Source organism: Cetorhinus maximus, chromosome 5 (genome assembly GCF_964194155.1).
Source record: "Cetorhinus maximus chromosome 5, sCetMax3.hap1.1, whole genome shotgun sequence".
Lineage (NCBI taxonomy): Eukaryota > Metazoa > Chordata > Chondrichthyes > Lamniformes > Cetorhinidae > Cetorhinus > Cetorhinus maximus.
Window position 1 is genome coordinate 18929147 of NC_135883.1, and position 72089 is coordinate 19001235.

The 72089-nt window shown below is 42.8% G+C and overlaps 1 protein-coding gene across 1 annotated transcript; it reads left to right on the forward strand.

Annotated features, from left to right (window-relative positions):
- The first annotated feature begins 22134 nt into the window (after positions 1-22134).
- Positions 22135-48704, forward strand: tdrd6a (tudor domain containing 6a). Its single transcript, XM_078541401.1, has 4 exons — positions 22135-28714; positions 32118-32210; positions 35606-35689; positions 46730-48704. The coding sequence occupies exons 1-4, from the start codon at positions 22135-22137 to the stop codon at positions 47191-47193; spliced, it is 7221 nt and encodes a 2406-aa protein (XP_078397527.1). The 3' UTR covers positions 47194-48704.
- The last annotated feature ends 23385 nt before the right edge of the window (positions 48705-72089 follow it).

The following is a 72089-nucleotide window of genomic DNA, read 5'->3' on the forward strand; positions in this document are numbered from 1 at the left end:
GCAGGATGTGAGTTTAGATGCAGGGGAGGGGGTGTGCATGGAGTTTAAAGTGCCTGGAAATAAATTTGCATCCAGAAGTCCACTGCAACTTGCTGACTTCTGAGTTTAAATTAGTCATTTTTGGCTGGTTGCATGTTAGTGCCCTCCATAGAGGAGGGTTAGCAATTTAAATATGTTAATCACTTGATTTGACCGATATTTCAGCTTACATTCACATTTAATGGTGCATCCAATGTTTCCTGAGTTATTGGAAGCAAACCAAGAAGAGAATGGCAAATCATTGGGCTCATTAAAAGTCAGGCAAATGCAGCAATAAATAATCGGTGCTCACAACTACTTTCTTACCTCCCACTAGGAAAGGATTTGTTCAGAGTACTCATGGTGAAAGGCTCATTTTTACACTTTGTAGATATTGAGACTCAACATTAGGATGGGTGATGCCTTGGCTGCTTTAGATTGGAGCCTCAGACAAGGAGCAGGATAACCATCATCAACAGCAACAGCCAGCTGTGAAGAGGCCCATAGGTGTTCAATGTGCAAGAGAGCAGCACAGAGGGGAACAATACACAGGGGAGAAGCAGAGAGGGGAGCAGCAGGAGTTGCTGAGTGCACAGGATGCACCACTCCTCTAACTGGATTTACATTCTGAGGCTCAGCTTCCTTCACTCAGCGCAGTGTTTCCAGAGGCTCAAATTGTCACTTCAGGTGGCAGAAGATATCTCCAACTCCTACAAGAAGCCGCTCACTGCTGAACCTGGTGGTCACACGCTACCAGTGCCTGTGGAAATAGCCACCACCCTTAATGTTTTAGCCTCTGGATCATTCCAGGACCTACTGGAGATATATACAGGATCTCACAGTAGGCTGCACATTAATGCATCAAACAGGTCACTGATGTGTTGTTTACTAGGGCTGGTAATTATGTGAATTTTGCCTGTGATGGCACTAGTCATGGTAGGCTTCCCACAGAGGCAGAGTGTCATTGAATGTGCTCATGTGGCAATCTGCAGATCAACCAGGAGTATTTGTAAACTGCAAGTGGTCCCATTTGATCAATGTGCGGCTGGAGTGCAATCACGAGAGATGATTTCTGCAGGTGTGCGGCACATTCCTGGGAAGCTGCCATGATTCTTTCATCCTGAAGCAGTCAACACCTCTTTAGAACTGGGGTGGCTGCTAGGAAACAAAGTATACCCCTATCAAACCTGGATGATGACATCTGTGAGTAAGAAATTCAACCAATGAAGTCTAAGAGTGTTACATCACAGGCCATATGACAACCAAATGTGTCATTCAACAAGCGATCAGCACATTCAAGATGCGCTTTAGGTGCCTGGGCGGATTTGTAGTTATCCATTAGAGCTTAACAGTCAGGGTTTCCAGAATGATTGATGTGCTGTGCTCTGCACAACATTGCACAGCTGTGATGAATGGAGCTTCAAGAGGAACAAGATACTGAACACACATCATCTGTGAACAAATCCAAGGAGGAGTGGGGAGGAAGATGGCAACCCCATCACAGACCAGCCTGGGATACCAAGGATTCCCTCTCGGCTGTGAGGTTCAGTTAGTTGCCACCACTGGATCCATGTGATAACTGAACGGCTAATCTGATCCACCACTGCACCGCTCCCACCACCTCTCTCTCCCCCCCACAACCCACCTCAAAACCAAACTGATATAACAAAGCAGGTCTGCTAACAACAATTGCACAGCACCCATCCCCAAATTGGTCCATGTCAATTTATGTCTTCCCATTTACCAAAAAGGAACTGAAAAGGTGAGTTGCCACCCAACAAACAGTAATGAACAACCCAGGAAGTGGTGCAAAGTAAAACATTTTATGTGATTGTACTAAAATACAAAATTTTAACAATGCAACATTTTCTCATATACCTGTGTGCAACTACAAGCTCTACTCTTCCTTTCCCTACCTCTCTTATGCGGCGGAACCTCCCTGGAGATAGAGGCAAGCTGCTCCGAACCTTGCTATAAATTTTGAGATGCTTTTGGCTGATGCCCACTGCGTTTTGGAGTCTTTAAGGGCCTCACCAAAGACTGCCCGCCCCCAACAACTTGACCATTGGGAGAGGAGGCATTGTGTCAGGCACTGATTAGAGTGCCAACATGTGAGAAATAGGAACACTTTGCATGGAGTCCCCAGTTATATGTTCCTTTTCACCCATGGTCCTGCTCCTGACCTCCACATTGGCCATCTCCAGTCTCATGCTCCTTATAGCTGCAGGAGGTTTCCCCTCTCATTGCTGGGCAACAGCATCTCTCTCTTGGACTCCTCACTATCCCTACCAGTACATAAAGTGAGGGGGTGGGGGAGGCGCGAGGTAGGTGGCGTTGGTCAAGCTGACTGCAGACTTTGACCATCTGGGACCCATCCTGCATGATGGTTGACCAAACCTACAACTCCAACAAATGCTATCTTTAGATTCTCCCCTTAAAAACTCAAATTAGGATATTGTTATATGGGTCCACGCAATGCCCGTTGCCAAGCATTCAACCTCAAACTCAGAAGTAAAATTATAATGAAATGGCTGTATTAAAATGCCACAGAAAGACGTGCTGAAATTGGTTGCATTTCCCACGCCCCCCTGCTCTAACACCCTCTCTCATAGTGCCTCAAAGTTAATATTGGGGCTACAGTTACTGGTGGAGATCAAGGACCATGCTTTTTGTACTTCCAATGTTTATATGGAAGAAATTGCAACTTATCTGAAACTGGTTGCTGGAAATCCAGCCTGATTATTATGGGCAGTAGTGCAGAGATAGTTGAATTAGAAGAATTCAGCTTCAGTCCCCCACATCTCTCAGAATGATCAGAGCTCCAGTAAACAGGGCGGTGCCAGGCTCAGATTATCAAATCTTTCTCAGGCTGGAGGGAAATTGAATTGAACATCTTAGTCAAAGTGGTATTAAACAGACAGTCAAAGGAGACATTAGCCAAGGTCAAAATGTAGGCATTGGATCATCCCCTAACACAGCAAAAGGGGACTGAGAGAAATAGAATAAGTTACAGTAAAAACATTAATAATATTAGTTTAAAATAGAACCTCATGAAAGAATTATGACCCTTCAGCACCATTTAGATACTTTTATGTAGATTTGCAAAAAAAGAAACCACTTTCTTGCATATGATGAAAGATGCAAAAAGATATCACCATTTAAAGCATGAAGTCTACTCTTATCACGGACAATGATTTTGAGGGTGATTGTATTCAGTCTCAAATGCCTGGACCCGAATTTTAGTCTGCGATTTGTGTTGGTGAGTGGTCGAAGTAGTGATTGCCACACCCACTTATTGTTGTCAATGAGAGGTCTTAACCACTTTGACAGTAGGTCCTCATTTAAATTCAATTTGCAAACTGCCTGTGCGTTTAAAGCACTAATAGATTTTGAGAGCAAAGCAGCCATAGACTATGGCCCTCTCATAGGATATTAAAAGAAAGGGCTGACAAGTGAAATGGGGTAGAGCAGAGATGGTGGCATTAATAAAGGGGTGGAGGATTTTGCACATGTATTAGGGAGAGCAATTGAGCTCATCATGAAGACATATTGTTAATTTTTTAATATTGGTGTTTTTAGAGTAAGCCCCTGACATGAAGCTGCTGCTGGTTATTTTTAGCTCTGTACCACTCAGGTTTAGTGTGTGGGTTTACCCTTAAGTGGGCAAAATGATAATAATAACCAAAATGGCGTGAAGGTTCTATTTGCATAGATTGCTATTTTTGTCTTGCTGTTACCAATTCAAGCCGAAAAATGGGGCAGCAAATGTAAGTGTGTGGCTGTTCCCAACCATCTCCTATCCAGGGGAGGTGGCCCTCCACGCAGTCTGGTTCTGAACCAGAGTACAATTGTCTTGTAACATGGATAATTCAACATTGTCTTACAATCTGCACCTATATGGATTATATTCTATTTATATAATCAGCTGAGGGAAAGTTCTATCATTGTTTTTTCCTGACTCCCAAAGATAGGTGAGTAAACTCCACAAAAACAATCGATATTTAAGTATAACCTTATGACTACTTGCTCTCGTTATTCATTTCTTAAAGTCTATGCTGACAGTTACAGAGCCAGCAATTTTATTTAAACAAGATACAACGTAGATTAAATAGGGAACCAAACTACTTGAATTTCTAAATGTTTTATCTAAAAGATCCTAAACCTGTTTTGTTGGCAAGAAGGAGACAAACAAAAACTATTTCTAGAGAGCAGCAGTGAGTATTGTATATTCTGGACAGAAGGGCACTGCCCTCTTTCGGTGAACACATTTCATATCTAATGACCTATACAGAACATAAGAAATAGGAGCAGGAGTAGGCCATTCGGCCCGTCAGGCCTGCCCTGCCAGTCAATAAGATCATGGCTGATCTACCCCAGGCCTCAACTCCTCTTTCATGCCAGCTCCTCATTGCCCCCAACTCCCCGATATTTCAAAAATCCGCTAAATACTTTCAGCGATCTAGCCTCCACAACTCTCTGAGGTACAGAGTTCCAGACATTTATTACCCTCTGAGAGAAGAAATTCCTTCGCATCTCAGTTTTAAATGAGTATCCCCTTATTCTGTAACTATGTCCCCTAGTTCGAGATTCCCCCAATAGTGGAAACATCTTCTCAGCATCTGCCCTGTCAAGCCCCCTCAGAATCTTGTACGTTTCAATAAGATCACCCCTCATTCTTCTAAACTCTAATGAATAAAGGACTAACCTGTTTAGCTGTTCTTGATAAGTCAACCCCTTCATCCCAGGAATCAGCCTAGTGAATCTCTTTTGAACTTCCTCCAATGCCAGTATATCCTTTCTTAAATACAGGGACCAAAACTGTACACAGTACTCCAGGTGCGTTTGAAAGAAAGAGCGTACAATTATGCAAAGATTAACAGCAGGTTAGAAGATTGGACAGAATATAAAGAGCAGCAAAGAATGGCTAAAAAGTAATAAGGAGGGAGAAATTAAGGTACGAGAGAAGGCTAGCTGGAAATCTAAAAACTAAAAACCAAAGAAATCTAAGAATTTCTATGGGTATTTAAAGAGGAAAGTGAATGTTGGTGCTCTACAGAGTGTGTCTGGGGAATAAATAATGGAAAATAAGGAAATGGCGGATGAACTGTACAGATATCTTGCATCTGTCTTCTCTGTAGAGAATACAAATAACATTCGAGAAATAAGTGTGCATCAAGAGGTGAAAAGGAGGGAGGAACTTTAAACAATTACAATCACCAAGGAAATGGTACGACTGAGAAAATTATAAAACTAAAGACAAGTCTCGAGGTCCTAATGGATTTCATTTTAAAAGAAGTGGAATGCTGAGATAGTAGATGCATTGATTTTAAATTTCCGAAATTCCCTAGATTCTGGAAGGGTCCCATCAGATTGGAAAATAGCAAATGTAACTCCTCTATTGAAGATAGGAGGGAGACAGAAAGCAGGAAACTACAAGCCAGTTAGCTTAACATCTGTCATAAGGAAAATGTTGGAATCTATTACTAAGGAGGTTATAGTAGGGCACTTAGAAAATCTCAGTGCAATCAAGCAGATTCAACATAGTTTTGTGAAAGGGAAATCGTGTTTGGCTAATTTATTAGAGTTCTTTGAGGAAGTAACAAGTAACATTGATAAAGAGGAACCTGTGAGTGCAGTTTTCTTAGATTTCCAGAAAGCTTTTGACAAGATGTGGCATCAAGGAGCCCCAGCAAAACTGGAGTCAATAAGAATAAGGGGGAAAACTCTCCACTGGTTGGAGTCATACCTAGCACAAAGGAGGTCAGTGATCTCAGCTCAAGGACATCACTGCAGGAGTTCCTCAAGGCAGTGTCCTAGACCCAACCATTTTCAGCTGCTTCATCAATGAACTTCCTTCCATCATAAGGTTAGAAGTGAGGATGTTCACTGATGATTGCACAATGTTCAGCACCATTCACAACTCCTCAGATACTGAAGCAGTCCATGTCCAAATGCAGCAAGACCTGGATAATATCCAGGCTTGGTCTGACAAGTGGTAAATAACATTCACACCACACAAATGCCAGGCAATGACCATCTCCAACAAGAGAGAATCATTCAATGGCATTACCATTGCTGAATCCCCCACTATCACCTTCCTGGAGGGGTTATCATTGACCAGAAACTGAAATGGAATGGCCATATAAATACTGTGGTTACAAGAGCAGGTCAGAGGCTAGGAATCCTGCAGTGAGTAACTCACTTCCTGACTCCATAAAGCCTGTCCACAATCTACAAGGCACAAGTCAGGAGTGTGATGGAATACTGTCCGCTTGCCTGGATGAGTGCAGCTCCAACAACACTCAAGAAGCTTGACACCATCCAGGACAAAGCAGCCCGCTTGATTGGCACCCCATCCACAAACATTCACTCCCTCCACCACCGACGCACAGTAGCAGCAGTGTGTACCATCTACAAGATGCACTGCAGAAACACACCAAGGCTCCTTTAGATAGCACCTTCCAAACCCATGACCACTACCATCCAGAAAGTGAGTCTGGAGAATTGATAATGGAAAACAAGGAAATGGCAGATGCATTGAACAGGTATTTTGCATCATCTTCACTATAGAGAACACAAGTAACATCCCAGAAGCAGCTATAAATCAGGAAATGGAAGGGAGGGAAGAAATCAGGAAAGTTACAATCACCAGAGAAGTGGTACTGAGTAAACTGTTGGAGCTGTGGGCTAACAAGTGCTTGGATCCTTGGATTGGTCTTATTAAAAGTGACTCGTGAGAAAGTTGATGCATTGGTTTTAATTTTCTGAAACTCCCTAGATTCGGGGAAGGTTCCATTAGATTGGAAGATAGCAAATGTAACTCCATTATTCAAAAAGGGAGGGAGACAGAAGGTAAGGAATTACAGGCCAATTAGCTTAACACCTGTTATAAGGAAAATGTTAGAAGCTATTACTAAAGAAGCTATAGCAGGGCACTTAGATAAGTTCAAGGTAATCAGCCAGAGTTAACATAGTTTTGTGAAAGGGAAATCATATTTAACCAACTTATTGGAGTTCTTTGAGGAAGTAACATGTGCTGTGGATGTACTGTACTTGGGTTTCCAGAAGGCATTTGATAAGGTGCCACATTAAAGTTTATTGCGAAAAATAAAAGCTCATGGTATAGGGGGTAACATACTGGCATAGATAGGATATTGGCTGGCTAACAGGAAGCTGAGAGTAGGCATAAATGGGTCTTTTTTAGGTTGGCAAGATGTAACGAGTGATATGCTACAGGGATCAGTGCTGAGAACTCGACTGTTTACAATTTATATAAATGACTTGGATGAAGGGATGGATGGGATGGTTGCCAAATTTGCTGATGACACTAAAGATAAGTAAGTAAGTAAGTTGTGAAGAGAATAAAAGGAGGCTCAAGAAGGATATAGATAGGTTAAGTGAGTGAGCAAAAATGCAGCAAATGGAGTATAATGTGGGAAAATGTGAAATTGTTCATTTTGGCAGGAAGAGTAAAAGAGAAGCATATTATCTAAATGACGAGAGATTGCAGAGCTCTGAGATGCAGAGGGATCTGGGCACCTTAGTGCATGAATCACATAAGGCTAGTATGCAGTTACAGCAAGTAATTAGGAAAGCTAATAGAATGTTATAATTTATTGCGAGTGGAATTAATTACAAAAGTAGGGCGATAAAAGCAAAAAAGCGTGGATGCTGTAAATATGAAATAAAAACAGAAAATGCTGGAAAACCTCAGCAGGTTTTACAGCATCTGTGGAGAGAGAAAGAGTGTTAACATTTTGAGTCTATATGACTCTTCTTCAGCACTAAAGAGAAGTAGAAATGTGATGGAATTTATATTGTTTAAGTGGGGTGGAGCAGGTGAAGCTAGATAGAAGGCCAATGATGGGTGGGGGCTAAGAAGAGATGACAAAGATGTCATGGACACAAGACAAAGGGAGTGTTAATGATAGTGGTCAGGGCTGAAGAAGGTGCTGATAGTGTTATAAAGGTAAGAAAGCTGAATGTGTGAATAGCAGAACAAGGGTCAGCACCCTGTGAAAGAACAACATGGAACAAGTAACAGATGGCCCTTTTGGGGGTGAGGTGGGGGGAGGGGGCGATGGTTGGGGAAAAAGGATAGAAAAAGGGATAAAACAATGAATAAAAATAAGTAACTAAAAAATAAAAATAAATCAAAAAAAGAGTTGAAAGAAGGGGTGAAGAGAGAGTTCATGGTCTGAAATTGTTAAACTCAATTTTAAGTCCGGAAAACTGTGAAGTGCCTAATCAGAAGATGAGGTGCTGTTCCTCCAGTTTGCGTTGGGCTTCACTGGAACATTGCAGCAGGTCAAGGACAGACATGTGGTCATGAGAGCAGGATGGTGTGCTGAAATGGCAAGCGACAGGGAGGTCTGGGTCATGGCTTGAGGACAGACCGAAGGTGTTCCGCAATGCAGTCACCCAGTCTACATTTGGTCTCCCCAATGTAGAGGAGACTGCATTGGGAGCAGCAAATGCAGTAGACCAAATTGAAGGAGGGGTACATGAAGTGCTGCTTCACTGAAAGGAGTGTTTGGGCCGTTGGACGGTAAGGAGGGAGGAGCTAAAGGGGCAGGTGCTGCACCTTCTGCAATTGCATGGGAAGGTGCCATGGGAAGGGATGAGGTGTTGGGGGTGATGGAGGAGTAGACCAAGGTGTCCTGGAGGGAACGGTCCTATGGAATGCTGACAAGGGGGTGAAGGGAAGACGTGTTTGGCGGTGGCATAATGCTGGAGTTGGCTGAAATGGAAGACAATGATCCTTTGAATGTGGTGGCTGCTGGGGTAAAAAATTAGGTCAAGGGGGACCCTATCATCGTTCTGTGAGGGAGGGGAAGGTGTGAGGGCAGAGGTGCGGGAGATGGGTCAGACATGGTTGAGGGCCCTGTCAACCACAGTGGGTGAGAAACCTCGGTTAACGAAGAAGGAAGACATGTCAGAAGCGCTGTTTTGGAATGTGGCAATATCAGAACAGATGCAATGGAGGTGAAGAAACTGAGCGAATGGGTGGAGAGAAGGGTGTTAGGAACTGTAGTCGAGGTAGCTGTGGGAGTCAGTGGGCTTATAATGACTAACAAAAGTAGGGAGGTTATGCTTCAGTTATATGGAACACTCAACATTTGGAGTACTGCATACAGTATTGGTCACCTTATTTAAGGAAGGATGTAAATGCATTGAAAGCATTTCAGAGGAGGTTTACCATACTAATACCTGGAAAGGGCAGGTTACCTTATGAGGAAATGTTGGACAGATTAGGCTTGTATCCACTGGAGTTTAGAAGAGTAAGAATATATGAAACATATAAGATCCTGAGGGGACTTGACAGGGTGGATGTGGAGAAGATGTTTCCTTTGTGGGAGAATCTAGAACGAGGGGTCACTGTTTAAAAATAAGTGGTTGCCCATTTAAAACAGAGATGAGGCCATTTTTTTTCTCTCAGACAGTTGTAAATCTTTGGAACTCTCTATCTGAAAAGACAGTGGAAGCAGAGTCTTTGAATATTTTAAGGCAGCGGGGTAGATGGGTTGCAGGTTTGAGGTTACTATCAGATCAGCCTTGATCTTATTAAATGGCAGAGTAGGCTTGAGGGGCTGAATGGTCTACTCCTGCTCCTTGTTCGTATGTAAGGACAAGGGCAGCAGATACATGGGAACACCATCACCTGGAAGTTCCCCTCCAAGCCACTCACCAACCTGACTTGGAAATATATCGCCGTTCCTTCACTGTCGCTGGGTCAAAATCCTGAAACTCCCTCCCAAACAGCACTGTGGGTGTACCAACACCACATGGACTGCAATGGTTCAAAAAGGCAGCTCACCACCACCTTCTCAAGGGCAATTAGGGATGGGCAATAAATGCTGGCCTAGCCATCGAAGCCCACATCCCTTGAATGGATTAAAAAAAGTGCTACATTAAAGTTTACTACACAAAATAAGAGCTCATGGTGTAGGGGAGTAACACATTAGCATGGATAGAGGATGGGTTAGTCAGCAGGAAAGAGAAGGCATAAATGGGTCACAGGGATCAGTGTCGGGGCCTAACTATTTGCAATCTATGTTAATAACTTGGATGACGGGGCTGAATATATTGTTAAATTTGCTGATGGCACAAAGATATGTAGGAAATTAAGTTTTGAAGAGGACATTAGGAGTCTGCAAGAGGATATATATAGATGAAGTGAGGGGCAAAAATTTGGCAGATGGAGTATAATGTGGGAAAATGTGAACTTGTCCACTTTGGCAGGTAGAATAAAAAAGCAGCATTTTATTTATTCAAATGGGGAGAGATTGAGGTACAAAGGGTTCTGGGTGTCCTGGTACATGAGTTAGGAAAAGTTAGTATACAGGTGATTAGGAAGGCAAACAGAATATTGTTGTTTATTGCAAGAGGAATGGAATGTAAAATTAGGGATGTTTGTATAGGGTATTGTTGAGACCACATCTAGAGTAGTGTGTACAGTTTTGGTCTCCTTATTTAAGACAGGATATAATTGCATTAGAAGCAGTTCAGAGAAGATTCACTCGACTGATTCCTGGGATGATGGGTCATCCTATAAGGAAAGGTTGGCCTGTATCCATTGGAGCTTAGAAGAATGAGAGCTGATCTTATTGAATCATATAAGATCCTGAGGGGACTTGACAGGGTGGCTGCTGAAAGGATGTTTCCCCTGGTGGGAGAGACTAGAACTAGGGGCTACAGTTTAAAAATAATGTGTCTCCCATTAATACCCTCTCAGAGGGTCACGAGTCCGTGGAAGTCTCTTTCCCAGAGAGTGGTGGAGGCAGGGTCATTGAATATTTTTAAGGCTGAGTTACATAGATTCTTGATTAACAAGTGAGTCCAAGGATATAGGGGATAGGAAGGAAAGTGAAGCTGAGGCCATAATTAGAAGAGCCATGATCTTATCGAATGGTGGAGCAGGCTCGAGGGGCCGAATGGCCTACTCCTGCTCCTATTTCGTATGTTCGTATTTTAAAGTACTGACATAATCTTTTAGACATTTGACACACTGTGCATGGATGAGCATGATATTACAGATTTAGGGTTAAGGTTATGTAACTAGCTATGTACTGACATTTAATTAGAGCTGTAGATCTAGATTTTCCAATTGGCAGGAATTTGAAAGGATTAATGACTCTGGGGGCTTTGTGTTGGTCTCCACAAACACTGGCATCAGTGAATCAACCAATTTCAGGCTCACTTAAATGTTTTTTTAGCAGACTGTGGCAGTACTTTCACCGTTCTTGATCACCCACCTGGGATTGAGTGAAGGGAGAGGAAGGTTGCAGCATTTGCAGCCTATTGTGGCTGGCAGCCCATGGGGTTCAGTCAAAAATGTTCTGATTAATTTTACGAGGCAATGCAATCCTTTAGTTTTCAAACTACTCTTCTGCTGCCTTAACAAAGGCTTTCCCAACAGGGGCATATGGAAGAAGTGTATTCAACATTCACTGTCACATATGTGAAAAATCTTGGCAGTCCTGGTGCACATTGATGGTTTGGCAAAATGACTCCTTCGCCACATTTCCTACTCCCAGCTACCCAACTAGTTTTCAATTTCAAGTGGTAATGGAATGGAAAATCCAACCTGCATGTCATATGTAGCTGTAATGCATTGTGCACTAAATCAAACAGGCATGATATGCACATGAAGGTACCATATGTTGCTTTATCATGCATTCAGACAAGGTGGGATTTAGGCTGAGTGCCATGGTGGCACTCTAGGTTCTACAAGATGTCAGCAGCTACATGTTTGTTTTCATTTTAAAGGAGATGGCAGCCCACAACTCAAGGAAGAACACAAGAATTGCAGATGATCATTTGACCCTAAAGGTATTTGCTCATCATGAGGAGGCAACCCTGAAAATATGTTTGGAGTAAAGTTAATTAAAGGTGTGGATAAGCTTGTTGTGTGCAAATTGTCTGCTGCATTAAGTAGATTACAACAGTAACTACAATTAATAAGTATATCATTGGCAATAAATCATTTTGGGATGTCCTGAGGTTATGAAAAGTATGAATGAAGATTTTTTTGCTCCACACCCACAATTAATGGCCACTTAAGGGTCATTTCCCACCCCGCCTTAGTTTTGAGCATTAAATGGCTGCTGGACATCCGGCATCCGCAGGGATGCATACCCTACCAACTCTTCGGAAACCCCACCACCTGTTAAATTCTGCCCCATGTATTAATCTAGCTTCTCATAAAATGCTAGTCATCTAAACTACTCCAAGTAGTAGCAAATTCCAACCACTCTCTGGGTAAAGAAGTTTCTCCTGAATTCGCTATTGGATTCATTAGTGATATATTCATGGCTCCTATGACTGGTCTACCACAAAAGTGGAAATATCTTCTCTACATCTTATAGGTCACCCCTTAGTCACATCTTTTTTTTAGAGAAAAGAGTTCTAATCTGTTCAATTTTTCCTGATAGGTGTAACCTCTCAGTTCTGGTATCATTCTAGTAAATGTTTTTTGCACCTTCTCCAGTGCCTCTATATTTTTTTTATTTTAAAGTGACCAGAACAGTTCACAGCTCTTCAAGTATGATTTAACCAAGGTTCTATACAAGATTAAAATAAATTCTCTGCTTTTCAAGTCTATCCTCCAAAAATGAACCCCAGTGCTTTGGTTGTTTGTTTATATATACATATATATATATATATATATATATTTTTAATATACATATGGCATTATTAACCTGTGCCATTGCTTTTAGTGACTTTTGCATCTGTACCCCCCGATCATTCTGTTCCTCTATCCCACTCAAACGTGTATGTGGCCTCCTCATTGGTCTTTCCAAATTGTAACACTTCACACTTCTTTAAAGTTCAATGAAATATTATATCTGTGTCTGTGTACATTGAACAAGATAGCCCTGAGGTTGGGAAGATTTGAGAATTCACCTCCTCTTATTCCCTCAATACTTTAATAGGCAAAGATATCCAGGTTGCACAATTGACGCTAGTATTACTTTGCTAGTTTTCATAAGGTTTGTCATCTTCTTCTGCACTTGTTCCCATACCCTGCAGATACTGTGTACAGCATTACCCTACCTACTGTAGGATTGGAATCCCCTCCAACTAGGAAATTTATGGAACATAATTTCAAACCCACAGACATGTTTTGGCCTCTTAATTGGAACTATAAATTACAAAAAGCCAAGCTGCAGTCAGCAGTACAGGGCTGGGCAGCAATGGGTTAATTTGGACATTTAGTAAAAACACAGTGACTCATGAAAAGGGTTTGGACATTGACTAATGCAACCAAGAAGTCTGATTACCCAATACAATGGCACAAAGGATATATCATCAATACAATACACTCAAAGAATTATGCAACTAAGGCCTGCACCACAGGCCTTGGGATTTGGGTCATTCAAACCCTCATTAACTTTGGAGCCAGGTGCTCTTACTGTGCAGGAGAATTGCTCATACAATGAGAACTGATGATATTCATCTGGATACATCTTCCATGGAAAACCCCACATTGTTTCAGCCAGCAGGAGCTGATAATGTTTGTCTGGACTTTGCATGGAATCAACTAAATGGACATTGAAACAACAGGAAATATGTTTTGACATGCCAGAGTTAAACTATTATAAAAGAAGAGAAAATCTGAGTGACTGGGCTGCAGGAGGATCAGGTTTGGTCACCTTGACCAGGCCTACATTCTACACTGGGCAGACCAGCCATATTGGGGATTGTAAGTGTTTTCAGCCATATCGTGGTGATATTGGCCTGAAGGCTTTGGGCTGCAGTCGGCAGAGGGGTCGAGTTTGGTCACCTTGACTCGGGCCTACACTGGACAGACCAGCCGTGTTGGGATTGTAAGTTTCAGCCAAATCGTAGTGATATTGGTCCGAAAATTTTGTGAAGGTTTGGAGCAAAAATTTGGTGTTTTTTTGCCGGTACTTTGTAACTTGTTTCAGCCATATCTTGGTGATATTGGTCTGAGGGTTTTTCCTTAAGGTTTCAGGACAAGACGTGGTGTTTTGCCTGTGTTTTTGTCAGTTTAAACTGAGTCGTGGGGCCTTTGTGTGGAGTTAACATTTTTGTAAGTTTAAGCCCGAGTTGCGGTGACTTTGTGTCGGGTACTGGGAATGAGTTATTTTAAATTTTGGGGTTTTGTATTGTGGGGTTGTGGGTGATTCAATAAAGCAATTGTGAATTATCAAAAGAAACTTGTCTTGCTGGTTATTCTGTTCAAGCCATACACTTGTGAACCTGGTGTCACAAACTTGAGTATGGGGAGGGTTTCTGAGGGAAAAGGGGAACCCCTACACTATCACCTCCTCCGAGATGTGCAGTCCTCAGGAGAGAGTGCATAGGAGTGGCGGACAAGGCAGTTCTCCGTACACCTATCTTCAGGTCAGAACATGTACCACCAGATTTACTGATGATGCAGGAAGTGAAGGAAAGCACTGAAGTTACCCTCCAGAGAAAAAAAAATGATTGGTTCAGCAATTCCAGATGCAAGTTATAATGGCTGGTTGAGTTAATCTAACCTCTCAGGTTCACCACACAGAGGAGTAAATGGTGAAGAGGTTCAATGGTACAATTGCCAAACTAAGTATAAACACCTTTGTATATAGGCTATACATGATTTTCCTTTGTACAGCATAGATTTACTGTTAATGTTCACCTCCTGCACTCGCCGATAGATATTCTGCATAAACCTGTAGTGTATGTAACTTTCTTGGTAACACTCCATTACTCAAGGTAAGTCACAATGTATAATTGTGGTGGTGAATAATGATAGCATGCACATAGCACTTGATGGTTCTTTTGCAAATTAATATTGGTAAGAAAAAGCTTATTTGAAAAGATCTGGCACAGGGATGGACCTGACTTGGACACAGTCACAGGAACTTGTTATCTGCTTACAGAACAGGGCAGCTCATAACCATCAAGAGAAAACAAGGACAGGTAGGCCAATCATACTAGAAACACTGACAGAAATTGAGGAGATGGTGTTCATACTTTTTGGCTGGGAATCTATCAAAGGAATTGGCGAAAGAAAGTTGGGAGAGGTAGTCCCACAACTCATCAAGTATATTCCATTTGTTATGATCTTTGATACAGTAACAGCAGGACCTACATTTGCAAAGCATTTGCATGACATTTATAATGACCCATAATAATACCTATTTCTACAGCCATTGTCCGGGAGATACATTGTAAATTGTATTCCTTTTTGATTTCTTCAGGGTCTTTTCAAATGAAGGGAGGAAAGGAAGTGACACCACTTAATCCTTACACTTTAGCACAAGTTGCCTCTTGACCACCATTTGCTCAAAACACCAGCATAGACTCGAGCAAGACAGGGCGTATAAGTCATGAGTATAAGAATGGCACATTACATAATCCACAAGTGAGGAGTTGCAAGTGGAATTGCAAGAAAGGAAGAAAGATCAGAGAAGGGTTACATGACACAATATGGATCTGCCCTACTGGCAAAGAATTAGTATCCTACTGGATCTGACTTGAGGCTGTAATTCATGCAGGAGCAGGCCTTTTCCACATTTTATTTTAGAGTCAGAGTCATACAGCACAGAAAAAGGCCTTATGCTCCACCATGTCCATGCTGGCATCAAGCACCTATCTATTCTAATCCCATTTTCCAGTACTTGGCCCGTATGCTATGGCGTTTCAAGTGCTCATCTAAATACTTCTTAAACGTTGTGAGGGTTCCTGTCTCTACCACCATCTCAGGCAGTGAGTTCCAGATTCCAGCCACCCTCCGGGTGAAAACTGTTTCCTCAAATCCCCTCTAAACCTCCTGCCCCTTACATTAAATCGATGCCCCCAGGTTATTGACACCTCTGCTAAGGGGAAAAGTTTCTTCCTATCTACCCTATCTATGACCCTCATAATTTTGTATACCTCTATCAGGTCCCCCCTCAGCCTTCTTTGCTCTAAGGAAAATAACCCTAGCCTATCCAGTCTGTCTTCATAGCTGAAATGCTCCAGCCCAGGCAACACCCTGGTGAATCTCCTCTGCACCCTCTCCAGTGCAATCATATTCTTCCTATAGTATGGTGACCAGAACTGCACACAGTACTCCAGCTGTGGCCTAACTAGTGTTTTATACAGCTCCGACATAACCTCCCTGCTCTTATATTCTATGCCTCGGCTAATAAAGGCAAGTATCCCATATGCCTTCTTAACCACCTTATCTACCTGTCCTTCAGGGATCTATGGGCATGTACTCCAAGGTCCCTCTGATCCTCTGTACTTCCTAGGGTCCTACCATTCATTGTGTATTCCCTTACCGTGCTAGTCCTCCCAAAATGCATTACCTCACACTTCTCAGGAATAAATTCCCATTTGCCACTGCTCTACCCATCTTACCAGCCCATCTATATCGTCCTGTAAGCTAAGGCTTTCCTCCTCACCATTTATGACACTGCCAATTTTCGTGTCGTCTGCGAACTTATTGATCATACCTCCTATATTCATGTCTAAATCATTAATGTGCACTACAAATAGCAAGGGTCCCAGCACTGATCCCTGTGGTACACCACTTGTCAACGGCTTCCAATTGCAAAAACAACCTTCGACCATCACCCTCTGCCTCCTGCCACTAAGCCAATTTTGGATCCAATTTTTCATATTGCCCTGGATCCTATGGACCATTCACCTATGTGGGACCTTGTCAAAAGCCTTATTGAAGTCCATGTAGACTACAACAACTGCACTATCCTCATCTACACAACTAGTCACCTCCTCGAAAAATTCAATCAAACTTGTTAGACATGATCTCCTCCTGACAAAGCCATGCTGAGTATCCCTGATTAATCTCTGCCTGTCCAAGTGGAGATTAATCCTGTCCCTCAGAATATTTTTCCAGTAGTTTCCCTACCACTTTATTTTGGTCTGTTGTATACAGCCTGCAGCAACTTGCATCACTGACTTAACTTCAGTCATGTCTGACAGGCTTTCAAAAAGTACAGAATAGCATGGAGAAAATTACAGCTTCACTTTTTGGAGTGGTGGTGGCCTTGAATCTTAGGGTGCAGGTTCATGGGCTGTTTGTGCAATGTCTGGAACCATATAGAAGATTACAACTTCCCACTCTCAGGCACTTCCATGTTCAGAGAAAGCTACCACATTTGATCTTCCAGTCCCAAAGCAATGGATGAGCAATAGTATTGTCTCACTAGCCTTGTGACTAGTGGTATTGATACCCACTTGCAGGAGTCCATCACTGCTGGGTTTGATGAACTGACATTGTTTAGAAATAACAATGGCAGCAAGCTTAACCTAGAGTGGGAACACTCCTTGGTTACTCCCCTGTAGATTTGTGGTAACAGTACTCTATGATTACTCTCTGTAAATTGCTGTACATCAGATAGGTGCCCACCATCAGCAATGATGCAAGAGAAAGACCAGATAAGGTGGCTTTCTCTGAAGGTGGCTGACATCCTCCCACTCCACCCAAGTTCCTCAAAAGTTGAGGAAGTATCTAACAGTGAGAAGTATCTGAGAATGGGAAGCTATTGTATTGTTGAATGTGGCTCCAGCTGTTACAGGGAGAACCCATGCATCTTCACCCTAAGGTTCAATGCCTCTATGACTCCAAAATGGCCAGAAAGGACAACTGCAACCTGATACTTTGGTTCTGTCTTCACAAAGGAGGACACAAATAACATACCAGAAATGTTGGGGAACACAGGGTTTAGTGAGAGGGAGGAACTGAAAGAAATCAGTATTAGGGAAATGGTGCTGGAGAAATTGATGGGATTGAAGGCCGATAAATCCCCGGGGCCTGATAAATCTACATCCCAGGGTACTTAAGGAAGTGGTCCTAGAAATAGTGGATGCATTGGTGATCATCTTCCGAGATTCTATAGATTCTGGAACAGTTCCTACAGATTGGAGGGCAGCTAATGTAACCCAACTATTTCAAAAGGGAGGCAGAGAGAAAGCAGGAAATTATAGACCAGTCAGCCTGAAGTCGGTAGTGGGGAAAATTCTAGAGTCCATTATAAAAGATTTAATAGCTGAGCACTTCGAAAACAGTGGCAGAATCAGACAGAGTCAGCATGGATTTATGAAAATGCTTGACAAATCTACTGGAATTTTTCGAGAATATAACTATTAGAGTTGATGGGGGGAGCCAGTGGATGTGGTTTATTTGGACTTTCAGAAGGGTTTCGACAAAGTCCCACATAAGAGATTAGCGTGTAAAATTAAAGTGCATGGGATTGGGGATAGTATTGAGATGGATAGAAAACTGGTTGGCAGACAGGAAACAAAGAGTAGGAATAAATGGGTCTTTTTCCGAATGGCAGGCAGTGACTAGTGGGGTACCGCAGGGATCGGTGCTGGGACCCCAGTTATTCACAATATGTATTAATGATTTAGATGAGGGAACTAAATGTAATAACTCCAAATTTGCAGATGACACAAAGCTGGGTGGGAGGGTGAGCTGTGAGGAGGATGCAGAGATGCTTCAGTATGATTTGGACAAGCTGAGTGAGTGGGCAAATGCATGACAGATGCAGTATAATGTGGATAAATGTGAGGTTATCCACTTTGGTGGCAAAAACAGGAAGGCAGATTATTATCTGAATGGCTATAAATTGAGAGAGGGGAATGTGCAACGAGACACCAGTCGCTGAAGGTAAGCATGCAGGTGCAGTAGTCGGTAAAGAAGGCGAATGGTTTGTTGGCCTTCATAGCGAGAGAATTCGAGTACAGGAGCAGGGATGTCTTGCTGCAATTATACAGGGCCTTGGTGAGACCAGCCCTGGAATATTGTGTGCAGTTTTGATCTCCTTATCGGAGGAGGGATGTTCTTGCTATAGAGGGAGTGCAGCGAAGGTTTACCAGATTGATTCCTGGAATGGCGGGACTGACATATGAGGAGAGATTGAGTCGGTTAGGATTATATTCGCTGGAGTTCAGAAGAATGAGGGGGGATCTCATAGAAGCCTATAAAATTCTAACTGGACTAGACAGGATTGATGCAGGAAGGATGTTCCTGATGGTGGGGAGTCCAGAACCAGGGGTCACAGTCTGAGGATACGGGGTAGACCATTTAGGACTGAGATGAGGAGAAATTTCTTCACCCAGAGAGTGGTGAGCCTGTGGAATTCGCTACCACAGAAAGTAGTTGAGGCCAAAACATTGTATGTTTTCAAGAAGAAGTTAGACATAGCTCTTGGGGCAAAAGGGATCAAGGGATATGGGGAGAACACAGGAGCAGGCTATTGAGTTGGATGATCAGCCATGATCATAATGAATGGCAGAACAGGCTAAAAGGGCCGAATGGCCTACTCCTGCTCCTATTTTCTATGTTTCTATACCGAAGTTGTTTCCCTACCCCCACATTTTCCAAGAAGCAGTTACGCCCCAAGGGCACAAAGGCAAACGATACTTTGGTCACTGAAGGGAAGCATGGAGAGGCAGACTTAATAGATATTAATTTTAATTTTATTAACCAGGTGTGGAAATTTGTAAATGGAGTCATCAATCATGACTGTAAAGTCATTAATTGTTTATAACCCTCAAATAATTGAAGCATCATGAACAAAAAAGTATCAGGGGCTCCCCCTAGCTTACAATTATATACCACGTATATATAATTCCTACATGGTATCCTTTCCTGTTCTTGCCTGTTTGATGGCGCTATGGGTTCACTGCCTACAGTTGGGAAACCTTTCAGCCAGCCAGTAAAAGTTCCAAAACAAAAACAGAATTACCTGGAAAAACTCAGCAGGTCTGGCAGCATCGGTGGAGAAGAAATCAGTTAACGTTTCGCGCCTTCACGGCCCTTCGGCAGAACTGAAGCATAGTTAGGAGAGGGGTGAAATATAAGCTGGTTTAAGGTGGGGGGGGGAGAGAGAAGTTGAGGGTGTGGTGATTGTGGAGATAAGCAAGCAGTGATAGGAGCAGATAATCAAAAGATGTCACAGACAAAAGGATCAAAGAGGTGTTGAAGGTGGTGATATTTGTCTAAGAAAAGTGCTAATTAAGAATGAAAGACAGGACACTCAAAGTACAGCTCTAGTGGGGGTGGGGTGGAAAAGACTAACAAGGTTTTAGTTTTAGATTTAAAAATAATGGAAATAGTTGGGGAAAGAAGAATCTATATAAATTATTGAAAAAAAAAGGGGGGGGACCGGGGTGGGGATGGGGGGACGGGGAGTTTAAGATCTAAAGTTGTTGAATTCAATATTCAGCCCGGAAGGCTGTAAAGTGCCTAGTCGGAAGATGAGGTGCTGTTCCTCCAGTTTGTGTTGGGCTTCACTGGAACAATGCAGCAAGCCAAGGACAGACATGTGGGCAAGAGAACAGGGTGGAGTGTTAAAATGGCAAGCGACAGGGAGGTTTGGGTCTTTCTTGCGGACAGACCGCAGGTGTTCTGCAAAACGGTCGCCCAGTTTGCGTTTGGTCTCTCCAATGTAGAGGAGACCACATTGGGAGCAACGAATGCAGTAGACTAAGTTAGGGGAAATGCAAGTGAAATGCTGCTTCACTTGAAAGGAGTGTTTGGGCCCTTGGACGGTGAGGAGAGAGGAAGTGAAGGGGCAGGTGTTGCATCTTCTGCGTGGGCATGGGGAGGTGCCATAGGTGGGGGTTGAGGAGTAGGGGGTGATGGAGGAGTGGACCAGGGTGTCCCGGAGGGAACGATCCCTACGGAATGCCGTCAGGGGGGGTGAAGGGAAGATGTGTTTGGTGGTGGCATCATGCTGGAGTTGGCGGAAATGGCGGAGGATGATCCTTTGAATGCAGAGGCTGGTGGGGTGATAAGTGAGGACAAGGGGGACCCTATCATGTTTCTGGGAAGGAGGAGAAGGCGTGAGGGAGGATGCGCGGGATATGGGCCGGACACGGTTGAGGGCCCTGTCAACGACCGTGGATGGAAAACCTCGGTTAAGGAAGAAGGAGGACATGTCAGAGGAGCTGTTTTTGAAGGTAGCGTCATCAGAACAGATGCGAAGGAGGCGAAGGAACTGAGAGAATGGGATAGAGTCTTTACAGGAAGCGGGGTGTGAGGAGCTGTAGTCGAGGTAGCTGTGGCTTGTAATGGATATTGGTGGACAGTCTATCATCAGAAATTGAGACAGAGAGGTCAAGGAAGGGAAGAGAAGTGTCAGAGATGGACCATGTGAAAATGATGGAGGGGTGGAGATTGGAAGCAAAATTAATAAATTTCTCCAGGTCCCGACGAGAGCATGAAGCAGCACCGAAGTAATCATCGATGTCATCAAAGTTCCATGTTTTTTCCACTTGGGAAAGTGATAAAATCACCTGCTTTACATGGACTGGTTTAAAAGACAGATATCCTCGTGATGCTAGGAAAGATTCTACAGCATGGAAGCATATTGCCTTTGGATATGATATGTATTCAACATACTGCTCCAGTGTTATAACAAATCTTGACATAAGTATCAATTTGCACCAAATTGCAGCACTGAAACCTGTTTTAAGAATAAGAAATAGAAGACAGGCGACAAAAAATGAATAGACACTCACAAAAGGTCACCTTATTACAAAAAAAACAACCGCGCGCGATTGATTGTTTCATTGCAACATATGACATTTTTCCAATGAGACACTTCGAGAAACACTCACACAAACCAAGATGTCAAGAGATATCGCGACAGAGCTCATGTTCTGTTGCGCATGTGCGGAACCAGAGCACGTGATACATCGGCATCCGAGCACAGCCCAACTGCTGAAAGGACGGGGGCAGCTGTTCCAATCGAGTCGGTCTTCAGAAAAGATGAAACTAAACGCGCGGATAATTAGTAATATCACTCAGTTCAAAAAAGTTGACAGAAGAAAATTAAATCTGAATAGTTTTAAAAAGAATCGTTTCAACTCTCCCTTTCGCTCCCTCGCCCTCCCCCGCGTTGCGCCAAATGAGCTGAGCCATCCCCGCGCATGCGCGGTAAGGACCGCGTTAAGCAAGGGGGCGGGGCTAACTGAAACGTGTTCCGCCGCCACTTTTGAAAGAGCCGCTGGATTGTTGCCGCCATGATGGAGGATTCCAATCGAATTCAAACACTAACGGCCTCCGGCTCGTGAATGGGGCTGCCTGTTTGTGAAGAAAAACACTTGAAGGAGACGGCAGAAGGAGCCGTGCGCCGCGGTCGCATCACGATGTGCTCGACCGCCGGGTTGCCGCCCACGGGCGTCTGCCTCGCTTTCCGGGTGACCCGGGTGGACCTACCCCGGCCCGGCTCCGTGCTGGTCAGGCTGTGGGGCCGCTTCCAGCAGCGAGAAAGGCAGCCCGAGTACCAGAGGCTGCACAGCGACATACAGAGCTGGGCCAAGGCGGCCCGGCTGGCCGGCGGAGGAGGAGCCGGGCGCAGCGTGCCGGTCCCGCCCCTGGAGACCAACGAACGATGCCTGGTGGACATGGGCGGCGAGTGGCACCGGGCCCGGGTGCTGAGCCGCGTCGGCGACGATTACACCGTCTTCACCCTGGACGAAGGGCGTGCGCTGCCGGTCCGAGCCCGCAGCCTGGACCGAGGCAAGAAGGACCTGTTCCAGCTGCCCCCCGAGGTGGTCTGTTGCATCCTGGCCAACTTGGTGCCGGCGACTGGGCCCGGAGCCGCTGGCGGCGGCAGCAGCAACAGCAACTGCAACGCCGCCGCCGAGGACGAGGAGGAGCGGGAGGATGCGGAGCAAGACAAGGTACCGGAGGACGGCGAGGACGGCGGTAAGCAGCGGGGCGGCGCGGCCTCCTGGCCGCCGGGGGCGCTCTCCTTCTTCCGCGCCCTGCAAGGGCGGACCCTGGAGACGCAGGTAGAGGCCGTGCTGCCCAACCGCCTGGTGCTGGTGGAGGTGGCCCGCGTGTCGCGGCAGCTGTGCGAACTGGGTCTGGCCAGGGCCATCGACCGGAGCGCCTTCCGGCTGATGGTGGAGATGTCCACCTCCCGGCCCTGCGCCGCCGCCGCTGCCGGCTCCGCCTCCTTCAGGAAAGAGCGCGCCCCGGCGCCGCTGGCCGGCGGCTCCTCCTCCGGGGGCGAAGCGGCTTCGACCTTGGGCTTGCTGCCGCCGCCGCCGCCCAGCGAGGCGGGCTACAGCCTCAGCTACTTCTACCCGCTGCTGCAAGTGGACGAGACGGTGACGGTGCGGGTGACTCACGTGCGCTACCCGGACCGCTTCTTCTGCCAACTGCGGTGCCACTGCCCGGAGCTCGAGCGGCTGCACGACAGCATGCACCGTTACTATGACAACAGCCGCGCGCTCGAGGCTCCGCGCAGGCTCGGCTCGCCCTGCGCCGCCAAGAGCGCCGACGGCCGCTGGTACCGCGCGCTCATCCAGCAGACCCTGGCCGACGGCGTGCTCGAGGTCTTCTACGTCGACTACGGCGACCGCGAGGTGGTGCCGGCCCGCGTCGTCCGCAAGCTCAGCCCCGGCTACTTCAAGATGCCCGTGGTCACCTACCCCTTCGCGCTACGCGATGCCTCCGACTACGGCCGCGGCTGGTCGGCGCGGCACGTCGAGCTGCTCAAGTCGCTGATCCTGCGCCGGGTGCTGCAGGCCAAGGTGGAGTTCTACAACTCGGTGGAGAACGTCTACTACGTGACCCTGTACCAGGAGGATGGCTCCACCGTCAACGCGGCTTTCAACGCCCAGGCTGAGAGCTTGCTGTCGTGTTACGGCGAGGAGGGTCGGCCGAGGGCGGATGGCCAGAAGCTCAACGCACTTCAGTGCGGCGGCGACTACCTCATCGGGGACAGGCGGACCGAAGGGCCCTCCGCCAAACCCAAGGATCGCATCTCTCTGCTGAAGAACGCGAATCTGAAACTGAATGCATTTTATGATGTCCTAGTTGAATTTGTGAAAGATCCTTCAGAGTTTTGGATCCGAACCATGGAGACGGCGAGCGAGTTTGAAAAACTCATGAACAGCATTGCCAAAAAATATGGAAACTTGAGTCGAAATGAAGGATTAGTGAAGAAGCCCGAACCGGGTTTGTTATGCTGTGCTAAATTCAAGGCTGATAACTTATTTTATAGAGCTGTTATTACTGAGATTCTTGATGGCAACTTCAGGGTATTTTTCATTGATTATGGAAACATGGAAGTTGTGGACTGGCATGATGTTAAGGCATTACTTCCAGAATATAGAAAATTGCCTGCCTTAGCAGTGAAGTGCTCCCTTGCTGACCTCGCACCCAAAGAGGGGACTTGGAGTAGAGAAGCTATTACCTATTTTGAAAAGGCAGTGTTCGAAAAACATCTTGTGGTTCACGTTTTAGAGAAGGAAATGGACAAATACTTGATCGAACTGCTAGATGTGGAAGATGAGGGAGAACCCAGTGTGAATAAGTTAATCTTGTTGGCAGGTTATGCTGATCGCAAAGAATTTAAAGTCTCAAATTTCAATTCAAAGAATTTGGATTTATTGGGCCATTTACATATTTCACATTCTTCTGAAGAAATTGTTCACTCACATGGCAGAAGCAAAAAAGACAAATTGGAGCAAAGACCAGTGACTCCTGAAAAAATTAAGCCATTTACAGAGTACTGTGGTACACCAACAGTGGGCTTAAGTGATTCTCTGACCGCATTATTTTCTAGTCAGGGAGAATTTGAATGTAATGATAGAACAGAAATGATGGAATCTGTAATTACAGAGTCTCCCTATAAGCAAGAATATCTTAAAGTGGGAAGCACTGTGGATGTACAAGTTTCTTACATTGATGAACCTGGTGACTTTTGGTGTCAAATGACTAAAAATACACATGAATTGAAGATACTCATGAGTAAAATACAGGAATATTATAACACACATGAAGATAATTTTCAGCCTGGTCAACCTGCTTGTATTGTAAGGTACTCCGAAGATGGAAAGTGGTACAGAGCACTGATCCTTGGAAAAGTGACTGCAGTGGAAGTGGATGTATTATATATCGATTATGGAAATAGAGAGAGAGTGCCCATAAGTGACCTGCGTCTAATAAAACCAGAGTTTCTTCTTTTCAAAGGTCAGGCGTTTAGGTGCAGTCTTTATAACATAATTCAACCCATGGGTCCTGATCCGTTCATGTGGAATGAAGATTCAATTGCTGCCTTCCAGGAATTTATTGATAATGCCTTAAGCTTATATATGGAACTCAAATGCACAGTGTATGCATTGACTGTTGTAGAAGGCAAAGGTCTGTGTAATGTTGTGGATTTGAACACTCCTTTTCAGAGTGCTTGCCAGTTACTTATAGAGCGAGGCTTAGCCAAATTTGTAGGATCGCCTAGTGTCCTTGCCCCATCAGTAAGTCTTTATACCTATTACTATTCAACTCATGATGTGAAAATTGGTAGTGAAGAAGAAATGTATGTGAGCCATGTAGCAAGCCCAACAAAATTCTACTGTCTGCTTGGTAGAAACCTGGGCATTCTAGATAAACTTGCAGATAAGGTTAATAAACTGTCTTCCAAGATGCAGGGCTATACTTTTTCACAGGGTGTAGATCCCATTTGTCTTGCAAAATACACTGATAACCGGTGGTATCGTGCTTTGGCATGGCCCATACAAGACCGAATTCGGGTCTCTTTTGTGGACTATGGCAACAAGTTAGATATTGATAAAGATGACTTGCTTCCAATACCTAACAGTGCAAAAGATGTTAAATTTCTACCAATGCAAGCAATTAAATGTGGGTTGTCTGATATACCAGTTGACTTATCCCTTGACATTATTATCTGGTTTAAAAAAGCTGTTATGGATAAGCCTTTAAAAGCTGTAGTTGTAGCAAAAGAGACTGATGGAAAACTGATTGTTGAACTATACGATGGAAACATGCAAATTAATGCAAAGATTAAGGAACAGCTATGCTTGCAGAGTACCAGTGAAACAAAAACAAATGGAAGTGCAGGAAGGCAAAAAAATAAAAATGAAAAGTCATGCACCCCTTACGTGGCAAAGAGTGATCATGAGCCACTGCCTCTCAAAAGACGTATAGTTGAGGACCAAGGTGATAATCGTGAAACTGAGAAGATAACCATATCTGCTTGCAAAGAGGACAGGTGGAAGAATAGAACTGAGGTTATTTCACAAACTGACGAGGTTGGGCTAAAGAAATGTGTTCACAGCAAAATATGTACAAAGAATATAAAAGAGTCTTCAGATTTAAAATCCAGTATGGAAATTGTAGATCACAAGTTGGATGGCAATTGGGTTGAAAATCCTATTAAAAAAAACACTAACCTAACTACACCTTGGCCTAAACTGACAGATCTCCCTCTGATGGCATTGAATCGTGGTTTTAAAAGTGATGTATCTGTTTCACATGTTATCAATCCATCACACTTTTTTGTTCAGCTTCTCCAAAATGAAGATAAAGTAACTGCGATGGAAGAAAAGTTGAACACATGTAATACAAATGACAGAAAAGTTGCAAATTTTCAGATAGGTGATGTAGTCTGTGCAGAGTTTCCTGAAGATGGTTCTCAGTACAGAGCTGTTGTAACTCAAATTTGTGATGACTTGGTTTCTGTGGAATATATAGATTATGGTAATACTGCAACAGTCGATGCATCAAAAGTTTTTCCTCTTTCTAAAGATTTCTTAGAAGTCCACCGACTTAGCATACCATGCTTTCTTGCAGGATTTCAGAATTCGAGTTCCAGAGAAGGCAGTAAAGAAGCTGTATCTGAATTCGTAAAGAGAACAAGTAAAACTGGAATAACATGTGAATTTATGGAACGGTGTGGGCAACTGTGGGAGGTTCATCTTTATGATGACCAGGGATCAATGGCTAATTTGCTGAATAACTTTGAATTTAGCAGTGGTACGCAATATTCTCAGCAACCAACTGAATATCCTGTAATTGATGTAAGACCTGCTTCAAAGTTCAATGCATATGTCTTTGCAGTAAAGTCTCCTCAGCAGTTTTGGTGTCAGTTTAAAACTACAAGTGATGGCATTTTTATTGAGTCACTTGAGAAAATGGAAGATGACTCCAATGATTTACAGTCCAAAGACGATTTGATTCCAAAGGCTGGCAATCTTTGTATGGTGAAAAGTAAAGCCCATAATAACTGGGCTACATGTGAAATTGTGCAGGTTTGTAATGAAGTTGTTGAGGTACTTTTTCTGAAGGAAGGCATTAAGGAAGAAGTAAACAGCAAAGATATAATTGAGGTAACTCCTGCATTTACATTAAGTTATGAATGTAAGTTGCATGGCTTGTTTCCAATTGATGGAAATATCTGGTCTAAAGAAGCAATTGAACTCTTTGAAACTTTGGTTTTGTACAAAACTGTAACTGTAAAAGTAATTGGTGTTTCTGAAGATAATGTACTGGAAGTGGCTATATATGACCACTTGGATAACATCGTGAGAAACAGACTAACTGCTTCAGGATTGGGTATTGAAAAACTGAATGTGTGTGTATCTGACGCAGCCATTTATGGGCGATACATCAAGAAACTCCCTTTAGTGGGGCAAACCATTGAAGGGTATATCACTGCAGCGGAAAGTCCTAGTTATTTTTGGTGTCAGTATTCATCCCCTGAAGTTCACATCTTATCTAAAAAAATGAAAGAAGTTGGAGTGCTTGGTGTTACCAACAGGGAATTACTATCTGACATTTCAGTTGGTGACAGCTGTTTTTGTAAATATTGTGAAGATGGACAGTGGTACAGAGCTGAAGTGAAAAAGATAAATGGAAACATGCTTACTCTGCAATATGTTGACTATGGGAATGAAGATGATGTTGGAATAGAACAAGTTAAAAAGATGCCCAAAGAGCTACTGAAGATTCCCACACAGTCTTTTCCGTGTTGCCTTTCAGGATATGATTTATCTAATGGTTCTTGGAAAGATGGTGCTGTGGATGCTCTCCTTAATCTTTCAGATCAGTTGTTAAAAGTTACTGTGGTAGCAAATGAATGCAAAAACGGCAGTTTACCGCCTTTATTGTATGTCCAAATTCAGTATGTTAATGGTATAATCAATGATATAGTGAGAAATTTCTGGAATCCACATACTGATAAACATGATGAAAGCAGTCAGATATGTGATAATTCATTAAGTACTGGTCAGTTAACTCCTATAATGTCTAGCCCTGGTGGCTTAAATCTAGAAGATAAACTATTGATGCAGCCTATAACTTCAAACATAACGTCTTCTGAAATACCAAATGCAGAAAACTTTGTCACTTTGTGTAAATTGCGTAATGAGGAAGTGATGCATCTTAAAAGCCCAGCTGTAAATATACCAGAAGAGAATAACAAATGCATAATTAACCTTCCGAGTATTCAGCTGTCTCCAGTAGTGGATGGTATAGATAATGAAGTACATATACTAAATACGTTAAAGACCCATAAGCTTGCTGCATTGTCTACAATTTCCACTGAAGATACCATTGAGACTGTTGTGGTTGACAAATTTGAAGATGCTAAGTCTGCTTCAGATGAAGGAATGCCTACGACGCAGGCTGGTATGGATCAATACTCTTTAAGCAACCAGACTGAAGATGCAGATCTTAAAGAAGCTCAAGGGACACTGAAAACAAGTGAATATTTGCAGGAATCTGTGCAGACTATTGATTTGTATGAAGAGATTTTTAAATGCCAACAGGATCAGCCTTTTACGGAGGAGATTGGTGATGATTCCATGACCCGTATTCTCATCTCCCATGAGGACGACGATGATGATTACTATGAAGATCAAAACTTATCAGAAGCTCAGGTGAACAGCAGTGAAACAGAGGAACAGTTTGAGAGGGGTGGGTAAGACCTTTGTGTTAAGATCCTAATCATTACAGGTTTAAATTGAATTTAAAATGCACGTTTTAAAATATAAGTAGACTTGATTACAAAATAATATGACACACTCCCTGGGTGCCATGAATACTGGTTTTCGAGTTCTAAGTTTTGCTGCTTTTCTTATGTTGCAGAAGATGTACTTGCTGGTGAATACAAGGGAATTGGACTATTTCAGTGTGATGGTGTTGCAACTATTTTAATGTAATTTAAAACTCCCACCAACTTGCAGAACCTGTAACTGACAACCGTGTTAACATCTCATTACTACTTGGTATAATTTGTGGTTTGGCTATTGCTTGATCTATGTAGCACAAATTCCATTGCTCTTGAAGTCTGATTCCTGAATGTTCTCATGAACTTGCATTTAATATGTGGGGAAAAATGTTTGCACAACTATAACTATTTACCATGTACCAGCGTATGGACTGGTCTAAGCTTATGATGATATACTTTTACAGCCATTGAATGCGTAGAATGGATTATAACTATTCAATCATTGGGAAAATTGAGCACACTCTTAAGCTTCAGGTGAAATACATGATGGGTGAAATCATGCTTCTAATCTATTTTTGCGCTCTGACATTGGGCTTAATGACCTGTTTCTGCTATGTGTGCTATGTAATCCTATGCATTACTAATTGTAATCTGTAATTTAATATCTCATGGGTCTTCAATTGTATTCAAACAAAATGTATTTAGTAATCAGACATCTAGATTAGACTTCACTTCAGCCCTTAATGTTAAAATTTTCATAACTCTCAATTTTTCCCCCTTCTCTTCACTCCTTCAGTGCTTTTCTTCCCCTCCACCCTTTCTAATTTGCTAAAAGATCTTCAACTATCTGTACTTTTACCAAATGTAATTTACTTGAATTCAAACTGATATTTGAAATTCCCTTCAGCTTTGATGACTTAAGCCATTTTACTTTGCTCCATTTCTCTGTATTTTTTCAGGATCTTTTTCTCTCTCCCTCCTTTGTCCTTTATTCCCAATCCCTCACTCCATCCACCTTTTTTCCTTTCATTTGGCCATCATATGGCTGCACAGTGCAAATCTCGATCAATCAAGCAGTAGGTGAGATTTATGAATGGTAGATGTAAATATGAAGAGGGTATCGGGATAACACTAATGCCTCAAAGGATGGGAAGCTTAAAATATTAAATCTGAGATGAATCTGCCTTTAGGATGCTGGTCAATTGTTGAAACATCCTTATAGAGGAGGCTGTGTTTTTTCACTTTATCAGGCGTTCTATTTTAATCCATGTGGCTGAGTTTTCTAGGCCTTGGTAATTCTGCTGATAAAGGTAGGTGAGACGGGCTGGATCCATCAGATGACTTCAGGGTTCCCCCATCCTTTGTGATCTCCACACCTACTGCCTCCAACAATCACTAAACTTCTGCTGGGCTTAGGTCTTTTGTGGCACATTTCTTTATCAAACAAGCAGGGAATCTTTTTTACAAAAAGTAAACTCCATTGCATTCAGAAAACTCTGCCATAATGTTCCTCTCCACACCCTGCGTCAGTAAGTATTGGAGACCTAGTAACTTTCAAGGTCATCAGGTTGTGTCATATTAGAAACATTTTGCTCTGCCTATATTGGTTCTGTAGCAATAAGCTGGGCCAACTGCTCTCCCTTTCTAAAAGTAGCAATTTCCTTTTGAGAATATTAAATATCTATGATGATACGCAGCCTTTGTCCGCACTTTTTGCTTGGTCAGTTAAATTATGTTGAAATCCAAATTTGTCAAAATATTGTTCCAGGAAAGTGGTTGCTAACTGCAACTTATAAAGCTTTCTACTGTATGTGGAAACTTGCTGTGCACAATATGGTTGTTACTTTATCTCTCAGAACTGACCAGATAATTGCTTCTAGGTGAGGTACTTTAGGATATTTGAAAGACTTGAATGATGAATAATAGATGTAAACTATTTGTGTCTTCCCTAGTTAGGAACAATGCAAAATAATGGGGATGATTGGTCTTATTGCATATTTTCTCATGGAAGTAATCTTATAAAGGAGCACCAAGTGTTGAGAGGATATATTTGCTGTAGAAATTGTATCAGCAAAAGCAATATGGCCACAAATGAGGAAATTCAAATTAAAGAACACACTGGTAACACCCAGTGGAAAAAGTTTGCAGATTGGCTTCTTAAACTACGGGATAGAAAAATGGGAGATTCAATTGAAATACTGGAGAATTGTTTTTCTAAGGAGTCAAATTGTGTTGATTTCCTATTTGGTGAAACCATTGTTGTATTTAATACAACTCATTAATTGAAAGTTCTTTGCATTTAGAAATGTGAAGATTTGCTAGATTTAAATGAAAAAGTTGAATTAATAGAATACCTCAGTGTCAATTCGACAGATGAAAAAGTTAACAGTTTATACTCTCCAGAGTTTCTATACAATCTAACTGCAATGGACATGCCATTACAGAAGCTGAGACTCCAGGAAGGAGCATTTTGTAGAGTGCTATGAAATTTGAATCCTAACAAGAACTTTGTATTAGAACAAGATTGGTAGTTAGGAAGCTGTTTTCTCTGAGGATAGATGTTGAAATTATAATGGGCAGATTTCAGTTAAGTATAGTGTGTATTCCTTGATTTAATACTGAGGCCATTAGATATAAAGTTTCAGGAAAAAGCACTTCCCAATTGGACTTTGATATTTAATGACCAAAACAAGTCACAAGGCCAGACTTTTGACAACATTTTGTGTTTTATGGTCCTAGACCTGTTGTTACACATAAACAGCTTACAGTAGCTTTTTTCCGAGAGACGTTTTGATTCTTCTAAGTCTTCAGTGAAAGAATAACTAGGTCTCCTGTATTTAGAGGTATTGTTGCAATAACAATACTAAGTTGACTGCAAATGTTTTTTGGGTGTGTTCCAAGTATGAAACTGCTTGAAACTATCATAGGGTAGTGTGTGTACAAAAAAAAATGTATTTTTATCAACTTCTCTCCTCCACAGAGATCAAGCCATTTTATCTAAGGTCCATTAGCTTCACAGAACCAACCAGGCAGATCTTGTGCATTTTGGCCCATTACTGTTTCTGACACTTGGGTCCTGCTGTAATTATAAGCCATTCTTCGACCTAGCCTGAAAGATCAGCCAAGGTTGTTTCCAGCTTATTTTCCTCTTAGAGCTGGCTGTTTTTGTTTCAAAAAGGAATTAAAACTCTGAGTAATCATTAACCTGAAAGAATCTCTAGTTCAGTTTAATCATGACCAGTATAGATTGGTGGCATTATGCTGCACGTTACTACTTCTGTAGATTAATTATGTACTTCATGTTTGTTTTTGTGTTGTATAGTATGTCAGTAGCATTATCTAACTTTTTTTCACTTGCTTACTCCATAGTTCCAACTGCTACGTTGAATATCTGCCCAGAAGAAGATGAAAGTAAAATTCTTCCCTGTGCTACAACTCCTCTTAGTGGTGTTATGAATAAAGGTATATGGTTAATGTTGTTCTTTGCACCCTCAACAAAACTATGGAAATAAACTTAATCTGCTGACTTACATTCCAAAGTTATTTTATTTAAGGCACTTAAGAGTAGGATTGTTTGTATTTCCTATATGGTGTCTAAACTGTTTTGGTTCTTTATCATCTTCAGTCCATGCCTGATGAGTTCGGAGTCCTTCTGTACTGCTTTGTTGCATAATACTATGTTGACATTTTTTTAATCATGCAACTTTAGTATTTATTATCTAGCTCTGAATGATTCCACATCAAATGCAGCAGCCAGATTATGTTCTGACACACACTTACATCTTGTGCTATAACTCAAAACGAGTTGATAGAAATGTTACAAAAGCAAAATACTGCAGATTCTGGAAATCTGAAATAAAAACAGAAAATACTGGAGACATTCAGTAGCCAGGCAGCATCTGTGGAGAGAGAAACAATGTTAATGTAGGAACCGCAAAAAGTTAGAAATGTAGTAGGTTTAAAGGAGATGAAAGTGGGGTGTGTGGGCAGCAGAACAAAGGGAAAGATAGTGTAGAGGGCAGGAGAGATTAAATTGACAAAAGATTTCATGGTGTGAGGTCGAAGGGAATGGTTTTGGGACAAGTAAAGAAACAAAAGATGTATCTAGAGGAGATGTGAATGGTAGGATAGCTGCCTTCTAAATGCAAGGTAACTGAAAAAGAAACAAAAGGAAAAATACAAACCATCAGAAAAAAAACTCATTTTATGATCTCAAGTTATTGGACTCATTTGAGTCCAGAAGACCATAAAGTGTTCAGTTGAAAGATGAGGTGCTGTTTGTAATGGGCTTCATTAGAACACTTGCAAGCCAAGGACTGAAAGGTCAGAATGGGAGTAAGGTGGAGAAGTAAAATGGCAGGCAACTGGGAACTTGGTAACACTTGCAGACTGAACAGAACACTGAACAAAAGTGTTCTGCAGTGCGGTCACCCAACCTGTGTTTGGTTTCTTCATTGTATGGGAGATGACAAAGAGCAGTGAATACCATATACTGTAAGTTGAAAGTAATTTGCTGCTTCACGTGGAAGACGTTTGGTACCTTGGGCAGGGAGAAGGGAGGACAAAAGAGCAGATGCTGTATTTCCTGCGCTTGTATAGAAAGGTGGCAGATGAAAGGGAAGAAGGGTGTTGGAAATGACGGGTGAACCAGAGTGTTGTAGAGGGAACAGACCCTGCTTAAGACTATTCCTCTTTTTTCTTTCCCCCACCAGCCCCCTGACTTCCTGAATAACAAACATGTTACTGATCATCTGTGTTGTCTGACTCTACTGGAAAAATGTTCCAAGATAAACATAATTGACACTGAATATCTGCTGTTATTGTGAACCTCCTTTCTTCTATGTGCAGTTCGTCATGAAGTTGTCTTTTTGTCTTGTGTGCTTGCAGTACTTATTACAAGTAGCTCTTGGTCCCAGCATAGAAAATTGCTAAATTAACGTAGGTTCACATTGGCGTCAATCATTCCATAATCTGGAAGGAATGAATCATTTCCATTACCATGGAACCTGATTAAAGTAAAAATGAGCAGAGCATTTACAGGCAACTTGGATTTTTTTTGTGAGAGTTGGGGGGTGTAGAACATGTGCACTTAGTTGCTTTGTGGCTGAATAAATTTTTCTATACTTTTCCTCACACTTAAGTATGTATTGTGCACAAGTAGCAAAGTTGCATTTCCTGCTACCAAGCAAATAATTGTATGGCTGTGAGCAGAGCAGCTTGAGTTTAAAAAATTAACTTTGGAAATAAATCTTGTAATTAACCAACAAAACAGGAAAAGTTTGTCAGCTGCTCAGCCTCAGATATTCTCATTACTTTTTCAAATACAACATTAGCCCCTTTGCACTAACTGGGGCCTTAGTCAAATGCATCACGTTTATTTCAGGCTCTTGCCACTTCTCCTCTTTGCATCTCAGAATTTAGTTTGTTTGAATATCTCTTGTCCAAATCGTCCAAAACTAAATAACAATGACTTGGTGAAGGCCTATGGTCTCCCCAATATATAGGATCTTGAGCAGCGAATGCAGTATGCTATAACTTTAAAGAAGTAATTCCTGCTGCACTTGGAATGTTTGGAGCATTGGACATTGAAGAGGTGAAAGGGCAGATGTTGCATCTCCTGTGCTTCCATTGAAACCTTCCATAGGAAAGGGAGAGATTATTGGGGGACTGAAGAGTGAACCAGGGTCTTGTATTTGGCTTATCAGCTGGGTTGCTGAAAAATGGCACTGAGCTTACAGACATAATAGAACAGGAGATGGCTACTAATCAGTCTTAACAAACCTTTTGATTTTGGTGCTGCTTAACCTTTTTTTCTTTCCCCTTTAAGGGCTAATGGTAAGCTTTCCACATGAGGCATTTGACATGAAAATTTTTTCCAATAAATCTTCTGATAATCTGCAATGGTGTTTAAATATGACCTGCTGAGTTTTTCCAGGTAATTCTGTTTTTGTTTTAAATATGACTAGGTGGTTCATTTTTTATTTTGCAGGCACCAGTCTCCCAACTTGTCAGTGGACTAGTTAATGCATGAAGAAAAGTTAGTCTAGTTTCATTTTGGTTTTTTTCTCTTTCTCTTGCCCTCCCCCCACTCAAAGTATTTAAAATTTAATATATCTAAAAATGGACCACATTCTGTCGTGTCACTATCAATAAATCAAAACCAAATGATGAAAATCAAACAGAAGCTTGAGTCATGGAACTTGCACATTGGTGCAACTAATTTTCAGACAAATTTGCCAAAGTGGTTGGGAACATAAATTCATTGCTCAATATTTTGCTGAGAGGCACATTTTCAGGATAAATTAAGGGCTTCGTGGTGACCAAGTTGGCGAGATTCTAATTGATCCTTGGAAAACCTCTTCAAAGCTACTATTTGTAACAACCTGTACATTGCACAATTGGGAACTTTTTAAGAGGGTACATGTTTAAAAGTATCTGACCAGACTAAAAGGTTTGCCTTTATTCTTTAAGATAACTTGCTTGTTGTAAGATGAGAAAAAATGTTATGCTTTAAATGCAAATATTAGTCCAAATATATACCATGAACTTGAGTAACATAGAGTCTAATTCACTTGACCAATGGAAGACCTTACAAGTGAAAATAATTTTATATGTATTTCTGAATTTGTGTTACAGTGAGACATTGTCCATTGTGTTGGTCTATTTTTTTATATAGAACTGGAGCAAAAATCAGAGGAGTTATATAAATGACAGGCAGTCAGCTTCACCTGTCCCCTCTGCAGATGTAAAATTTAAAAAAAACCTCCCGACTTTTGCACATTGCACCTTTTTACCTTTAGGTACTAGCTGGTTTAGATTTAATGAGTGGATGGTACTTTTTAATGTTTTTCCCTCAGGATTACAGATAGCTATGACTGAAAGAGATGCTGGGAAAGAGGAAAACATTTCTTTGAAAGATACAATTACTGGCATGGAAAAAGGTACGTAAAGTTTTGAAATTGTTTCTGCAGCTTAGTATTAGTGTATTTGAGCAGTATGTTGTTGCACTTAAGTGTAACTTGTCACCAAACCACGTACAGTTTTACAAAGCATTATTGTCTTTGCAAACAAATTGTATGATGTGTAACATATTCTTGATGTACTTGAGCCCATGCAGCCTCGACTTTAAAAGACATTTTCATTCATTGTGATTCTATTCCACCTTTGGTACACTTTACCATAATCTCTCTTCTCCTACCTTACACATGTTATGACCCATCGTGTTTGGAGGGGAAGTTAAGCAATTTTGATCCTGCTATGGTGCGGCCTTGAATGTGATTTTCAAATATAGTTTTCTGGTATCGTCAGTGTGAATCTTCTCTGCACCCTTTTTAGTGCCTCTATGTCTTTTTTATATAATATGGAAACCAGAACTGTGGTGTAGTATAACTTCCCTACTTCAATTCTATCCCGAAAGGAATAAAGCCTGGTGCTTGGTTTGCATATTTTATGGCCATGCTAACTTGTGGTGCAACTTTTATGGATTGATTGTATTTGCACTCCAAGATCTCATTGTTCCTCTGTCTCACCTAGACTTGCACCTTGCAAGTAATAAGAAACCTTTTTTATTTCTGCAGCATCACAGGTTAGATCAGCATTTATTGCCCGTCCCTGATTGCCCTTGAGAAAGTGGTGGGTGCTTTCTTGAACCACTGCAGACCATGTGTTTGTAGGAACACCCAGGGAGTTCCAGAATTTTGTGACAGTGAAGGAAAGGCAATGTAAGTCAGGATGGTGTGTGGCTTGTAGGGGAACTTGCATGTGGTAGTGTCCCCATGTATCTGCTGCCCTTGTCATTCTTGCTGGTAACGGTCATGGTTTGGAAAGGTGATGTTGAAGGAGCCTTGCTGAATTGCTGTAGTGCATCTTGTTTATGGTGCACAATGCTGCCATGATGCGTCAGTGATGGAGGGAGTGAATGTTAACGGTTGTGGATGAGGTGCCAGGCAAGTGGACTGCTTTGTCTTGGTTGATGTTGAGCTTCTTGAGTGTTAAAGCTGCATTCATTAGGCAATTGGAGAATATTCCATCATATTCCTGACTTGTGCCTTGTAGACGGTGGACAGGCTTTGGGGAGTCAGGAGGTGAGTTACTCTAGAATTCCCAGCCTCTGACCTGTTATTGTAGTCACTGTGTATGGTTATATGGCTGGTGCTGTTAAGTTTCCAGTCAATGGTAACCCCCCCAGGATATTGATAGTTGGGGATTCAGCAATGGTAATGCCATTGAATGTCAGGGGGAGATGTTTAGATTCTCTCTTGTTGGAGATGGTCATTGCCCAGCACGTGTGGTGCGATTGTTACTTGCCACTTTTCAGCCCAAGCCTGAATATTGTCTGGGTCTTGCTGCATATGAACACGGACTGCTTCAGTATCTGAGGAGTTTTAAGTGGTGCTGAACATTGTGCAGTCTTCTGTGAACATCCTCATTTTTGACCTTAAGATGGACGGAATGTCGTTGATGAAGCAGCTGAAGATGGTTGGCTTGGCTCACTACCCTGAGGAACTCTTGCAGCGATATCCTGGGACTGAGATGATTGACCTCCAACAACCACTAACATCTTCCTTTTGTGCTAGGTATGACTCCAACCACTGGACAGTTTTCCTCCTGATTCCCATTGACTTCAGTTTTTCTAGGGCCCCTTGATGCCACACTTGGTCAAATGTGGCCTTGATGTCAAGGGCAGTCATTCTTACCTCACCTCTGGAGTTCAGCTCTTTTGTCCGTGTTTGGACCGAGGCTGTAATGAGCTGAGTGGCTGTATCAGAACTCAAACTGAACGTCGGTGAGCAGGTTATTTCTGTACAAGTGCTGCTTTATAGCAGTGTTAACAACCCCTTCCATCACTTTGATGATCGAGAGTAGAATGATGGGGTTGTAATTGACCAGGTTGGATTTGTCCTGCGTTTTGTGGACAGGACCTACCCTGGGTGATTTTTTTTCACATTGCTGCGTGGACGCCAGTGTTGTAGCTGTGCTGGAACAGCTTGTCCAAGGGCACGGCATTTTCTCTACCAAAATGTACTACTTCACCATTATATGTGTTAAACTTAGTTTGCCAATTATTTTTCATCCTGCAAGTTTATTAATGTCCTGTAGTTTTTTTTTAACAGTCCTCAGCACTGACTGACTCCCTACCCCACCCACCCCGTACCTTCAAATTTGGCGTCATCCGCAAATGTAGAAATTGTTTTTGTTTCCGAAGTCCAAATGTGGAATACCACCTTCTATTTTCTGCCACTCTGAATAACTGGCCTTTACTCCTACTCCCTGGTTTTTGTTTTGATGCCAGATCCATCTACCACTTGTCCCTGAATCCATGTTCTTTGACCTTCGCCATTAGTCTATTATGAGGCACCCCATTGAAAGCCTTTTGAAGATAAATTACATCTTCTGCATTACAGCATTCTTGCTCCGTTATCTCCTCAAAAAATTTAGTATGGGTGGTCGAGCAAGATTGTCTCTTTTTAAAATCCATGCTAACTAAATTCATTATTTCTCATTTCTAGGTGTTCTTCTGTTCTACTCAATTATTTTCCTACAGCCAGTGTTAAGCTGACTTTCTAATTTCCTGTCCCCCTTAAATATAGGAAATACATTAGCTATCAACCTGTCCTTTGGCATTACATCTTTCTCTAACAAATTATTAAATGTGTAGTATTGCCTGTGCTAACGCTTCCCCAGATGTTTTAAAATATATGGATGAAATTCATCCAGACCAGGGGCTTTATCCTCTTTTGAGTTTTAGTTTATTTGATGCATCCCCTTTTTTTTAATGTGTCAGGAATGGCTCAGTGGATAGCATTCATGCCTCCAAAAGTCAGAAGGCTGTGAGTTCAAGACTCGTGCCAGGCATGCCATCTAAGCTGATAGTCCAGTGCAGCACTGAGGGTGTGCTGCAATGTCAGAGGTGCCGTTTTACACCAGTCACTGAAAGCAAGCACGCGGGTGCAGCAAGCAGTTAAGGCAAATGGTATGTTGGCTTTCATTTGCAATAGGGCATGAGTACAGGAGCAAGGATGTCTTGCTGCAGCCATACAGGGCCTTGGTGAAACCACATCTGGAGCAGTGTGCGCAGCTTTGGTCTTACTAAGAAACAGAGAACTCATAGAGACTGCAGCAAAGATTCACCAGACTGATTACTGGATGGCAGGTTTGTCATATATGAGGAGAGATTGGGCCGACTAGGTCTGTATTCACTGGAGTTTAGAAGAACAAGGGGGGATCTCATTGAAACGTATAAAATTCTGACAGGGCTGGATGGACTGGATGCAGGGATGATTTTTCCTCTGGCTGGGGGTTCTAGAACAAGGGATCTCAATCTCGGGATACGAGGTAGACCATTTAGGATTGAGATGAGAAACTTCTTCACTCAGAGTGGTGAACCTGTGGAATTCTCTACCACAGAGGGCTGTGGAAGCCAGGTCACTGAATATATTTAAGAAGGAAATAGATTTCTAGACTCCTAAAGGCATCAAGAGGTATGGGGAGAGAATGGGCGTGTGATGTTGAGGATCAGCCATGATCATATTGAATGGCGGAGCAGGCTCGATGGGCCGAATGATCTACTTCTATTTTTCTATGTTTCTGTGTTTTAACTGCACGTGTATCATTATTTATTTCACCATTCAATGCCATGTCTACTTGTTCTATCACTTTAAGAAAGCAAAATAATGACTTAATGTTTCTGCCATTTCTTTATCATTACCTTGTGGTATCATCCTGTCTATCCCTTAATGGCCCTATTCCCATCGCAACCTTCCTTTTGGGTCTGTAAATATTTTGTTTGATGTACCTTGATAATTTGTCATAGTTCCTAATTGAATTGCTAATTGCTTTTTGACTTCCCTCCTAAACTCTTCGTATTCTCTTTCATCATGCACACCTCTGTCTATAACTTATTATCCTTCTTTTCCCATTTCACACTGGCCCCAATCAAAAACAGTTCTGAGCCTCGATTAGGATCTCGGAAGCCTTAGATGGGTGTTGACATGGATGCTGCCACGGATTAGTCCAGACCTGACGACCTGTAAACTAGATTATTGGATGCAGATTAAAAAGCTTCAAATACATACAAGTGCAGATGATTTGAGTTTATTATTTGATGACCTAGCTTTTCTGTTAGTAGCAAGGTGGCTCTGATCCCATTATGTTAACCTTGCTTAAGTATTGATTTCAGCTCAAAGTGCTCAAGAACCCTCCCAAGGTGCATACTTCCATATCATCGCAGAGCACTTCTGAGGTTCAACATTCTAGGTCATAACTCATGATGCATTCCATGATATTGTATGGAAGCAAATAGAGGCAGAACTAGCCTCTGGTAATCTATTCTGTGTAAGGTGTAAATCTGGGGGATGTCTAAAATTTCCAACTAGCATTCCTGGTTTCTAGAAGATAGCTAATGCATAGTTTTAGGATGAAGTGAGCACCATGCATACATGGCTAATGCATCTTGGAAATGGAACTGTCAGAAGAAAAATGTAACTATTGTGCATTCCAGGCTGTTCAAAGGCTAATGAGTCACTTAATTTGTGGCTGAGATGCAGTCAAATATGAGCATGAGAGCCAAAATAGTCCTAGATGAAATGGAAACCAAAGCTATTGCTGGAGCAATTTATGAACTCTAAACTGTTGTGATTTTTCTGACCAGTCAGCAAATTTTAACTTCAGGAAATAAATCTAGTTAATTTAGAAACTGCCAGGTTTAGTGTTAAGACTGTCCTGTTTTGGAATGGCTTGGAGATGAGGTGCCGTTGATACTAGCTATCTAGGATTGAGACCTTTATAGCAGTAGAAAAATAAATATGGCTAAAGCATTTTAATGTTTACCCCGTAGATGGCAGTTCAAAGAATGTTTCATAAATTTTTTGCCACATTCTAAAAGGTTTGGAATTTTTGACCATTAAATCTCAGCTGGAATCTCTATCGTGGATGTCTGAAGTGGGTGACTGCATCCAACTCTCTTTCTTGTCCACTGACTATTCTGGGAGTGTTGAAATCTTGGGAAGACTGGACAACAGCAGAGCACCTTCCTTTTCTTGCTGGTGACTTTGTGGCTTCTGTTTGGAATTTGCAATATCATGCAGCAGGCCTATTGTCCCAGATGCTGATAATCAAATCTATGTTGAGAATCTTGCTTCGCTAGCACCTTCCAAACCCATGACCCCAACCTACTAGACGGACCAGGGCAATAGATGCATGGGAACATCACCACCTACAGGTTCCCCTCCAAGCCACACACCATCCTGGCATGGAACTATATCACTGTCCCTTCATTGTCGCTGAGTCAAAATCCTGGAACTCCCTCCTTAACAGCACTGTGGGTGTACCTACACCACATGGACTGCAGCAGTTCAAGAAGGCAGCTCACCACCACCACCTCAAGGGCAATTAGGGATGGACAACAAAAATGCTGGCCTAGCCAGCGACGCCCATATCCTGTGAGAAAATTTTTTTAAAAACTGAAATGTGATCTGAGAAGCAGTACGACTTGAATTTCCCTGCCATCTCCAGCAATTTTACTGTTACTGGCAGGTGGGATGCTTGTACCCATATTCAACGGAATCTATTTGATATGACAGTAGACCTGAATTTTGTCGACGTGCATGTTAGAATTGCCATTGTAATGAGCAGAAGTTAGCAAGTTTTGTTCTAGGTTGGGCATTAGTCTTCCTAAACACAGATTAATAAAACCAGTTGTCTTCCAAGTTAACGTGTTGCTAAACACAGTTAACTTGGGGAAATTACCATAAAGCAACAGATTAATTTAGTATCTAAATAAATGCTACAGCAACATTACCTCTTATCTTACCTTTCTTGCTTCGTGCATAAAAAATTGTGTTGCAGCACTGTGAAGCTAGGAATTCTGTATTTGGACTTTACTCAATGCAAAACATTGAGTTGGGCTAAGGTTGCTCTTAAGAAAATACATGAATGAAACATGCAACTTCAGTGTTGAGGTCAGATGAACTCTTGTCGTGAAGACGGCCTTCAGTCTACTTGGCTCCCCCATTCCTGCAGCCTTCTAAATAGTTAACAGTTTTCAGTCTTGTAGAGAATTTAACTTTTCTTTTTATTTGTTCACTTATTCTAGTGAATTTGTTCGACCACTTCTAAAGCAGTAATCTTTGGGTATGGTGAACAAAGCTGTACACAATACTCCATCTGTGGCTTCATGAAAGCCTTATATAATTGTAGTAAGAGTTCTTCACTTCTCCTCTCATGCAATAAAGGCTAACATACCACGTCTCACACTTGTGAGGAGGATGCAAAGGTGCTTCAAGGGGATTTGGAGAGGCTAAGCGAGAGGGAAAAAATTTGGCAGATGGAGTATGATGCGGAAAAAGGTTATTCACTTTGATAGGAAAGCAGAATAGATTATTCTTAAGTGTTGAATTTCAAAGAGACTTGGCTGTCCTTGTTCATGAGTTGCTGAAAGCTAACATACAGGTACAGCCAGCAATTAAGGCAAATGGTGTGTTGGCCTTTATTACAAGAGGTTTTGAGTATAGGAGTGAAGATGTCTTACTGCAGTTATATAGAGACCGCACCTGGAGTATTGTGTGCAGTTTTGGTCTCCTTACCTAAGGAAAGATATACCTGCCATAGAGAGAGTGCAACAAAGGTTCATGAAATTAATTCCTGGGATGGAGGGATTGTCCTATGAGGAAAGATCAAATAGACTGGGCCTTTATTCTCTGGAGTTTAGAAGAATGAAAAGTGATCTCATTTAAACATACAAAGTTCTTACAGGGCCTGGCGGGGAGATGCAGGAAGGATGTTTCCCTTGGCTTGTTGGGGGTGGGGAGGGGCAGGCGTTGAAAACCAGGGGACACAGTCTCATAATAAGAGGTAGGCCATTTAGAACTGAGATGAGGAGGAATTTCTTCAATCCGAGAGTGGTGAATCTTTGGAATTCTCCCCCAGAGGGCTGTGGAGGCTCAGCGCTCAGTCATTGAGTACGCTCAAGATTGAGATCGATAGATTTCTACATTTTAAAGACAAAGGGATATGGGGATAGTTCAGGAAAATGGTGTTGAAGTAGAAGATAAGCCATGATCTCCTTGAATGGCAGAGCAGGCTCGAAGGACTGTATGGCCTACTCCTCTTTGTTCTTATTTGTCTTCCTAATTGCTTGTCATTTACTTTGATTTGTATACAAGGGCACCCAAATCCTTCGGAATACCAACATATGCTAACGTCACTTTTTTAAAAAAACGTTCCTGTATAGAAGTTGACCCCTGTGTAAAAGTAATCTTTGGCCTAAAAACATAATTTTTCATATACCTTGTGTATATTTGTTTGGCCCAAAGCCAAAAATTTCAGAACTAAAGTATAATTCTGGAGATGTTAATTTTTTTTCTCATTCACTTATGCGATGTGGGTGTCACTGGCTAGGGCAGTATTTATTGCCCATCCCTAATTGCCCTTGAGAAGGTGGTGGTGAGCTGCCACCTTCCGTTGCTGCAGCCCCTGTGATGTTGATTTTGACCCAGCAACAGTGAAGGAACAGCAATATATTTCCAAACCAGGATGGTGAGTGGCTTGGAGGGGATCTTCCAGGTGGTGGTGATCCCACGTATCTGCTGCTTTTGTCCTTCTAGATGGTAGTGGTTTGGAAGGTGCTGCCTGAGGAGCCTGGGTGAGTTTGATTCAATTTAATTGTAAATTTATAAATGCTTTCCATCCATCATAAGGTCAGAAGTGAGGGTGTTCGCAGATGATTGCACAATGTTCAGCACCATTCGCAACTCAGATACTGAAGCCCTCCATGTCCAAATGCACAAGACCTGGACAATATCCAGGCTTGAGCTGACGACAGGCAAGTAACATTCACACCACATAAGTGCCCTGCAATGACCATCTCCAACAAGACAGAATCTAACTATCGCCGCAATTCTGCCATCCAAGTAATCATAAGGCAGTGCGGGCCAACTGCATAAAGGCAGGATACTCGGACTACCTAGTCACTGATGTCAATTGAATCTTGAGGTATCAATTGCAGCCCTGAATTCCAAGCATTGTCTTTAGTGGACTGGTTTTGGACAAAATTAAAGTCCTATCTGGTAAACCTTACTATATTTTACTGTAGTTCCAAGTTGCTTTTTTAAACTAGAACAAAAACAAAAATACCTGGAAAAACGCAGCAGGTCTGACAGCATCTGCGGAGAGGGATACAGTTGACGTTTCGAGTCCGTATGACCCTTCATCAGAACTAAGACATATAGAAATGAGATGAAATATAAGCTGGTAGATGGGGGTGGGACAGGAGAGCTCGATAGCGGGGCCAGTGATAGGTGGAGGCCAAGAGACTGCCAAAGATGTCATAGACAAAAGGGCAAAAGGGTGTTGGCGGTGGTGATATTATCTAAAGGATGTGCTAATGGGGACATTAAGGGACGCAAACAGGACAACCTAGTGGCAGATGGCCCTAGTGCGGGTGGGGTGGGGGGAAGGGATCGAAATGGGCTAAAAAGTGGAGATGAAACAATAGATCGAAATAAACTTAAAAATAGGAAAAAGAAAAATATTGTTGTAAAAATATTATAAATTATTGGAAAAGGGGGGATTGGAAAGGGGGTGGGGATGGAGGGGAGAGTTCATGATCTGAAATTGTTGAACTCAATATTAAGTCTGGAAGACTATAAAGTGCTTTTTTAAACTGCCAGTTTACCAGAGTGAGTAATGTGCTTTTCTTTAGTTTTATTTAACTTTAAGAGGGAAAATTATTTGTTTGCTGAAAAGAAAATGGAAATTAAATTGTATCTGATTGTTGTGCTGAGGTTTCATTCCTGGGTTCTAACTAGGGGGATTACTGCCAAGGGATTCCAGTGTTTGGGTGACCACCACTCGAGTTATATAGATTCCAGTCAGGCAGTCTCCCTTGGGAAGGAAGTGACATTTGTTCCTGCTTTGTAACATAGTGCCTCACTTAGAAAATGTTGAAGGTCATGGGGTGATATAGGCATAGATTAAGTACTCTGCAAGAAAAAAGTTGCAATTCTGTTATGACTTTGGAAAAGCATACAGATGAGCTGAATTGACACCCCAGAGTTTTTATTTTTAGGGGAAGTTCTCCTTTTGAAATGACTACTTTCCTCTGCAATCGATTTGTGTAAGTGAATGGTTGAATTTGTAAAGACACATTAGAAGAAATGGTCCTGATGGGTGAATTGTTTGCTTTTTCAGTGGTTACTCTTATGAAATAAAACCAGTAGCACTGTTTGTGATTTGGACCAGATATTTGTGTCTTTTGCACACGTATTTCTTCAATTTCTCCAAAGGCATACTTGAACAAACACTTGGTGAGTCGAGATTTGAAAGGAAATAAAGCAGTATAATGATTCATATCAGGTGGGTATACAGAAAAGTTATAAGATTCATTTATTTCCTATCAAAACTTGTATGATAATAATGAACATGCAAATAAAAATAAATGACCATGCATGCTTTTCCACTTAAGAGGATAATGTAGCTTGACTTTAAAACTGATTTCCTAACTCCTCTCTGGGACCCTGTCCGTGTGCATGCAGTCAAGCTAAAGGTTGCAATGTCCTGGTTTTAACAACAAGATTGTCTCTGTTGGAATCAGTGATTTTTGCTTTATTTTCTGGCAATTTGCACTGGACAGTTCAACAGGATGATGAGGCATTTACTGATAACAGACAATCTAACTTATTTGCAGTCTGAAGGAACATCAAAGCTAATTGTTTTAAAATTGATATGACATAATCATAATTTTAGGAGAGATTACACAAATATAACTATACCAAGCTTAATCGTGGTAATATTCCCCTGCTCACATGTTCAGGGCCTAAAACATTCTTGACTTAGGTATGTATACAGGGCCCAGTCGAGCTCACTCAGCTCAGGCCTGCCTGACAAAGCTGGGGGTGGAAAAAACTATATGCATGGAAAACTAATTTCTCCCTATTGGGTGGCTACCTTTTTGTGTGTGTATGAAGTAACACGTGCCAAATGAATTAATCTCATTTCCTACACCTTTTTAAAGTGTTCATTTGTCCTACTTTGGTCTCTACTTTATTGGATTGAGATTGGCTGTCTCTACCTGAAGCAGCAGCTTCCTGCCTCCTTGTAGGTTTTAATTTTATTTTGAGTGCACAGCGAAGCAGCAGTCAGGAACAGATTATATCCAATCCAGTTTGTGACCATTGTCTTGGTTCTCAAAATGCTTTCTGCATTCTGGCCTGTTAGCTGAAGATAAGTAAAGCCTTATTTTGAGATTTCAATAAATCTGTTAGATTCCATTGCAAGCTTTACATGGTCTTCTGTGCTGTTAATTTAATTTGCCATTTTTTGTTAAAATACACAACCTCTAGCTGTTTTCACTCAACTGCACCCTTCCAAGTTGGCACAACTGTTTAGGTAACTGCAGGGAGTAAATAATCTCAGACCATGATGAGATACAGTATTATCATAAACCGCCTCAAACAATTAATGATTGTAAAATACCATAAAATAGTGGATTTCCTTCAGGTCTTAATCCACTACAGAGAGAAAATCTACATTGAGGGTTTGAGTTGACCTGATTATAGGAATCAGGTTTGCTAGTAATCTAGATATCCTTTTCCTCAACAAACTTGGAACTGTAACTAGGCTGTTTTAGAGCATTCTTTATCATTGTTTATGGGCGCTTGCAGGGTATTTTGAATGTAGTTGGTTGCTAAATTTATAACCCAATATATTTGACTCTCGTCCAGCATATTTTTAGCTTACCCAATTGTACTCGAGTAATTTGAGGCCAGAGGCTGAACAATTCAAACTGGGATTTGGTCAAGTGCCAGTGTCGTCCTACACCATATTGTTATTCACTATGGAGTTTGTGCCCTTTATCAGTGTAATAGTTTTTTTTTCACAGCTCTGTTGCTATGCACGCACTCCCATAAATGCCTCGTTGACTAGAAAAGTAAAGTTCTGACTTTTCCAATACCTTGTGTTGCTTATATTTTTTCTTTTAATAGGATCACCCTTATTGATACTTCAGGCTAATAGTGACATAACTTGTATGGAAGTTCGAAGTGAGAACGAACACCAGAGCAGTGGGTCAAACTATCCAAATGTCAGTGCTGATGTCTCCCAGAAGGAAATTGTTGGTTCTGAAGTTCATTGTGAGAAAGAAGATGGTCAGATGCTGCATTCACATGTGGCAGCAACGGCTGTTGATAGTGTTGCATTAGATAAAGAACAATTGATCCACGGTGCCAGTATCAAAGTTACTGATGCTGTGCTACCTTCTATCGAATCAGAAGTTGCATTTCTTAAACAAATAGATCAAAACCAAAAACACCAACCGACGCCTTTTGTTGCACTTTCAGCATCAGAAAAATTAAGCAAATTTGAAAATTTGTCAAAAAATGTAGAAACTAATATCTGCACCGCTGTAGAGGGCACACCTACAGCAGAATCTGTGGATTCCCTTCAATAGTGTCATCAGAAGTCTTTAAGGAAGATTTGTAAAGAAATTATTCCTGCTCCTGAAGATTTTTGTTAAAAATACTATGGCTACAAATACTGGAAAATGAGCATTTCATTTAGCCCCTTGCATTGTCCGACTGATTTTAAAGCTATATTGGAAAAGAATACTTAGTCTCTGGAATCAAACCCCAAGCTGTAAAATACAGAAACTAATATAGCATGTTTATGGTTGATCAGGTGCCTAAAAGAGATAAATGATCATTTTTATTTTGAGATGTTGCAGTATTTCAGTCTAAGGGAGGTTTAAGTTTAGAATTCAAACTTGCATTCAATTGACTTGGCAAAACCCAGTTTTTTTCATAGTCTGCATGAAGATGCCTAAATTTCATTGGGGGTGGGGGTTGGTGGTGGGGGGAATGGTGCAGTAGAAAGAGTCTTATTGACAGGTGTGTGGCCTGTTGGATAGAATTTGAATCTAAAGGTTACTGCTGGTACCAGTCAGTTAGAAAATGACCATGTTTCATCTGTAATGGTGAACGTAGATACTTGAAGTTGTAAAATTTGATAAACCTATTAAGCAAACATTGTAGTGAATCTTGCTGAAACCTGATCAGTATGCAAGAATGTCAATGCCTTAGAATTGTTTCTGTATGTATGTTACAGCCAAAAATGTAATCACCCATGGTTCCTGGAAAAGGTCCTTTCACAAACTTTAAATTATGGATTATAATGTAAGTCAACTATAACTACATCCTAGAACCAAACAGGATGTTTCCAAAAGTAGTAGTCATCAAAATACTTTTATGTACACTGCAGCCTGTTTAAAATGTGTTCAATTGAAATGACAAATAAAAGCTTGTTTATGCAGACATTTTTGTGAGGGCTCATTAAATTTTGAAAAGTTGACCATATGGTCTGCTCCTGCTCCTATTTCTTGTGTTTTTTTTGTTCTTATGGTAGAAGTTGCTTTCCTCTTTTTATTTTCCATAATCTGTTTAATATTCATGTCCTTGAAGATCATGAAGGGTTATTGTTTCTCATTTGTATTATCCATTTTCACAATGACCTATTTTGATAGCCAAGACCAAATTATGAATGTTCGTTTTCTCAGTTATATACTTGAAATTTCCTGTGACCACTATACAAACCATATTAACTCCACATGTAATTTCCTACTTAGTTGTCATTCTGTCAAAGTTCTTGACAATTCTAAACAATCTTTTAAAATTTTGTGATTAAAATTTATTTTGTTTTACTTAGTACATTATGTAGCTTTGATTTTGAGCATTGTACCAAATGTTTCATTTAAAGCATGTTCACTTCATTTTTTTTAGTTTTGAATTTCTTCCATGGCGCAGACTACTGATATGAGAAGCATGAATGGCTAAAAAGAAATCTCGGTGGTGAAGGCTGGTTTTATAGGCTAAGACATCCTAGTTGAATAGCAGTAATGTTGATTTTCGTAGTGTTTAGTGCTCTGCTACTAACATGTATCAAGAATGAAGGGAGATTATCTACACTAAAGCAATACATGTGATTCCAAGTGGCCCTTTTCCTCAATCCCTTTTTCCTTCTGCTGTGCCATTTGTAGGCAGTAAGGCCTTGATGGTGGTAACACAAGTCAAAAGTTCCAGTAAGCTGAGACACTTCAGGTGAAAGATATAACAGTGGGAAGTACTCCAATTACATAGTAAGATGCTATGGTTACGAGGTGAAGTTACCAAGTAAACACTTAAACATATTTAGTACATACTCAACAGTTGGTAAGTCACCTTCTTTGCTTATGAACTCCGTGCTTGTGTTGTAGGTATAAAAGCAGCAGTAGGTGCATATAATTTCACGTTTTTCCTTTGCAATAGGCAAAAAGACAATTTGTGGGGCAAGGTTTGTTTGACAAGCTTGTGTGATAAGGTACAATTTGAATTTTATTTCTATGGCATGAAGGATTCAGTGGGGAGGTGGTGGTGAAGTAGTAATATCACTAGACTAATGCTCAGGGGACGTGAGTTCAAATCCTACCATGGAATCTAAATTTAATCGATAATAAAAGAAAATCTGGAATTAGAAGCTAGTCTCAGTAATGGCACATCGATTGTTGTAAAAAGCCATTTGGTTTACTAATGTTCTTTAGGGTAGGATAGCTGTTGTCCTTACCTTTGTCAGGCCTACATGTTACTCTAGACACACACGTGGTTGACTCTTAACTGCTATTAAGGGTAATTAGGGATGGGCAACAAATGCAGCAACACCCATGTCTCATGAAAGAATAAAAATTGAAATGAGTGACAATTTGCCATGACAGATTAGAACGAATCACAGTAATTTATGAGAAGGGAGACTAAGCATAGAAAATAGCAGGAGTAGGTCATTCACTTACTTTGAGCCTGCCCTGCCGTTCAATATGATTGTGGCCATACTCCTCTCTTCCCCATATGCCTTGGGTCTAAAAATCGACTTCCTTTTTAAATATATTCAGTGACTTGGCCTCCACAGCCTTCTGTGGTAGAGGATTCCACAGGTTCACCACCCTCTGAGTGAAGAAATTTCTCATCTCAGTCCTAAATAACCTAACCTGTATTCTGAGACTCTTACCCCTTGTTCTTGACACTCCAGCCAGAGGAAACATTATCCCTGTATCCAGTCTGTCCTACCCTGTCAGAATTTTAAAAGTTTCAATAAGATCTCCCCTCATTCTTCTAAACTCCAGTGAATACAGGCCTAGCTGACCCAATTTCTCATCATTTAAATCCTGCCATCCCAGGAATCAGTCTGATTAACCTTCACTGCACTCCCTATATGCCAAGTATATCCTTTCTTAGGGTAAGACTATTTTGTATCATGCCTATGCCAGTCAAAAAGTGTTATCCAGTAACTTTACTGCTACCACTTAAGTTTAAAGCTTTCCTTCCTGTTATTGACCTTTCTGCTAACAGAAATAAGCCCTTCCTATATACTCTCTAGGCCCCTCAATTTTATACGCTTCAATTAAATCTCTCCTTGGCCTCCTGTTCCAAACCCAACATCTCCCATCTTTCCTCATAGCTAAAATTCTCCATTATTGGCAACATCCCCAATTCTTCTCTGTGTCACATTCTTGCTGTAATGTGGCCAGAAGTGCATAGTGTCGTATTTAGCAAGGATTTTGAATTAGGAATGAAAATGGAGAGTGAGGTGCTTGAAAAATAACAAAAGAAATAGAAGCAGGAGTAGACAATGCAGCCCCTCGAGCCTTTTCTGCCATTCAGTTCAATCATGGCTGATCATGTACCTCAACCCCCTTGATTCACCAAGATCAAAAATGTCAGCTATAAATATGCATAATGATGGAACATCCACAGTACTCTGAGTTAGAGAATTTCAAAGATTCACAACCATTTGAGTGAAGAAATTTCTTGTCTCTGTCCTAAATAAATCTACCCCTTATCCTGAGACTGGGCCCTCATGTTCTAGAATCCCAGCCAGAAGCAACCTGTATGCATTATCTTGTCGAGCCCCTTCAGAATCATATGTTGCAAAGTGATCATGTCTCATTCTTCTAAACCCCAGAGAGTACAGGCCTAATTTACTCGGCCTCTCATTGGACAACCCACTCATCCACTTGAAGTCTAATAAATCCACCTATTTGAAGTGGCCTAGAAATATTTGCATTTCATTACAGATTTGTGGCATTACTTGCCACAAAAAAAAATTCAGACCTTTTTGTCTTGGTCCACTCCTTCCCCTGAATTAAAGTGTTGGTCATAAATTAAAGGAACATATTGACAAAATAATTGAAGGTAAAATTTCATGAATTGTATTGAAAAATGTAAATTAGTGAAAGAAAAAGCAAGTTCACAATTGGCTTGCCTGATTTTTAAAATAGAAAAATTAGTTTGGAATAATTTTGTATTGTGAGGATTTAAAAAAAATCATTAAATTGTATTTTGAATTGTAAGATAAATTCAGTTCATAAGTTTTTTTTATTTAGAATAATTGAGGCTTTTTTTCAATGAGGGAAAAGATGCTCCATGCTCATAATGTGACCACTACAGCAATCATTCAAGTCCTATTAATGTAACATCTTGCAGTATTAGCTACATACCTTCAGCATCTACTGTTGAACCAAGAACAAACTTTGCATGGAATAAAACTGATTTTTTTTACTTATTCAATAATTGTTCGTACTGGATTTTGAGGTCTCTGTTCTGATGAGTGCAAGATGAAAGGTTTTTGACAGCATGTCTTTTCTCAGCAACACTCATAATGCAGTTTGTGAAAGAGAGATAAGTTTACACTGAAGAAATGGAACTTCGTGATGACGATTACCTGTGTATGTGCAAAGTAATCTATCATTTCCTCAGGGCAGGAAGAATTTATTGGGAAGGTTGGTGTAATGACAAGATCTTGGCAGGGCATTTACAGAGCAATGCAGCATAGCATAATAGCAGGAGAGGAGTGCAGGCCTATGCTCAAAAATTGGCACTGATTCTTCTTGAAGTAAGAATTTGTAAGAGCATGCAAAAATTATCAATGTTTGGTCTACCATGTGAAAGTCTCACATTGACATTTACCCCCAGCTACCTGCATGTAGAGAATAGAGATTAATGAACAGGCTCATTGCCAAATGCCTTTCTCTTGGCAAGGACTTGCTGAAAAGAAACGCCAGCAAGAATTTCATCAGCTTCAACTAGGGCTCCTAACGGCACTGTTTGGTTCCCTTGTCTCTTGCACCAAGCTAGCATTGGTGGATCCTGATCAATGGTATCCAGCACCACAGATGTCCTAGCGAGCTATTTGATCCATATAACAGAGCCAGTAATGTCGTTTGCAAGGTGGATTAGTTGAAGTTGCTGTTGCTAGTAAATCTTCAATATTGTTGCTCATACATCATAGGGCTTGGTACCTGGTTACTGATGGTTACACAGCCCCTCTCTCACATACTTTCCTGTTGTCCCTCACTGACTGGCTGCTACCTGTCCTTGATTTAATGTTCATTCACTCCCCGTCCTGTAACAAGATATAACTACATACCATCTTTGGTAGATCTCCCATGGTACCGCTGGTGTCTGCCTGAAGTGTGGGCAGTAGTTGCCAGTCCTTACACACTATAGTCCCAGAAAGGCATTTACCCCCCACCCTGAAGTTCTACTGCTTACATGTACAAAATAGAGGAGAGATGGTGGCATAGTGGTAATGTCACTGGACCAGTAATACAGAGGTCCAGACTAATGCTCTTTGTACACGGATTCAAATCCTGTCATGGCAGCTGGTGGAATTTAAGTTCAGTTAATTATAAATCTGGAATTAAAAGCTAGCCTCAGTAATGGTGACTATGAAACTATCATCAATTGTTATAAAAGCTATCTGGTTCACTAATGCCCTTTAGGGAAGAAACCTGTTGTTCTTACTTGGTGTGGGCTACATGTGACGCCTGACCCACAGCAATGTGGTTGACTCCTCAAATTGCCCTTGCAAGCCACTGAGTCCAAGGGCAATTAGGGATGGGCAAGAAATGTTGGCATTGCCTGAGATGCCCATATTCAATGAAAGAATTAAAAGAAACCAAACGGAACTGGTTCATCAACCATGGCCGTTCTCTTGGGCAATAACTGTTGAAAAGCTGCGACCTCAACAACATGTAGTGCATTTGGAATTTGATTCCACTTCATGTAAGACCCCCACCAGCACATATTAGATTCTCTTATTGTTACCAACTCAGCATCAGTGACTCCTGATCGATGGCACCCACATCAACGATGATCTGGAGCTCTCAGGTCCAATCTCATTAGTGCCTATTGCCCTCTGACCCTGTTCTATGGCTGGCAACCACATGGAAATCTGTTTTTACATTCTAGCTCATTCTGTCATTGTGACCTAGATGAAGCCCAATGGAGTTTGCCTAAAATTTTCATCAAGGTGAGGCCTTCTAACTGGAAGAGACAAACCGTGATGTCACTCGGGAAGTCTCAGCCTCACACTGAGCATTATGGTAAGATCAGACATCACAATAGGTTTGTAAGCTGGATAAATTTGAGGCTTGAAGCTGCACAACCAATTGTAGAAAAGGAGCTGCACTGATTCTCACTCTCTGGTTGATCCCTTTAGGAGTGAATGTAGATATGCAGATGGTCTGAACAGCTTTGCTTTGTGAAGGGAGCATGAAGAATGGAAATGTTGCTAACCAGCTGAAACTCAAAAGGTTGCTTATGTAAAAGGTTTGTTTATACATGTAACTGGTGTGTAGTTTTTTTGGGATAGTGTGATCGCCTAAAAAAGGGCAGAGGCTGAGAGGGAAGGAGTGAACATGTAAATAATTAACTACTTAAATTATTCTCCAGCACTGAGAGTTCAGGGTTAAGACTTGAAGAATGAAAGGTGGGGAGTTGAAGAAATTCTTCAAACATATGGTTGGAATAGTGGCTATTGAGTCAGAAACTGCAAAATGCTTCAAAGAACTGCAGAACAGTATTATTTGAGCTCTTAAAGGGAGGACTTTGCTACAAGCCTCGGATCTGCCAACAGAAATATAATTTAGGCGCCTCGTCTGCTAGAGGCAGAAAGCAGTGAGTAACCTTCCACTACTGCATCCAGATTGCGTTGCATTGTGTAGCAATGTAATTCCGTGTCTTTACTTTAAAAACGGGTTTTAATTTTATTCATGTGACTACTTGAGGATCACGTCCTCCTGCTCTCATGGAGGATTGTTACTTTTTAAATTTTCATAAAGTTTTGCACCAATTTATTTATTTTGTTATTAAAAATCATGTGGGTGGCAAGTGCTGTAGTGATTAAACAATAGGTAAAAATTAAAACGGCAAAATTCTCATTTTGGCTCTAGAAAACTGGGAAGATATATTTGGTGTCTTGAGATTACAAGTGTAAGTGTGATCATTCATGCTTTGGTTAAAATTACATAACCTGCACTTATATAACACCTTTAATGTCGTAAACTGTTCCAAGGTATTTCACTGGAACATTATCAAAAAACATTTGACAGCAAACCACAAGAGATATGGGACAAGTGACAAAATTTGGGCAGAGGTAAGTTTTAAGAAGCATCTTGAAGGAGGAGGAGGCAGTGTGGTATAAGGAGAGAATTCCAGAGTTTTGAACCCAGGTAGCTGAAGACCTGGCCGCCAATGATGGGCTGATGAAAATAGGGGATATGTAAAGAGGTCAGAATGGGAGGAGATCTGAGATGGGGTGTGTAGGGCTGGAGGAGGTCAGAGATAGGAGAGGAGTGAGGCTATGGAGGGATTTGAAAACAATACCATCTTGTGCAGTGTCCTTTCCAGAAAGGACACTGAATCTGTTCCAAGTGCAGATCCAATTGTCACTGCCTCGTGACAATGTAACTTGATAGATTGATTCAATCTATCAATAGGATAGCTTCTAGCTTGGACTGTGTTCAAGAGCTGCTTCATAGTAGCAAAAAAAAAAACGAGTTCCATAAAGAGAAATTACTATTGTCATGTTAGTACAGAATGTGGGCATCTGATAGGCCTGAACTTGTGCGTTTTCCTCATCCTCACTTAAACCGTTTTCTACTAAAATGGGATGATTTTTGTGTACCAGTAAAGAAGCCCACAGCTGCTTTCATCCTATTCCCAGCTGTCACTCGTCCATGGTAATCATCCCCTCCCTTCACTTGGTTTCGCTAATTGCCTTTTGCAAAACCTTTTGTAAGTCAAAGGGGGAGGGGAACGAGCTGCACAATCCAGATGTATTAGCATTTTTAAAGGAAAATCCCTCCCACCAGTGCTCAAGCAGTAAAGTAAAGGAAAAGTCATTTAGCTGGAATGGAGCCCAAAATACTTATTCACTGCACGTGTGGAATTGGGTTCTGGCCAATTTGGGTTGCTTAAAATACAAAGCATTTTTTGTGTCTCTATATAAATTTGGACACCACTTCCATAGTAGATATTGTCCAATGTATGTGTCTCAGTGTTCTGCCTGTTATGTTTTTGCTCCTCCTATGAGCATGACTGCAGTTAATCTAGTTTAATTGTTTGGTAACAAAAGAGTTACACCAGAGTGCCCTATTTGGGAATTGTAGTAACTTTTCAGGTGTATCCTCCACCCTATTGGGTTACATGAAGCTGTATTTGGGATAAGTATAAAGTACTGATGCACTGCATTATCTGTTGCATTATGCAACTTGACCACTGCACACTGGCTGCAGTATGTCCTATCTATAGGATAAGCTGCAGCAACTCATCAAGTGGTCTTTGACAGCACTTCCTAAAGTCATGACCTCCAGCCAGAAGGATAAGGACAGCATGCATGGGAACATTATTGCCTCTGAAATTCACACCTGAAGCTGACTTGAGCATATATTGCTTTTCGTTCATCGTTACTGTGTCAAAATCCTGGAATACCCTATCCAAGAGCACCTAGGGAGTACCTTTACCATACGGACTTCTGCAGTTCAGGAGGGCATCCTACCACCACCTTGTCGAGGGCAACTAATGTCCCTCACAACATTTAAGAAGAATTTAGATGAGCACTTGAAACACCATAGCATGCAGGGCTACAGGCCAAGTGATGGAAAATGGGATTAGAATAGATAGGTGTTTGATGGCTGACACGGACACGATGGGCCGAAGGGCCTGTTTCTGTGCTGTATACCTCTGTGACTCTTAAGTTGTGAATTGTTAAGTCCAGAAGCCTGGCTTGAACTCTGCCTTTAATATAAAATAACATTACAAGGAGACAAACAAGCCAATCAATTTTGCACAAATAATCTGCATTCGGTATTCATGAGTTAAATAGTTTCATAATATGAGGGAAACTATAAAATACCTGCAGTACTTGTTGCAATCCAATACTTTGTGTCTAATTTCTTCTTCTGCCGAAGTTACACAGTTGGTGTCAGGATGAGCGAGAGGAAGTGGAGTTTTTTATCAAACAACCCACGGGCTCAAGTCATAAGAAACAAAACAACAAAGGCAAGTGAATCTAATACAAGAGAGCAAATCCTGACCAAAAAATAAACAATCAATACCAGTAAAGATACCAGAAAGAAGGAAGCAGTGCAACTGAAGTCCTCCTCATGTTGTTCCCCTGTGTGCCATCCATTTCTCAGTGCCAGCTCTATATCCTTAAATTTATTTTTTAATTGACGGTCAACAACTACTCTTCCCACTGACCTTCCTAAATGCCTTGTTGCGGCAAATAGTTGAGGCAAAAACCACTGCATTTTTAAGGGAAAGTTGGATAAATATTCAAAGTGGAGGACTTGTTGATCAGACTTCAGGGCCTCATACAGGCTGTCTATAGATTGTGGGTTGTGTTCTAGATGCTAAAGCCACTGAGCTATTTATCATTACCATCTCTGCCAGGCTTTGTTCTGACATCTATGTGTTTTGTTAAATGTAAATTTCCCCTATCTATTCTGGGCTAGACATTTCACGTTCAGCCATCGTGACCCCACACTGGCATCAAAAACCAACCCGAATCCCACTTCAGGCTCAGTCTGGCACTGCTTGGTGTTGCTTCCAATGGCACATGTTTGGACACCATCCATACAGAAATCTCTGACCGATGTTAATTAGGTGTCCACTTGAGACTGAATGGGAACATCTCAAGGAGAGAGTCGCTCCTGGATCCTGAGCAGCGTCGAGACCACTGAGGGTGCCATCCATAAAGTGCGCTTGTGCCAAATGGAGGCCAATTTTCTGTGGCTGGGTTGATATCACCAGGGGGACTTTTGTGAAGAACTCACAACTGATGGAACTTGTGGGAACTCATTCTGGCATCAATATGCACAGTCATCTCAGAGCCAGCTGATGCCAGAGGAAGAGTTTTCCTCTCGATTCTGGAAAGCATCAGTACAGTTTGGTACAGCGCCTCAGCAAATGGTGTGGACCGAGATGGAAGAGATTGGCTAATGAGCATCACTAACCAGCCCATTTTACTCTACAACATCGAGGCAACAACCACAGGGACTTTCACTCTCTTTAGATTTTTAAGCTCAGATTGGAACTACCAGGGTCAGCAAGGTGAGGGAACAGAGGGGGATGTATGTTGTGGAACACAGCAGTTGATAAAGGCTGAGTTGTTTAAATCCCAGAGGAAAACTTGAACAATTGTCATAACTATAATTTCAATTGGTATGTTTGAGATGCAGCTCTGAATTCAGAAATGAAACCACCAAACCTTGAGGTTTTTTAATATAATCTAAATTAAGCATTTATTAATTTAACAAATTAAACACATACACAAGTCTACAAATTACTACCATAAATAACCTTTAAACAAATCCCCAAATTAATCACTCACAGGTAAATCTTCACCAAGGCAACAGTAACCCATAAACCTTAAACACACCAGGCAAAGCACATTTAACCTTACAAATTCAAAATGAGGTCCCTTGCAATTTGGTTCCTTTGCAGACACAGTTGTGGGGCTTACAGGCTGCTTAGATCTTACATGCCTCTGACCTGCACATACAAAACTCCTTTCTGTCTATACCTAGCCTTCCTTTTGAATGTAAATTCTCATTGCACCGCTAGATCTTTGAACTCCACCTCTTCTAACAATAAATCCCCTTTCATAGCACCAATTTTATTAGTAATATAAAGACATTGCTTGGTGTCTCCGAGCTGGGTGCAAGATTTTACTCCTTTTGAATGGTTTATTGAACAAATGCAACTGTACTCTACCTTCTAGCCTTCCGTTTATCTAATTAGCTTCTCAAACTATTATACATCAAAGCATCCAGAGTGGCTGGCTTTAATCCAGTTAAACCACGCACAGACACAGACCCTACTACAAGTCCAATTTAAAAATAATTTCCAATCACAAAATACACATCAATATCTCTTCATGACAATGTTCAGAGAAACTATCAGGCTGGAAAGCCTCAAACAGTGAAAGTAGAGAGCTGCAGCCAAGTCCTCGTATGAGTAAGTGCTTTCACTGCTTGAAAGGTGATTTCCAGGTTCTTGGAATTCAGTTCACCTATCTTCAATTTCAGTCAACTTGCTCTGCAATTCCCTGCCGACAGCCTTCATCACAGTATGGAAGCAGCTTATGCAGCTCCAATTTGAACCTCTGTTGAGGAACAAGAGGAGCAGGAACAGTTGCAGGAGCAAAACCAGTGACAGCTGCCTTTTCCTCAGCCTCATGGTGCTCCACAGGGCGAGGTGATCGACACAGAAATCCTGCTGCGAGGAAGTGAAACCCCAAAGCAGGGTGTAGAGGCAGAATCAGCTCTTTCAACATGAATGTGTGAGCACAAAAACCAAGCAATTAAGCTTAAGTGAGATGACTCAGGCTTTCTTGGCAGATCGTTGCTGATATCTGCAGCTCATGAATCAAGACATTCTTTCCAGTGAACCTGGTAGTCACGGATTACCAGTGGCCCTGAAGGTACATGGCACTGGAGTGCCAGCCCACAGTTTTCTGCCTTTCCCTGGAGTTCTGCACTCTTCTGCAAGGAGGAAAAAACAGAGAATTGTGAGTGTGAGAAATGGATTGTGTGGAGAGGAGTGAGGAACAACAATTGTGGAGGGATTGTGGCGTTTGGCACCTGAACGATTCATGCTACTCACTTTTCCTGCCCTCCTGAAGTTATTGAGCCCCTTGGGGCACTGTCTCCGGGTTTGAGGGACTACACTCATGCTGCTTACTTCCTTGGCCACTTCCATCCACGCCTGCTTGCTTTGATAGGCTTTGATAATTCCTCTCGTGCTTGGCAAATATAATTTCATTGCAGTCCCTCAAATCCCGCCGCAGGATCTCCAGCTAAATGTTCGAGACCCAAGGTGCATCCTTCACAATTTCCTCTCCATTCCCGTGGTTGCTGAAGCCTCAAGAATCAATGTACAGTTCAGCTATTCTAACCCCTTCCCGGGTCACATGTTGTTAAAATGCTGCAGATGTCAGCAGTGACCTGCCATGAAAGCCTGAGCCTGCTGAAAAATCCTCAGTTTGACACATTTAGCTCATCATCCCACCTGCTCGATATGAGTGTCCAGCAAAAACAGAATCAGGATGCCTATGTCGTGACTGAGTTAAAGAGCCTTGGCAAATTCTGCTTCTGAATCAATGGGGTTCCAAATCCGCCACTGACCTCCCCACTGTGTGCAGGTCCCTTAGGATAAGATTCCACCCATTGTTTCGCATTGATTCTTGAACCATAAAGTGAGATTCCTGGTGCCACATTTAGTTGGAGTGGAAACACAACAGTCTGGACAATTAGTTTCTCTGTAACCCACCCTGACCAGTGGATGATCCACACTGAGGTAGTCCAGATACTACAGAACATTGCAGCAGGAGGTAGTAAATTTTTTTTTTTACTGGCCTCAAAAACGCTGCTTCTCAGACAACCATGTTGTTGAATGCTGCCAGTCTGATCTCGAAAGAACCCAAGTCATTTGATGAGTAAAGATGACAATCATTTTATTTATTTATTTTCTCATATTGTGCTGACCATAAGATCTACACTCTGCTCCTTTCAGGTAGTCTGAAAATCAAAGGCCTGTCCATGTGAGCTGTGGATGCTCATAGCACTTCTTCTGAAAGTGTGTTTTCACTGCTTGACAGGCGATTTCCAACTTCTCGGAAGTCAGTTTATCTGTCCTAGACTTCAGTCACCTTGATCCGCACTTCCCTGCTGTCAGCCTTCACCACATCATGTAAGCAGTTCAGACAGCTCCACCTCAACCTATGGTGAGGAACAAGAGCAGCTGCAGCATCAGCAGGAGCAAAACTAGCTGCAGCAGCTGCTTTCTCATCAGCCACATGCTGCTCCGCAGGACGAGGTGGTGGACACAGATCCTGCTGGGAGGAGGTGGGACCCCAAATACAGAGTCCACATGCAGAGACAGCTCCTAACACATGAATGTGTGTGTCAGATCCATAGTTAACCAGTTAGCAGGCAGGCCAGGAAGTTGAGCCCCCGCTAAAAGCAATACCTCCCCCAGGTGCTTCTGGGGCTAAGTCCGAAGGAAGAAGTAAAACAATTAAGCCTAACAAGGAGGTTCAGGCTTTCACGGCAGGTCATTGTTGACATCTGCAGCCTCCTGGATCAACATCTCCTTTCCGGTGGACTCGGTTGGCACACTTTGCCAGTGGTTGTCAAGGTGTATGTCACTGGAAGGCCAACACAGTTTTCTGGAGTTCTGCTCTTCTGCAAGGAGAAAAAGCAGAGAATTGTGAGTTGACCTGCAGCTAAGTGTTTAATGCTGCCAGTCTGATCTCAGGTGCCTCAGGAGGTCACCAAGTCATTTGAAGAGTAAAGACTACAATTCATTTATTTAGTGAAGCCTTTTGTCCTCCAGCACTGTTATTCGGGGTGACAAGGGTTTGTCTTGCCAGGCCAAATAGATCAATAGTGTGTTATTCATGGGTGCGAGATCCAAACAGTTAAGCTGTTTTATGGGGTCTGTATCCTGTCAGTATTTGATTGATAGCTTGGCAGTAGTCTGTACTGACTATCTGAATGAAGATCAGTCAGCTACCTTCCAAGGTGATCCATTGTAAATTTCTGTTCATTCTTCATCAGCTGCCTATTTGTTTCCTGGTTGTTTGAATTGATCTTCTGGCTGTGGGATTACATCTGGTGCTGATTCTCCTATGCCCTTCTATAATCCTCATTGAACTAGGGTTTGTTGTCTGGCTTGATGGTAATGACAGAGTGAGGAATATGACTAGTCATGAAATTGGAGTGAAATAAAATTCTGTTGCAGATGACCTCATGGATGCCCAGTATTGAAGATGGGATTTTGTCTCCACAAGAACTGTGCAATAGTCCCTCTGACCAATGCTGTCATGGATCTGTAGATTGATGGGGATGAGGTCAAGTAGCTTTACCCTCTTGTTGGTTCCCTCATCACTTGCCACCAGCCCAGTCTAGCAACTATGCCTTCAGGACTCAGTCAGCTCGGATAGTAGCAGTGTTACTGATGGGCATTCAAATCCCTGTCTCCAGGCTGCATTATGTGGCTTGCTCGGTGCTTCTTCCAAGTGGTGCTTGACATGGAGTACTAATACATCAGCTCAGGGTGTTAAAGAAGCAGAGACAGAGAGTTTTAGAAGGAATTCCCCAGCTTAGGTGAATGAATGCCTATGTTTCACCTGATGCCATGAGACTTCATGAGTACCAAATGAATATAGGAACAGGAGGCCATTCAGCCCATCAAACCTGCTCTGCCATTCAATACGATCATGGCTGATCATCCATTTCAATGCCTTTTTCCAACACTATCCCTGTATCCCATTATGTCATTAGTCTTAAGGAATCTGTCAATTTCTGCATTAAACATACTCAGTGACTGAGGTTCCACAGCCCTCTGGGTTAGAGAACTTCAAAGATTCACAACCCTCTGAATAAAAAACAGTCTCCTCATCTTGGTCCTAAGTAGCTTTCCCCTTATTTTGAAATTGTGTCCCTTGGTTCTCCCAGCCAATAGAAACATCTTACTGCATCTACCCTGTCTATCCCTTTAAGTATTTTGTAGGTTCCATTGAGATCACCTCTCATTCTTTGAAACCCAAGAGAATACAGGCTTAGTTTCCCAAATCTTTCTTCATAGCACAGTCCCAAGTCCGGTGAACCATTTAAAAAAAAAATTTGTTCATGAGATGTGGGTGTCACCGGCTAGGCTGACATTTATTGCCCACCCCTAATTGCTATGGGTCTGGAGTCACATGTAGACCAGACCAGGTAAGGACAGCAGATATCCTTCCCCAAAGGACATTAGTGAACCAGATGTGTTTTTACAACAGTTGACAATGGTTTCATGGTCATCATTAGACTTCAAATTCCAGATTTTTATTGAATTCAAATTCCACCATCTGCCATGGTGGGATTCAAACCCAGGTCCCCAGATCATTACCCTGAGTCTCTGGATTACTAGTCCAGCAACAATATCCAGCAACAATACCACTACACCATCACCTCCCACCTTCATTGAACCCCCTCTCTGGCAATAATATCCTCCCTAGGGTAAGGGGACCAAAACTGTACACAGTACTTAAGGTGCGGTCTAACCAAGGTTCTACACAATTGAAGCAAGACTTTGCTACTCCTGTACTCAAATCCTCTTGTGCTAAAGGCTAACATACCATTAGCCTTCCTAACTGCTTGCTGTACCTGCACGTCAGCTTTCAGTGACTTATTGATGAAGACACCCAGGGCCATTTGTACACCTACACTTTTTAATCTCTTACCATTTAAGAAATATCCTGCACATCTTTTCTCTTACCAAAGTGGATAACCTCACATTTTTCCACATTATATTCCATCTGCCATGTTCTTGCCCACTCATTAAGTCTGTGTAAATCCCCTTGAAACTGCTTTGCATCTTCCTAACAACACACATTCCCACCTAGCTTTTTGTCATCCGTGAACTTGGAAATATTACATTTGGTCCCCACATCCAAATCATTGATGTATATTGTGAACAGCTGGGACCCAAGTACTGATCCTTGCGGTACCCCACTAGTCACAGCCTGCCAGCACAAGAATGATCCGTTTATTCCTACTCTGTTTTCTGCCCGTTACCCAATCCTTAATCCATGCCAGTATATTACCTCCTATATTCGCTGGAGTTCAGAAGAATGAGGGGGGATCTCATAGAAACCTATAAAATTATAACAGGACTAGACAAGGTAGATGCAAGAGGGATGTTCTCGATATTGGGGGAGTCCAGAACCAGGGGCCACAGTCTGAGGATATGGGGTAGACCATTTAGGACTGAGATGAGAAGAAATTTTTTCACCCAGAGAGTGGTGAGCCTGTGGAATTCGTTACCACTGAAAGTAGTTGAGACCAAAACATTGTATGCTTTCAAGAAGGAGTTAGATATAGCTCTTGGGGTGAAAGGGATCAAAGGGTATGGGGAGAATGTGGGAGCAGGCTATTGAGTTGGATGATCAGCCATGATCATAATGAATGGCAGAGCAGGCTCGAAGGGCCGAATGGCCTACTGCTCTTAGTTTCTATGTTTCTATCCCATGTGCTTTAATTTTGCTAACCAACCTCCTAAGGGGGACTTTATCAAAAGCCTTCTGAAAATCCAAGGGCAGGATTTTCCGGTTGTCGAGCGGGCGTGGTGGGCGGACCTGGGAGTGGCTGCGAAATGGACCGCCAACTGCAATTTCATGCTGGCAGGCCAATTAAGGCCCGCCCAGTGTGAAACGCGGCTTTGCACTGGCTGGGAAGGGCCGAGCGGGGGTGGGGGCCTGTTGGCCGCCGGTTCCAATGGCGACGGGCAGCCACTTTCAAAGCAGCCTAGGCAGCCCCTGGAAGGCTGCCATGGAGTATGTCCCCTGACCCTTGGCTATGGTCTCAAGTGTGGCTGGACACAGCAGGCGGTAGGGCAGGTCAGGTGGGCACTCGGCCCCCTGCTTTTCTGACGAGTGCCTTGCCATCCTCCTGGAGGTGGTGTCTGCCAGGAGGGACACCCTTGTCCCCAGGGATGGGAGGAGGAGGCCACTGCACCTCACCAAGAGGGCTTGGGAGGAGGTGGCAGCAATGGTGAGCAACCATGACGTGGTGCGGCGCTCCTGGGTCCAGTGCCATAAGCGCTTCAATGACCTGCTGCGCTCAGGAAGAGCGAGTACCATGTTGGCGTGGATCAGTGTGATGTGTTAAGGTGTGGCTGTCCCCCCGTGGACCTCAAGGGTGCTAGAGTCTGAGCGCTAACTGTCAATCACTCCGGAGCTGGCCAAAGGGGTGAACCTTGGCTGCTTGGACTGAGTGCCTTATGACTCGAGGGCCACAACTTGGAAGAGCCTGCCATGTGCTCCTCGGCTAGGGTTGGCCAGGCTGAAATGGTGCTGCAGGTACAGAGTGGACTAATCTCTGTTCTTTCTGGAGAAAACGGCCCACAATAAAATAGAATGGCCGCGGACTGGTGGAGGCCCCCCGCTAGCCTCCCAATCCTCTCGAGATATGAACAAGACGCACTGGAGCTCGAGAGCTGGCACATCCCACATATAACTGGGCGTGGAGAGGCGGGGGTGCCAGATGAAGGTAAAAGTGCAGTGCACGGGGCTGAGACTTTCGGCTTGTGCAACCATTCTAGTGTAGTCTCTTCATTGAGGTGAGCCTCGAACCTGGAGTCCCCAATGATCATTGAAAGACGATGGCATCGTGATGCAGATCTCCATGGGCTCACCAGGGTACCTGGCATGCACAGTGACAGTGTGATGACTTTAACTAATGACATGTCCTTGGTTCTCCCTGTAAGGTTTGCCAGCAGGCGTTCGCTCTCCGGTCCCTGAAGGGCCGCCCCTGACACTGGAGGACCACTGGGCATCATTTGCAACCACCTCACACCCACTCTCTGAACCAGGAATCAGCACAGATACCAGCACCTCGATGGGCATTAGAGTGGCGGTTAGTATCTTGGTGCACATTGGTGAGGACACTTCACAACTGCTTGAGGTGCAGGCGGAGGCAAAGAGTGCTCAGGGCGCCGGCAGTCGGAGACCAGGACAATGCTGAGTCAAAGGCTGATGATGAGCCTCTGGAGTCGTCCATTAGGCGGCAGATGCTGGATGTCCAGTGAGATGTGTGGGAGGATCTGGCGGAGATCCATGAGGGTATGCGTGCCATGGTCCCTGTTGTGGAGGAGTCCATGCGGAGCATGAGCACTGCGTTGACCGTCATGGTTGGGCACACTGCCCCCTCCATTGAGAGAGTGGCGACTCTTGTGGAGAGGTAGCTCCAGGGACAGAATGAGGGGTTCCTGTGATTGTGCTCGGACCTGCAAGCCCTCACACAGGCACTGACCTCAGGTGGTCAGTATCAGTGTGGGAGATGGATGAGGAACCCAGTATCCCAGTTAGGTGCCTGTCCATCAATAGTGTGCAGGGAGGACCACAGTGACCTCACGCTAGTGCACAAGCTGCCTGTCATCTCTGCGGGCTCCTCTCAGGGCGCTCTGGATGACGGCAGCAGCTCCTCCACCAGTGACTGTGGCAGCTGATGAGGCTGCGGTGACTGGGGAGATGCCAACCATGGCACTGGCCGTTCCCTTCCAGGCGGCGCCAGCGCAAGGTCAACTGACCAGAGGATGACCGCTGAAGTCATCAAGGCCATCAAGACAGCAGGGTCAGCAGGCTGTCTCCAATTCCGGTGCCAGCAAGGGAGAGAAGCACCTAGACGTAGCACTCGCAAACGTAAATCATAGGCACCCTGAGCACAAGAGGGACAGGTCACGGGTGATTTTATGTTCATTTTGGTTTCCTTTATGTGTATATCTCTGATGTTGAATACCAAAAACGTTTCTTTGAAGATTTTTGAACTGTCAGAATGACATAAATTGTGTCTTTTTCGTCACTGCCTGAGGATGCTTCACCTTTTTATTTCATTGGTGCTGGGAACACCAGTATGTAATGCTGGACGTAGGTGGCTTTGAACGTTATTGCACAGGCACTGAGTTTTCTTTGTGTTCAAATTAAAGGGTCCTTTCAGACATCCAGGATGGAGGCGGCAGCCCTGGCATGCATCTGAAGCTGATCTTTGGTAGCCTAGCTGAAGGAGCGTTGGATCAAGGCATCCTGGTGTCCCTGCCTCCCTGCAGGTTACCAAGGTCTGGCTCCACGCCCTCAGCGTTCCCCTCATCGTGCTCCTCTTCGGACTCACTACTGGACTCATCTGTGGCCTGTGCAGCTGCGTCAAGATCCTCTTCCTCCAGTGGGTCTCCGCTTGCTAGCATGCAACCACGATCAGTGACACCTGCTCTGGGAGGTATTGTAGTGCTCCCCCTGAACGGTCCAGGCATCGGAAGCTAATCTTGAGAAGACCTATGCCCTCCCTACCACTGTCCTTGTGGAGGCATGACTCATATTGTAACGCTTCACTGTCTTTGTTCTTGGGTGTTGGAGAGGCGTCATGAGCCACATTTTCAAGGGATAGCCCTTATCACCCAACAGCCACCCATCCGGTCTGGCTGGAACACCGAAGAGCCCCGGCACCTGGGAGTGCCTCAGAATGTAAACATCATGGTAGCTGCCAGGGTACCTTGCACAGACTTGCAGAATATCCACCCTGTGGTCACACACTATCTGCATGTTCATAGAGTGGAAGCCCTTCCTGTTGATGGAGGCCGCTGGCGCCTTGATGACCACATGTGTGCAGTCCATGGCACCCTGGACGTGGGGGGACCCAGCAATCGCTGCAAAGCCCCTGGCTCACTCAGCCTGGCTGGCCTCCTCCGTATGGTAAAGAATAAAGTTCAGTACCCACCTGAACTTCTGTCACCAGCTTGATGCAACTGTAGATATCTGATTGGGAGACTCCACACAGACCTCCCACTGAGCCCCGGAAAGAGCCGGAGGCATCGAAGTCGAAGGCTGCTGTGACCTTCAGAGCCACTGACATGGGGTATCCACCCACACAGTTGGAGCTGATCACAGGCCTAATTATCTGGCAAATGGAGGTCACACTGTCCCTTGAGAGGCATAGCCTCCTTTGGCATTGCACCTCGGACATATTGAGGTAGCTGCATCGCTGCCTGTAAACCCTGGCAGCAGGATAGTGGCATCTCCTGTGGCCCCTTCCGCCTTGGACTTACTGCTGGCCTGTGCCCCTTGTGCCTGCGCCTCTCCTCCCACAGGTCCCTCCTCTGGAAGCTGCATAGGGACACGTAGCCTCCTCTCCCTTCTGCCCCTCTCTTCCTCCAGCAGAGACCACAATCCCCATTACCAGAGTAAGGGAAGGTTGTCTGATACCTGAAGGGTCCACACGGTCTGAATCCTGCAAGGGACTTGCAGACAGCAATGAGGCCTGAAATGAGGCCTGGAAATGCTAAGAATGAAACCCCGAACAGAGATGCAGCTCCCAAGTACCAATAAGCAATCAGCAGCAAACTATCTCCAAAACTCCTCACTAATGACACTGGCAATGCTGCTGACCCTTTTTATCCCACCCTTGGATGAGGTTTGTGAAAATGTTAGCTAGCTGCCTGCCCGTTTTGCCTGTGCAACGAGCTGGAAATCGCACGGGCAAGGAGAAATTGCAATCATTTGGACTCTTAAGGGCGCAATTTTACATCTAATCGGGTTGCGCGCGCCCGTGCACCGGCGGGATATAAAATTCTGCCCCAAGTATACTAAGTCCATGGACTCCCCTTTATCAATTCTGTTAGTCACATCCTCCAAAACTCCAACAAGTTCATCAAACATGATTTCATAAATCCATGTTGACTATACCCAATAAGGTCATTATTATCCAAGTGTCCATATATCACATCCTTTAGAATAGATTCTAGCATTTTCTCTACTACTGACAGGTCTGTAGTTCGCTGTTTTCTCTCTCCCTCCCATCTTAAATAGCAAGGTGATATTTGTTACCTTCCAATCACAGGAACCGTTTTAGTATCTATAGAATTTTGAAAGATGATCACCAAATGCATCCACCATCTCCATAGCTACCTCTTTCAACACTCTTGGGATGTAGAATATCAGGTTCTGGGGACTTACCAACCTTCAGTCTCATTAATTTCTCTAATCCAACCTTCTTAATGGTACTAATTCCCTTCAATTCCTCATCTCCCAAGTCCCTTGGATCTCCAATTCTGGGCGATTTCTTGCATCTTCCTCAGAGAAGATAAACACAAGGTAATTAATAGCTTTTCTGCCATTTCTCCATTCCCCATTATACATTCTCCTGGCTCTGTCTGTAATGAACTCACATTTCTCTGAGCCAAACATTTCCTTTTTAGGTACCTATAAAAGCTTTTACAGTCTGTTTTTATGTTTTCTACTAGTTTACATTCATATTCTATTCTCCCTTTCTTTATCAGTTTCTTGGTCCTCCTTTGCTGTTTTCTAAAATCCTCCCAATCCTCAGGTTTATTACTGTTTCTGGCAACTTTATAGGCCTTTTCTTTTATACAATCCTTAACTTCCTTTGTTAGCCACGGTTGACTGACTTTTCTTTTGGGTTTTTGTGCCTTTAAGGAATGTATAATTGCTGTAAACAATGTAATAATTCTTTAAAGACTATTCATTGCCTATGTACCGTCATACCTTTTAATATATTTTCCCAATCCACCTCAGCCAATTTTCCCCTCATACCTTCGTAATTTCCTTTGCTCAAATCTAACATCCTGGCTTCAGATTGAACTACCTCACTTTTAAACATAATGTAAAATATTATGGTCACTCATCCCTAAAAGTTCTTTGACAACAAGATTATTAATTAGCTTTCTTGTTACATAATACTAGACCTAAAATAGCTTGTTCTCTAGTCAGTTCCTCAACATACTGCTTTAGAAAACTATCCCTAATACACTCCAGAAACTCGCCCTCCATAGCTCATAAAGTTTACTCAGCCTATATGCAGATTAAAGCCACCCATGATTACTGTATTCTCCAAGCTACATGCTTCTCTAATATTCTGATCAATACCAGTCCCACAGTATCACTGATGTTTGGTGGCCTATGAACTCTGACCACTGTTTGCTGTCCCTTGCTGTTTCTTAGCTCCACCCTAACAGATTCCACATTTTGATCTTCCCACCTGAAATTCCCCCTGACTAATGTACTGATCCCATCCCTTATTATCAGCGCAACATGACCTCTTTTTCCTTTTTACCTGTCCTTCCTAAATATTGAACATCCTTGAATATTCAGCTCCCAGCCTTGGTCACCCTGTAGCCACATTTCCATAATGGCAATTAGATCATACCCATTTACCTCTGTGCCTTTAAATCATATTGCAAATGCTGCATGCATTCAGGTAGAGTGCCCTTAGCTTTATCTTTTTGACATTATTCTGCATTCTGGCTTAGTTGATGCTTGCCTTTGTTTCGCCTGCCTTCTAATTCCACTTGCTACTTTTCTACTTCCCATTACCAGCTCTACTTCCTTCTAATTTGAGCTACCCCCCCAGGTTCCCATCTGACCCTCCCCAACAGTATTTGCAAATCTCCCTGCGAGGATATTGGTCCCAGACCATTCAATTTTTTACAGGTCCCGCCTGCCCCAGAACTGGTCCCCGTGCCTCAGAAATCTGGTGCCCTCCATCCTACATCAATTCTCCAGTCACATGTTCAATCCTCCTATTCCTAACGTCACTAGAATGTGGCACTGGGAGTAATCCTGAGATTACTGCACTTGAGGTCCTGCTTTATAATTTCCTTCCTAACTCCCTAAAATCTGCTTTGAGGACCTCATCCCTCTTCCTACGTATGTCATTGGTACCAATATGGACCACAACCTCTGGCTGTTCACCCTCCTCTAGAAGGATGTCCTGCAGCCACTCAGTGACATCCTTGACCCTGGCGCCACATGTAACACACCGTGCTGGAGTCACATTTACTGTCACTGCCTGTCTGATCCCTTGACTATCAAATCCCCTATCACTACAGCTCTTCCACTCTTCTTACTCCCCTTCTGTGCAGCTGAGCCACCTGTGGTGCAATGGACTTGGCTCTGGCTGCACTCCCCTGAGGAACCATCGCCTTACCCAGTATGAAAACTGATTAACAAGTAAGGTAGACTCAGGGGGCTCCTGCAATATCTGCCTCATTCTCTTAGACTGCCTGACGGTTATCCATTCCCTCTCTGCCTGCATGCTCTTAACCTGCAGTGTGACCACCTCCCTAAACATGCTATCCATGTCATTCTCGGCCTCACGATGCACATCAGTGACTCCAGCCACTGCTCAAGTTCCGAAACCCAGAGCTCAAGCCTCTGCAGCCAGTGACACGTCCTGCAGATGTGTTAGTCTAGGACACATGTTGCATCCATGACTTCCCACATACTACAGGATGTACAGTCTACTGGGCTGAGCTGACCTGCCACACTGTAACTTTAAAAACTATATATATCAATTAGAATAAGTAGAATAATTTACCATTTACTCACCAATCAACTTCTCCCCCTGTGCTGAAGTAAGAGCCAGCTAGTGGAGGCTGAAAAAAGGTAGAAAAAGAAAGGAGTACCTCCTTCCCCTCTTTACCAAACTCCCACTTTACACTCTGTGCACTCGAAGCAGCACTCCGTGCAGACAAAATAGCACTGAGGAAGGCGTGTTTTTATACTTCCTGAAAAACAACTGATTCAGGCTTCTGAAAATGTATAAGCTAGCTCATTAACTAGCTGCAGCTGCTCTCAGAGAGCTTGTATACCCCTGGTTTAAGACTGGAATAAAACTTATCTTCTCTTAACCTAAAATAGTAATTTTTAGTTAATTGCTAAATTAAAGAGAGTAAAAAAAAACTAGACTAGCTAGAAATGAACCCATAAAACTCTCACTCACCAGCTCTCACTGAAGACCAAACAGCACCGAGGAAGGCCTGTTTTTATACTTTCTGAAAAACAACTGATCCAAGCTTCTCACTATGTTACACAGAAAGGATACGTGCCAGCTCCCTGGAGGGTAAGGCCACAGATGAGTTCTGCTGCAGAGGACTCCAATGGGTACAGGATAAGAGATAAAGGCATGCACACATAGATCTTGTCACATTGGCAATCCTCCCACAGATCCTGTTGTCAGTGCCAAGGAGCATGAAAGCGTCTGGCTGCAACTTGACACAGAGTTTTGCAATGAGCTTGGAGCCAATCCTTTTCAACTTGGAAACAGCGGACAATTCCATTAGAGTACTTCTTCAAGGAGTCCACAAACAGGACTGTCCCAGCAGACTGATCGTGTCAGCCTGTTCCTGCCCCATGGAACTAATTTCTTGCTATCTTGACTCCATTCTCTCTCCCCTTGTCCAGTCTCTTCCCACCTACATCTGCAATTCCTCTCACACCCTACATCATATCAACAATTTCCAGTTCCCTGGCCCCAACCGCCTCCTCTTCACCATGGACGTCCAATCTCTCTACGCCTCCATCCCCCACCGGGATGGTCTGAGGGCTCTCCGCTTCTTCTTCGAACAGAGGCCCGAACAATCCCCATCCACCACTACTCTCCTCTGCCTGGCTGAACTTGTTCTCTCACTGAATAATTTCTCCTTAAACTCGTCTCACTTCCTCCAAATAAAAGGTGTGGCTATGGGTACCCGCATGGGCCCCAGTTATGCCTGTTTCTTTATGGAGTATGTGGAACATTCCTTGTTCCAATCCTACTCAGGCCCCCTCCCATAACTCGTTCTCCGGTACATCGATGAATGCTTCAGTGCCACTTCATGCTCTCGTCTGGATCTGGAAAAATTTGTTAATTTTGCTTCCAATTTCCACCCCTCCATCATTTTCACGTGGTCCATCACTGACACTTCCCTTCCCTTCCTTGAGTTCAGTCTAAATTTCTGGTGATAGACTGTCCACCAGTATTCATTACAAGCCTACCGACTCCCACAGCTACCTCGACTACAGCTCCTCACACCCCGCTTCCTGTAAGGACTCCATCCCATTCTCTCAGTTCCTTCGCATCTGTTCTGATGATGCCACTTTCCAAAAGAGTTCCTCTGACATGTCTTCCTTCTTCCTTAACCGAAGTTTTCCAACCACAGTGGTTGACAGGGCCCTCAACCGTGTCCGGCCCACCTCCCGCGCATCCGTCCTCACACCTTCTTCTCCCTCCCAGAACCATGAAAGGGTCCCCCTTGTCCTCACTTATCACCCCACCAGCCTCCGCATTCAAAGGATCATCCTCTGCCATTTCCTCCAACTCCAGCAAGATGCCACCACCAAACACATCTTCCCTTCACCCCTCCTGGTGGCTTTCCACAGGGATCGTCCCCTCCGGGACACCCTGGTCCACTCCTCCATCACCCCCTACACCTCAACTCCCTCCCACGGCACCTTCCCTTGCAACTGCAGAAGGTATAACACCTGCTCCTTTACATCCCCTCTCCTCACCGTCCAAGGGCCCAAACACTCCTTTCAAGTGAAGCAGCATTTCACTTGCACTTACCTCAATTTAGTCTACTGCATTCGCTGCTCCCAATGCGGTCTCCTCTACATTGGAGAGACCAAACGCAGACTGGGTGACCGCTTTGCGGAACACCTTCGGTC

Excerpts from the sequence above, each read along its gene's own strand:
- tdrd6a (XM_078541401.1), top strand. The coding sequence starts at position 22,135 with ATGTGCTCGACCGCCGGGTTGCCGCCCACGGGCGTCTGCCTCGCTTTC. Across the intron at positions 32,211-35,605 it reads TAGTGGTGTTATGAATAAAG|GATTACAGATAGCTATGACT; the intron begins GTATATGGTTAA and ends TTTTTCCCTCAG. Across the intron at positions 35,690-46,729 it reads AATTACTGGCATGGAAAAAG|GATCACCCTTATTGATACTT; the intron begins GTACGTAAAGTT and ends TTCTTTTAATAG.